This window comes from Nicotiana tabacum, chromosome 2 (genome assembly GCF_000715075.1).
Source record: "Nicotiana tabacum cultivar K326 chromosome 2, ASM71507v2, whole genome shotgun sequence".
Classification (NCBI taxonomy): Eukaryota; Viridiplantae; Streptophyta; class Magnoliopsida; order Solanales; family Solanaceae; genus Nicotiana; species Nicotiana tabacum.
This window is the reverse complement of record NC_134081.1, coordinates 127779181-127851269: the sequence shown is the minus strand read 5'-3', so window position 1 is coordinate 127851269 and position 72089 is coordinate 127779181. Positions and strand designations below refer to the sequence as shown.

Here is a 72089-nt window from a genome sequence, read left to right as displayed (position 1 = left end):
ATTAGGTCATATTTTATGATCCGGCATAATTTAAAGTGATCCGGTGACCCGGTCCCATGCAGAAGGCGTTGGCCATAGCACACGAAAATTTGTAAATTGGGCAGAATTCTTGCTTTATGGCCCCAAAACGCCAAAAATGAGGAATGGTCATGGAGAGGCGGTGACTATCATTCCTTAGGTAATTTTTGATAGTCCGACAAAATTTTAGGTGATCCGGGTCCGATGGCCCGGGCCCATGCATAAGGCGTGGGCTATAGCATACGATAATCTGGGAATATGGCGGTATTCCAGGTTTATGGCCCGAAAGTTCCAAAATACGAGGAACATTCATGGTGAGGCGGTGAATATTGTTCCTTAGGTCATTTTTTATGGTCCGAAAAAATATTAGGTGATCCGGGTCTGATGGCCCGAGCCCATGCATAAGGCGTGGGCTATAACACTCGATAATCTGGGAATAGGGCAAAATTATAGCTCTATGGCCCTAAAACATCAAAAATGAGAAACATTCATGGTGAGGCGGTGGATATTGTTATTTAGGTCGTATTTGATGGTCCAGTAAACTTTAAGGCAATCCGGGGTTTGGAGGCTCGGGCACATGCAGAAGGCGTGGGCTATAGCACACGAAAATCTTGGAATAGGGCAGAATTATAGCTCTATGGCCCTAAAACGCGAAAAACAAGGAACATTCATGGTGATGCGGTGGCTATTGTTATTTAGGTATTATTTGATGGTCCGGCAAAATTTAAGGCGATCCGGGGTCTTGAGGCCCGGCACATGCAGAAGGTGTGGGCTATAGCACCCCAAAATCTTAGAATCTGGCAAAATTTCATTTTTATGGCCCTAAAATGCCAAAATGAGGAACGGTCATTGCGAGGTGGTGACTATTGTACCTTAGTTCATTTTTCATAGTCAAATAAAATTTTAGGCAATCCTGGTCCGGTGGCCCTGGCCCATGGCAAAGGTGTGGGCTTTAGCACACGATAATTTGGGAATCGCAGGGAATTCCAATTCTATGGCCCTTAAACGCCAAAAAATGAGGAACGATCATGGCGATACAGTGACTAGTGTTCCTTAGGTTGTTTTTTATGGTCAGGAAAAGTTTTAGGCAATCCGGATTTGGTGGCCAGGGCCCATGCAGAAGGCGTGGCTTATGTATACGAAAAGCTAGGAATCTAGCGGTGTTTCAGGTTTATGGCCCGAAAGTTCCAAAATACGAGGAACAATCATGGCGAGGCGGTGAATATTGTTCCTTAGGTCATTGTTTATGGTCCGACAAAATATTTGGTGATTAGTGACGGTCGTCAGGGCCCATGCAGAAGGCGTGGGCAATAGCACATGAAAATCTGGGAATCGGGCGGAATTTCAGTTTTATTAATATGCCAAAAACGAGTGACGGTCATGGCAATGCGGTGACTATTGTTTCTAAGGTCGTTTTATTTGCTCCAGTAAAATTTTAGGCGATTCAAGTCCGGTGGCCCGGGCCCATACAGAAGGCGTGGGCTATAGCACACGAAAATCTAGGAATCAAGTTGAATTCCAGTTTTATGACCCTAAAACGCCAAAAACGAGCAACGGTCATGGCTAGGCGGTGACTATTGTTCCTTAAGTCATTTTTTATAGTTCAAAAAATTTTTACGCACTCCAAGTTTAGTGGCCCGGGCCCATACAGAAGGTGTGGGCTATAACACACGATAATTTGAGAATCGGACAGAAGTTTATCTCGATGGCCCTAAAACACCAAAAAAGGAGAAACGGTCATGGTGAAGCGGTGGTTATTGTTAATTAGGTCGTATTTTATGGTCCGACATAATTTAAAGTGATCCGGTGGCCTGGTCCCATGCAGAAGGCGTGGGCTATACCACGCAAAAATTTGGGAATTTGGCAGAGTTCCAGCTTTATGGTCCCAAAATGCCAAAAAATAAGGAATGGTCATGGCGAGGCGGTGACTATCATTCCTTAGGTCATTTTTGATAGTCCGACAAAATTTTAGGCGATCCGGGTCCGATGGACCGGGCCCATGCATAAGGCGTGAGCTATTGCACACGATAATCTTGGAATAGGGCAGAATTATAGCTCTATGGCCCTAAAACGCCAAAAACAAGGAACATTCATGGTGAGGCGGTGGCTATTGTTATTTAGGTCGTATTTGATAGTCCGGCAAAATTTAAGGCGATTCGGGGTCTGGAGGCCTCGGCACTTGTAGAAGGCGTGGGCTATAGTACACGAAAATCTTGGAATAGGGCAGAATTATAAATCTCTATGGACCTAAAACGCCACAAAACGAGGAACATTTATGGTGAGGCGGTGGCTATTACTATTTAGGTTGTATTTGATGGTCTAGCAAAATTTAAGGCGATCCGGGGTCTAGTGGCCCGGGCCCATGCAGAAGGTGTGGGCTATAGCGCCCCAAAATCTGAGAATCGGGCGAAATTCCAGTTTTATGGCCATAAAATGCCAAAATGAGGAATGTTCATTGCGATTCTTTTTTGATAGTCCGACATAATTTTTTGCGATCCGGGTCCGGTGGCCCTGGCCCATGGCGAAGGCATGGGCTTTAGCGCACGATAATATAGGAATCGGGGGGAATTCCAGTTCTATGGCCTTTAAACGCCAAAAAATGGGGAACGATCATGGAGAGACGGTGACTAGTGCTCCTTAGATTGTTTTTGATGGTCATGAAAATTTTAAGCAATCCGGGTCCGGTAGCCAGGGCCTGTGCAGAAGGCGTGGCTTATGTACACGAAAATCTTGAATCGGACGGAATTCCAGGTTTATGGCCCGAAAGTGCCAAAAAATGAGGAACAGACATGGCGAGGCGGTGATTATTGTTCCTTAGGTCATTTTTTATGGTTCGACAAAATTTTAGGCGATTAGGGATGGTCGTCAGGGTCCATGCAGGAGGCGTGGGCTATAGCACATGAAAATCTGGGAATCGGCCGGAATTCCAATTTTATGGTCTAATACGCCAAAAATGAGTAACGATCATGGCAAGACGGTGACTATTGTTACTAAGGTCATTTTATTTGCTCTAGTAAAATTTTAGGAAATCCAAGTCCGGTGGCCCGGGCCCATACAGAAGGCGTGGGCTATAGCACATGAAAATCTAGGAATCAAGCTAAATTCCAGTTTTATGACCCTAAAATGCCAAAAACGAGGAACGGTCATGGCGAAGCGGTGACTATTGTTCCTTATGTCATTTTTGATAGTCCGAAAAAATTTTAGGCAATCAAGGTTCGGTTGCTCGAGCCCATATAGAAGGCGTGGGCTATAGCACACGATAATATGGGAATTGGGTGAAATTCTATATCTATGGTCCTATAATGCCAAAAAGGAGAAATGGTCATGGTGAGATGGTGGCTATTATTAATTAGGTCGTATTTTATGGTCCGTCATAATTTAAAGTAATACGGTGGCCCGGTCCTATGCAAAAGGCGTGATAGCACGCGAAAATTTGGGAATTAGGCAAAATTCCAGCATTATAGTCTCAAAATGCCAAAAAATGAGGAACAGTCATGGTGAGGCGGTGGCTATTGTTATTTAGGTCGTATTTGATGGTCCGGCAAAATTTAAGATGATCCGCGGTCTGGTGGCCCGTGCCCATGCAAAATGCAAGGGCTATAGCACACGAACATTTGGGAATCGGGCAGAATTCTAGCTCTATAGCTCTAAAACATCAAAAAATGAGGAACAGTCATGGTGAGGTGGTGGCTATTGTTATTTAGGTCGTATTTGATGGTTCGGCAAAATTTAAGGCAATTCGGGATCTGGTGGCCCGGGTCCATGCAGAAGGTGTGGGCTATAGCACATGAAAATCTGAGAGTCGGGCGGAATTCCAGTTTTATGGCCCTAAAATTCTAAAACGAGGAATGGTCATTGCGAGGCAGTGAATATTGTACCTTAGTTCGTTTTTGATAGTCCGGAAAAATATTAGGCGATCCGAGTCCGGTGGCCCTGGCCCATGGCGAAGGCGTGGGCTTTAACACACGATAATCTGGGAATCGGGCGGAATTTCAATTCTATGGCCCTTAAACACCAAAAAATAAGGAACGATCATGGAGAGACGGTGACTAATGTTCCTTATGTTGTTTTTGATGGTCAGGCAAAATTTTAGGCAATCCGGGTCCGGTGGCCTGTGCCCATGCAGAAGGTGTGGCCTATGTACATGATAATCTGGGAATCGAGCGGAATTCTAGTTTTATGGCCCGAAAGTGCCAAAAAAGAGGAACAGTCATGGAGAGACGTGACTATTATTCCTTAGATCATTTTTAATGGTACGAAAAAAATTTAGGCGATTAGGGACGGTCGTCAGGGCCCATGCAGAAGGCGTGGGCTATAGCACACGAAAATCTGAGAATCGGGCGGAATTCCTGTTTTACGGTCTAAAACGACAAAAACGAGTGACGGTCATGGAAAGGCAGTGACTATTATTCCTAAGATCATTTTATTTGGTCCAGTAAAATTTTAATCGATCCAAGTCCGGTGAACCGGGCCCATACATAAGGTGTTGGCTATAGCACACGAAAATTTAGGAATCAAGCCGAATTCCAGTTTTATGGCCCTAAAATGCAAATAATGAGGAACGGTCATAGCGAGGCGGTGACTATTGTTCCTTATGTCATTTTTTATAGTCCGAAAATTTTTTAGGCAATCCATGTTTGGTGGCCCGGGCCCATACTGAAGGCGTGGGCTATAACACACGATAATTTGGAAATCGGACGAAAGTCTATATCTATTGCCCTAAAATGCCAAAAAAGGAGGAAAGGTCATGGTGAGGCAGTGGCAATTGTTAATTAGGTCATATTTTATGGTCCGGCATAATTTAAAGTGATCCGGTGACCCGGTCCCATTCAGAAGGCGTGGGCCATAGCACACGAAAATTTAGAAATTAGGCACAATTCTAGCTTTATGGCCCCAAAACGCCAAAAAATTAGGAATGGTCATGTCGAGGTGGTGACTATCGTTCCTTAGGTCATTTGATAGTCCGACAAAATTTTAGGTGATCCGGGTCCGATGGCCCGGACCCATGCATAAGGCGTGGGCTAGAGCACACGATAATCTGGGAATAGGGCAAAATTATAGCTCTATGGCCCTAAAATGCCAAAAACGAGGAACATTCATGGTGAGGCGGTGGCTATTGTTATTTAGGTCGTATTTGATGGTCCGGTAAAATTTAAGGCGATCCGGGGTCTGGAGGCCCGGGCACATGCAGAAGGCGTGGGCTATAGCACACGAAAATCTTGGAATAGGGCAGAATTATAGCTTTATGGCCCTAAAACGCCAAAAACGAGGAACATTCATGGTGAGGTGGTGGCTATTGTTATTTAGGTAGCATTTGATGGTCTGGCAAAATTTAAGGCGATCCGGGGTCTGGAGGCCCGGGTACATGCAGAAGGTGTGGGCTATAGCACCCCAAAATCTAAGAATCGGGCGAAATTTCAGTTTTATGGCCCTAAAATGCCAAAATGAGGAACGGTCATTGCGAGGTGGTGACTATTGTACCTTAGTTCATTTTTGATAGTCAAGTAAAATTTTAGGTGATCCTGGTCCGGTGGCCCTGGCCCATGGCAAAGGTGTGGGCTTTAGCACACGATAATCTGGGAATCGTGGGGAATTCGAGTTTTATGGCCTTTAAACGCCAAAAAATGAGGAACGATCATGGCGAGACGGTGACTAGTGTTCCTTAGGTTGTTTTTTATGGTCATGAAAAGTTTTAGGCAATCCGGGTCTGGTGGCCAGGGCCCATGCAGAAGGTGTGGCTTATGTACACGAAAATCTGGAAATCTGGCGGTATTCCAGGTTTATGGCCCGAAAGTTCCAAAATACGAGGAACAATCATGGCGAGGCGGTGAATATTGTTCCTTAGGTCATTTTTTATGGTCCGAAAAAATATTAGGTGATCCGGGTCTGATGGCCCGAGCCCATGCATAAGGCGTGGGCTGTAGCACTCGATAATCTGGGAATAGGGCAAAATTATAGCTCTATGGCCCTAAAACGTCAAAAACGAGAAACATTCATGGTGAGGTGGTGGATATTATTATTTAGGTCGTATTTGATGGTCCGGTAAAATTTAAGGCGATCCGGGGTCTGGAGGCCCGGGCACATGCAGAAGGCATGGGCTATAGCACACGAAAATCTTGGAATAGGGCTGAATTATAGCTCTATGGCCCTAAATCGCCAAAAATGAGGAATATTCATGGTGAGGCGGTGGCTATTGTTATTTAGGTAGTATTTGATGGTCCGGCAAAATTTAAGGCGATCTGGAGGCCCGGGCACATGCAGAAGGTGTAGGCTATAGCACCACAAAATTTGAGAATCGGGCGAAATTTCAGTTTTATGGCCCTAAAATGCCAAAATGAGGAACGGTCATTGCGAGGTGGTGACTATTGTACCTTAGTTCATTTTTGATAGTCAAGTAAAATTTTAGGCGATCCTGGTCCGGTGGCCCTGGCCCATGGCAAAGGTGTGGGCTTTAGCACACGATAATCTGGGAATCGTGGGGAATTCGAGTTCTATGGCCTTTAAACGCCAAAAAATGAGGAACAATCATGGCGGGACGGTGACTAGTGTTCCTTAGGTTATTTTTTATGGTCAGGAAAAGTTTTAGGCAATTCGGGTCTGGTGGCCAGGGCCCATGCAGAAGGCGTGGCTTATATACACGAAAATCTGGGAGTCTGGCGGCATTCCAGGTTTATGGCCCGAAAGTTCCAAAATACGAGGAACAATCATGGCGAGGCGGTGACTATTGTTCCTTAGGTCATTTTCTATGGTCCGACAAAATATTAGGTGATTAGAGATGATCGTCGGGGCCCATGCAGAAGGCGTGGGCTATAGCACACGAAAATCTGGGAATCGGGCGGAATTTCAGTTTTATGGTCTAATATGCCAAAAATGAGTGACGGTCATGGCAATGCGGTGACTATTGTTCCTAAGGTCGTTTTATTTGCTCCAGTAAAATTTTAGGCGATTCAAGTCCGGTGGCCCGGGCCCATACAGAAGGCGTGGGCTATAGCACACGAAAATCTAGGAATCAAGCTGAATTCCAATTTTATGACCCTAAAATGCCAAAAACGAGTAACGGTCATGGCTAGGCGGTGACTATTGTTCTTTAAGTCATTTTTTATAGTTTAAAAAATTTTTAGGCACTCCAAGTTTGGTGGCCCGGGTCCATACAGAAGGTGTGGGCTATAACACACGATAATTTGAGAATCGGGCAGAAGTTTATCTCGATGGCCCTAAAACACCAAAAAAGGAGAAACGGTCATGGTGAGGCGGTGGTTATTATTAATTAGGTCATATTTTATGGTCCGGCATAATTTAAAGTGATCCGGTTGCCTGGTCCCATGCAGAAGGCGTGAGCTATACCACGCGAAAATTTGTGAATTTGGCAGAATTCCAGCTTTATGGCCCCAAAACGCCAAAAAATGAGTAATGGTCATGGCGAGGCGGTGACTATCATTCCTTAGGTCATTTTTGATAGTCCGACATAATTTTAGGCGATCCGGGTCCGGTGGCCCTGGCCCATGGCGAAGGCGTGGGCTTTAGCACACGATAATATAGGAATCGGGGGGAATTCCAGTTCTATGGCCTTTAAATGCCAAAAAATGGGAAACGATCATGGAGAGACGGTGACTAGTGTTCTTTAGATTGTTTTTGATGGTCATGAAAATTTTATGCAATCCGGATCCGGTAGCCAGGGCCCATGCAGAAGGCGTGGCTTATGTACACGAAAATCTTGAATCGGACGGAATTCCAGGTTTATGGCCCGAAAGTGCCAAAAAACAAGGAACAGAAATGCGAGGCGGTGACTATTGTTCCTTAGGTCATTTTTTATGGTCCGAAAAAATTTTAAGCGATTATGGACGGTCGTCGGGGCCCATGTAGAAGGCGTGGGCTATAGCACATAAAAATCTGGGAATCGGGCGGAATTCCAATTTTATGGTCTAATACGCCAAAAATGAGTAACGGTCATGGCAAGGCGGTGACTATTATTCCTAAGGTCGTTTTATTTGCTCCAGTAAAATTTTAGGCAATCCAAGTCTGGTGGCTCGGGCCCATACAGAAGGCAGGGGCTATAGCACACGAAAAACTAGGAATCAAACTAAATTCCAGTTTTATGACCCTAAAACGCCAAAAATGAGGAACGGTCATGGCGAAGCGGTGACTATTATTCCTTATGTCATTTTTGATAGTCCGGAAAATTTTTAGGCAATCAAGGTTCGGTGGACCGAGCCCATATAGAAGGAGGAACGGTCATGGTGAGGCGGTGGCTATTGTTAATTAGGTCATATGTTATGGTCCAGCATAATATAAAGTGATCTGGTGGCCCGATCCCATGCAGAAAGCGTGGGATATAGCACACAAAAATTTGTAATCGGGCAGAATTCCAGCTTTATGGCCCCAAAAAGCCAAAAAACGAGGAATGGTCATGGCAAGGCAGTGACTATTGTTCCTTAGGTCATTTTTGATAATCCGGAAAAATTTTAGGCAATCCAAGTTTGGTGGCCCGTGCCCATATAGAAGGCGTGGGCTATAACACATGATAATCTGGGAATCGGTCGGAAGTCTATCTCTATGAGCGTCAACCGTTCCCTCAAGGGTCGCGATGCGATCCCCATAATTCACAATGGTCAGAAATGGTGGTAATTGCAATGTAATCCCTCGTCCGATGTCGAGCCTAGGCTCTGATACCAACTGTTACGCGGCGCCTTCCTGAAGTTCCTTGGAAGGGCGACGTAAGGCTAGGCAACCGATGTCAGTACGGTTGCTGTCCGCCAACTGAGGTCCCCTCCGTACGCTAGACTAGATTGTCAGTGCCGTACGGGAAAACCAATGTCATGAGCAATTGAAAGAGAGCAGAAAAGAGAATTGAGAATGAAAGAAAGCTTGATTGCATTGAATGAAAGCTATTACAGAAAATAAGACGGTGTCGGGGGGGGGGGGGGGAGAGACACCAGTACAGAGAATTGTTTGCTTGCTTGAAAGTTTTGATTGCTTGGTCCCCCTTAATAATGCTTAAAAAAAATAAACCAAAGTTATATGACTAGACCTATGAAAGCTGGAAAATCACACTTAAAGAAAATGCAGCAAAACTACTCTATATTTACAATGAAAAGGACTTAGTCTTCTACAAAGCAGCAACAAGTCCGTTGGCAGCAACTTTGTCTTTAGCATCAGGGTCTGCGCGCGCGGCGCTGTTGGCTTTTGCCTGTGGCTGGGCGCTGGCGATGGCTATCGGTGGGGCGACAGAGGCACATGCGCGCTTGTCACTTGGAGCTGCCGAGACCACGGGGCCGACCGTGGCGACGGGCGTTGGGAGGCTGGCCAGGACGCCACGGGGCGCGTCCAAAGGGTCATGGGGCATGGTTGGAAAGCCGCCCATGACATTCTCCCCCACCTGAGTTGGCGACGTCCTCGGTGCCTTTCTTGCAAGGTAATCATCAATCAGGCTCTTGTAGGCTTTAAGGTTTGTTCCCCTCTCCCAAGTATTCTCCTCTGCATCACATCCCTGCCATTTCACCAAGAACTCCTGGTGATCTTTTCTTGAGGCGTGAATCACTCGATCATCAAGAATAGCTTCAACACGCCTTTTCCCGATTGAATTGGGGCCTCGAATACTTGGTATTGTGAGTTGGCTTCGTGAAGGATCCTCCATATCTTCCCGAAAAGGTTTCAGGAGACTGACATGGAAAACAGGATGGATTTTCCACCAAGCTGGGGTATCCACCCGGTATGCAACTTTCCCAATGCGCCTTTCAATGGACAAGGGTCCAATATATTTTTGCAATAGGCGAGGGTCATGGACCCCTGCAAACAAGTACCGCTTTGGGATTTTGACCATCACTTTGTCTTCCACTTGGTATTCCACAAAGCGGCGATTCTGATCAGCATGCCTCTTCATCCGCTTTTGGGCTTTGACAAGATAGCTCCGCACTATCTCCAAATTTTGCTTCCATTCTTTTGAGAAGCTAGCAGCCCGAGGAGATTTTGACATGTTTGGTGCGTTCACTGTGTGTGGGAGTAGCGGTTGCTGTCTGGTAACAATTTCAAAAGCGCTTTTGTTGGTACTTGAGCTCTTTTGTGAATTGAAACACAGTTGAGCAGCATCCAGAAGCTTCACCCAATTCTTCTGCGATCCGGTCACAAAGTGCCGGAGATATTCCTCTAGCATGCCATTGAATCGCTCCGTCTGGCCATCAGATTGCGGATGAAAACTTGAGCTATGACTCAATTTTGACCCGAGGCACTTAAAGAGTTGGGTCCAAAAATTGCTAGTGAAGCGTGAGTCGCGATCACTAACAATGTCTTTAGGTAAGCCCCAATATTTGACGACATGAGAGAAGAATAGTCGAGCTGTATCTTCTGCTGATATATATTGTGGGGCTACTATAAAGGTAGCATACTTGGAAAACCGATCCACCACAACCAAGATAGTTATGAGATCTCCGACCTTGGGCAATCCGGTGATGAAGTCCAGGGAAACGCTTTCCCAAGGTCTCTTTGGTACAGCTAGTGGTTCCAAGAGCCCTGCCTGCGTCAAGCGGTCTGACTTATCTTTCTGGCATACTAGACAAGTCTTCACATACTGAGTGACGTCATCGACCATTTGAGGCCAATAATATGCACGGCGAAGTAATGCCATGGTGTGTTCCTCGCCGGGATTACCGGCCCACAAAGTATCGTGGCATTCTGCAAGAAGAGTCCGTCGCAGATCTCCTCCTTTAGGAACATAAAGTCGGTTCCCTTTCACCTTCAGGAACCCATCTTCGGTGTAGAACTGGCGAGTCTTGCCCTGTCCTACCAAATCAACCAAATACTGTGCAGCAGGATCCTTGATGAGTAGATCCTGTATCTGGTCTTTTATGGTGGTGGTTACTTCGCTTCCCTTTAGGGCGGCGAGTACACTCATCGATGCTAGATCAGCTCTCCGACTGAGTGCATCAGCAACATGATTGGTCTTTCCACTTCGGTACTCCAGGTTGAAGTGAAATTCCACTAGGAGTTCCTGCCACCTAGCCTGTCGTCCATTCAGCTTTGGCTGGGTCATGAAATGGCTAACAGCTGTATTGTCTGTCTTGACCACGAATGGGGCTCCCAGTAGATAATGCCTCCAAAGGCGTAAGCAATGAATGACAGCCAATAATTCTTTCGCATGGGCGGCATAGCGCCGCTCTGCATCCTTCAGTTTCCGGCTCTCGTACGCTATGGGATGCCCTTCTTGTAGCAATACTCCACCAAGTGCATAGTCGGAGGCATCCGTTTGCACTTCGAATGGCTTGGCCAAGTCAGGGAGGGCCAAGACTGGGCTACTAGACATAGCCATCTTCAATGCGTCGAAGGCCTCTGCCCGCTTGGGGCCCCAATCCCACGGGGTGGCCTTCTTGAGAAGTTCTGTCAGCGGCACTGCAATGAGGGAGTAACTTTTCACAAACCGCCGATAGAAGTTGCATAGGCCAAGGAACGACCTCAAGGCATGTATATCCTTAGGAGGCGGCCATTCTGTAATGGCCTGAATCTTCTGCTGGTCCATCTTGATCCTCCCTTCCTCGATGACATGTCCGAGGAAGTCAATTTGTTTCTGAGCAAAGGAGCACTTGGATAGCTTCGCATATAATTCGTGCTCCCGCAATCGGGCTAGGACCTTCCGCAAATGCTCCAGGTGTTCTTCTAGTGTCTGGCTATATACCACAATGTCATCCAAATAAACCACGACGAATTCATCAATGTATTCTCGGAAGACTTGGTTCATCAAGGTGCAAAATGTGGCTGGCGCGTTAGTCAAGCCAAAGGGCATAACCAGGAAGTCGTACGACCCATATCTTGTCACACAGGTCATCTTGTGCTCATCACCATCTGCAATCCGAACTTGCCAATAACCTGTCCTCAGGTCTATTTTAGTGAATACCGTCGCACCACCCAGTCTATCAAACAAGTCTGCCATTAGCGGAATAGGGTACTTGTTTTTCACGGTGATTTTGTTTAGAGCCCGGTAATCCACGCAGAGTCGTAAGCTACCATCATGTTTCTTTTGGAATAGCACAGGGGACCCGTATGGGGACTTGGAGGGCATAATGATCCCTGTGTCTAGCATTTCCGTCAATTGTCTCCGAAGCTCGGTGAGTTCGGGTTGTGACATTCTGTATGGCGCCCGGGCAGGTGGCTTCACACCCGACACCAACTCAATCTCATGGTCCACAGTTCGCCTAGGCGGAAGACGCTTTGGCATGTCTTGTGGCATGATGTCTTCAAATTCCAGAAGTAACTCCTTCACGGGTGCAGGAATGGGACCCGAGGAGTGTTCTATGTCTTCCATGCAGAGGGTAGCCAGGAACGTGGGTTCATGTCTTTTTACCCCCTTCTTCAACTGCAAGGCCGAGATGTTCTCGGCTGCCATCTTCATGGGAATGCACGGAATAATGCAGGGCTTGGCCCCATTTGCCCCCATCATCAGTAGCATGTCTGCATACGGTGCGGGCATGGTATTGGTCTGTCTCAGGAATTCCAACCCCACTATTAACTCAAAGTCATCTATGATCACTACGCGCAGGTTGAACTTTCCTTCATAAGGGCCAAGCTTCACTGGTACTTCTTTGGCTATTCCACCCACTGGTTGAGGTGGTGAGTTTATAGCCTTCACACGGCCTTTGCCCTTTCCTACAACTAGTCCAAGACGCTCCACCTGAGTTGAGGCTAAGTAGTTGTGGGTGGCACCCGTGTCTATCATTGCCCGAATGGGCTTGCCATTTACCTTCGTGTCAACGAACATTAGGGTCCTCTCTTGATGAGGAGGAGTCCTCAAATTCGCCTTCTTATTTCCTTTCCTGGCAATTGGACAGGGGTCCTTCTTCTTGCGGATACCGGCACTGGTTCCCGCTAAGGGCTCAGAAATGGAGCCAACAATTGCATTGAATGCACCTACTGGCTCGGTCTGGTCTGCATCATCGGCGTCGTCATCCGTCCCATCCTCAAAAGCTTGATGGGCATTCATCTGTGCATGTGGACATTCATTATTCCAATGTGGTCCGCCGCAATGACGACATCCTGAGGGGGGCTTCCTCCCCCGATCATTGTTGTTAGATGCAGCACTAGTACTGCTGGAAGAGGGAGCCTTGGATTTGGGTGCACTCCGGTCTCCTCCACTTCTGCTAGGGCCACCAGTGTTTGGTTGGCCCCCTTTGTATCCTCCTCGGACAGGCTGTTGAGGCCTATCCTTCCGGGCTTCCACTTGGTAATCCCCAAGGCACTCTGCTGCTTGGATTGCCTTAGGCAACGTGTCTACCCTTTGTCTCTGCAACTCCATCCGGGCATAAGGTTTCAACCCTTACAGGAAGGTGAAGAGTTTGTCTTTGTCCCCCATGTCACGGATGTTCAGCATGAGCGCGGAGAATTCCCGCACGTAATCTCGCACTGATTTGGTCTGGCGGAGCTCCCGCAACTTTCTCCTGGCATTGTACTCAATATTTTCGGGGAAGAACTGTAGGCGTATGGCTGCCTTCAGTTCCGCCCATGTCTCGAGGGCATCTTCACCAGCCTTGATGGCTTCGTACTTCACCCGCCACCAGAGTTTGGCATCACCCTGAAGATACATGGCAGCAGTTGCTACCTTCTTAGCTTCTTCTAGGCTTCCCACGGCATCGAAGTATTGCTCGATGTCGAAAATGAAATTTTCCACTTCTTTGGCATTCCGAGCTCTACTGTATGGCTTTGGCTCAGGAATTTTCAGCTTTTGTGCCATGGGGGCGAGGTTCACACCACCCCCAAATTGGTTTCCGCCTCCTCGAAGTAGGCCTTGTAAAGCAGCATTGACAACATTGAGCTGGCCAGTCAAGTTGTCTATGGTTTGTTGCATGGCAGTCACCCTGTCTGCCTCTTGTTCCCTGTTGGCTAAATCCTCGGCACGCTCCTGCTGGAGGACCTCAAATTTACCAGACATTTCAGCTGCCTCTGTGGCTGCTGTTTGCCGGTCTCCTTCAGAGTCGCGACTGATGTTTTCTATGTCAACTTCGGCCTGGATGAGTCTGCGGTCCAGGTCGTCCAACCTTTGCACTAGGCTGGTCTTTAGATCGGGCACCATTTCCACGATGGGCCGTAATGCGTCAACCGTTCCCTCAAGGGTCGCGATGCGATCCCCATAATTCACCATGGTCAGAAATGGTGGTAATTGCAATGTAATCCCTCGTCCGATGTCGAGCCTAGGCTCTGATACCAACTGTTACGCGGCGCCTTCCTGAAGTTCCTTGGAAGGGCGACGTAAGGCTAGGCAACCGATGTCAGTACGGTTGCTGTCCGCCAACTGAGGTCCCCTCCGTACGCTAGACTAGATTGTCAGTGCCGTACGGGAAAACCAATGTCATGAGCAATTGAAAGAGAGCAGAAAAGAGAATTGAGAATGAAAGAAAGCTTGATTGCATTGAATGAAAGCTATTACAGAAAACAAGACGGTGTCGGGGGGAGAGACACCAGTACAGAGAATTGTTTGCTTGCTTGAAAGTTTTGATTGCTTGGTCCCCCTTAATAATGCTTAAAAAAATAAACCAAAGTTACATGACTAGACCTATGAAAGCTGGAAAATCACACTTAAAGAAAATGCAGCAAAACTACTCTATATTTACAATGAAAAGGACTTAGTCTTCTACAAAGCAGCAACAAGTCCGTTGGCAGCAACTTTGTCTTTAGCATCAGGGTCTGCGCGCGCGGCGCTGTTGGCTTTTGCCTGTGGCTGGGCGCTGGCGATGGCTATCGGTGGGGAGACAGAGGCACATGCGCGCTTGTCACTTGGAGCTGCCGAGACCACGGGGCCGACCGTGGCGACGGGCGTTGGGAGGCTGGCCAGGATGCCACGGGGCGCGTCCAAGGGGTCATGGGGCATGGTTGGAAAGCCGCATGGTCGTATTTTATGGTCTGGCATAATTTAAAGTAATCCGGTGGCCCGGTCCTATGCAGAAGGCATGATACCACACGAAAATTTCGGAATTAGGCAGAATTCCAGATATATGGCCCCAAAACGCCAAAAATGAGGAACAGTCATGGTGAGGCGGTGGCTATTGTTATTTAGGTCGTATTTGATGGTCCGGCAAAATTTAAGGCGATCCGGGGTCTGGTGGCTTGGGCCCATGCAGAATGCAAGGGCTATAGCACACGAACATTTGGGAATCGGGCAGAATTCTAGCTCTATAACTCTAAAATGTCAAAAAATGAGGAACAGTCATGGTGAGGCGGTGGCTATTGTTATTTAGGTTTTATTTGATGGTCTAGCAAAATTTAAGGCGATCCAAGGTCTGGTGGCCCGGGCCCATGCAGAAGGTGTGGGCTATAGCACCCCAAAATTTGAGAATCGGGCGGAATTCCAGTTTTATGTCCCTTAAATTCCAAAACGAGGAACGGTCATTGCGAGGCAGTGAATATTGTACCTTAGTTCGTTTTTGATAGTCCGGCAAAATTTTAGGCAATCCGGGTGAGGTGGCCCTGGCCCATGGCGAAGGTGTGGGCTTTAGCACACGATAATCTGGGAATCGGACGGAATTCCAGTTCTATGGCCCTTAAACGCCAAAAAATGAGGAACGATCATGGAGAGACGGTGACTAATGTTCCTTAGGTTGTTTTTAATGGTCATGCAAAATTTAGGCGATCGGGTCCGGTTGCCCGGGCCCATGCAGAAGGCGTGGCCTATGTACCCGAAAATATAGAAATCGAGCGGAATTCTAGTTTTATGGCCCGGAAGTGCCAAAAAATGAGGAACAGTCATGGGGAGACGGTGACTATTGTTCCTTAGGTCATTTTTAATGGTCTGACAAAATTTTAGGCGATTAGGGACGGTCATCGGGGCCCATGCAGAAGGCGTGGGCTATAGCACACGAAAATCTGAAAATCGGGCGAAATTTCAGTTTTATGGTCTAAAACGACAAAAACTAGTGACGGTCATGAAAAGGCAGTGACTATTGTTCCTAAGGTCGTTTTATTTGGTCCGGTAAAATTTTAGGCGATCAAAGTCCGGTGGCGCGGGTCCATACAGAAGGTGTGAGTTATATCACACGAAAATTTAGGAATCAAGTCGAATTCCAGTTTTATGGCCCTAAAATGCAAAACACGAGGAACGGTCATAGCGAGGCGGTGACTATTGTTCCTTATGTCATTTTTTATGGTCCGGTAAATTTTTTGATGATCCGGGTCCTGTGGCTCGGGTCCATGCAGAAGTCGTGGGCTATAGCACACGAAAATCTAGGAATCACACGGAATTCTAGTTTTATGGCCCCAAAACACCAAAAATGAGGAACGGTCATGGCGAAGCGGTGACTATTGTTCCTTAGGTCATTTTTGATAGTCTAGTAAAATTTTAGGCGATCCGGGTCCAGAAGTCTAGGCCCATGCAGAAGGAGTGGGCTATAGCACACGATAATCTGGGAATCAGATGGAATTCTAGTTCTATGGCCCTAAAATGCCAAAAAATGAGGAACGATCATGGCGAGGCGGTAACTATTGTTCCTTAGGTCATTTTTTATGGTCCGAAAATTTTTTAGGCGATCAGAGTCGCTCGCCCGGCCCCATGCAAAAGGTGTGGGCTATAGCTCACGAAAATTTAGGAATGTGGCAAAATTCTAGTTTTATGACCCTAAAATGCCAAAACACGAGTAACAGTCATGGCCAGGCGGTGACTATTGTTCCTTAGATCATTTTTTATGGTTCGGCCAAATTGTAGGCAATCTGAGTCCGGTGGCTCGGGCCCATACAGAAAGCGTGGGATATAGCACATGAAAATTTGAGAATCGGGCAGAATTCCTGTTTTGTGACCCTAAAACGCCAAAAAATGAGGAACGGTCATGGCGAGGCAGTGACTAATGTTCCTTAGACCGTGTTTGATAGACCCACAATATTTTAGTAGATTCGGGGCTAATCGCCTAAATTCATGCAGATACAACAAACAACAACAACAACAAACACAGTTTGATCCCATAAATGGGGCCTGGGGAGGGTAGTGTGTACGCAGACCTTACCCCTACCTCATAGAGATAGAGAGGTTGTTTACGATAGACCCTCGGCTTAAGAAATAATAAAAATAAAGCACCAAGTAGCAAATAAAGTTAGCAACAATGTAACATAGTAATGTGTGCGAATGCCGTAATATGCGTAATAAAGAAACGTAAATAGGAAATTACAAAAATAGTCCTAGTACTATTGAATGGCCTAGGAGGAACACACTACTATCTGTCAACCTACAACCCTAATCCTAGACCTTCACACCTTCCTATCGTGGGTCATGTCCTCGGTAAGCTGAAGCGCCTAAATTCATGCAGATGACGTGGACTATTGCATACAAAAATGTGGGAATCGTCCTGAATTTCTATTTTTTAGCCATAAACGCCATAAAACGAGGAACGGGCATGGAAAAAGATGAATATTATTCATTAGGTCATTTTTATGGGCCTGTAAAATTTTAGTAGATTAAGGGGTCGGTCTCTCGAATTCATGCAGATGGCATGGACTATGCATACAAAAATCTGGGAATCGTCCTAAATTCTTGTTTTGTCGCCCTAAAATACCAAAAAACGAGGAACGTTCATGGTGAAGCAATGGCAATTGTCCATTAGGTTATTTTTTATGGGCCTACAAAATTTTAGGATATTCGCGGCCGGTTGCCCGAATTCCTACAGATGGCGTGGACTATAGCACACGAAAATCAGAAAATTATCCTAAATTTCTATTGTATTGCCCTAAAATGCCAAAACATGAGGAACAGCCATGGCGAAGCGATGACTATTGTTCATTAGATTTTTTTTAAGGACCCATAAAATTTTAGGCGATTTAGAGTCGGTCTTCTGAATTCATGCAAATGACATGGACTGTAGCACACAAAAATCTAGGAATCGTCTTGAATTCCTATTTTGTGGCCCTAATACGCCAAAAGATGAGGAATGGTCATGGCGAAGCGATGGCTATTATTTACTAGGTCATTTTTAACGGGTCCGTAACCTCTAAGAAGATTCAGGGCCGGTCACTCGAATTCATGTTGATAGTGTGGACTTTAGCACACAAAATTCTAGAAATCGTCCTAAATTCCTGTTTTATGGCTCAAAAACACCCAAAAAAGGAACGGTCATGGCGGAGCGATGACTATTGTTCATCAGATCAATTTATGGGCATGCAAAAGTTCAGGAGATTAGGGTCGGTTGACCGAATTCATGCAGATAACGTGACCGGTCGACCGAAATTTTTGGTATCGTCCAGAATTTCTTTTTTGTGACCCTAAAACACCAAAAAAGGAGGAACGGTAATGGCGAAGCTATGACTATTGCTCAGTAGGTCATTTTTTATGGGCTCGTATAATTTTAGGGGATTCGAGGCCGGTCGTCAAAATTCAAGTAGATGGCATGGAATATAGCACACAAAAATATGAAAATCATCTTGAATTCCTGTTTTATGGCCCTAATACGCCAAAAATAGAGAAACAGTTATGGCGAAACGATGACTATTGTTCATTAGGTCATTTTTATGGGCCTATAAAATTTTAGGAGATTCGGGGCCGATCGCCAGAATTCATGCAGATGGCGTGGACTATAGCACACGAAAATCTGAGAATCATCTTGAATTCTTATTTTGTGGCCCTAAAATACCAAAAAATGAGGAATGGTCATGGCGAAGCGATTATTATTGTTCATTAGGTCATTTATTATGGGCCCGCAAAATTTTAGGAGATTTGGGGGCAGCCGCCCGAATTCATGCGGATGGCGTAGACTATAGTACACCTAAATTTAGAAATCGTCTTGAATTCCTATTTTATGGCTTAATATGCCAAAAATAGAGAAATTGTAATGGTGAAGCGATAACTATTTTACATTAGATTGTTATTGATGGGCCCACAAAAATTTAGGATATTCGGGGTCGGTCGCCTAAATTCATGTAAATGGCGTGGACTCTAGCACACGAAAATCTGAGAATCGTCATGAATTCCTGTTTTATGGCCTAAAACGCAAAAAAAAGGTCATGGCGAGGCGAAGACTATTGTTACTTAGGTCATATTTTATGGGCACAAAAAAGTTTATGAGATTCGGGATCAGTCGCCCGAATTCATGCAGATGGCGTGGACTATATAGCACACGAAAATTTGAGAATCATCCTGAATTCTTGTTTTATGGCTCTAAAATACCAAATAATTGAGGAACTATCATTGAGAAGCAATGACTGTTGTTCATCAGGTCATTTTATTTTTGCCCACAAAATTTTAGGAGATTGGGGATCGGTCACCCGAATTCATGCAAATAGCGTGGACTATAGCACACGAAAATCTAGCAATCTTCCTGAATTTCTGTTTTGTGGCCCTAAAACAACAAAAAATGAGGAAGGTAATTGCGAAGCGATGACTATCGTTCATCAGGTCATTTGTTTTGAGCCCACAAAATTTTAGGAGATTGGGGATCAGTCACCCGAATTCATGCAGATAGCGTGGACTATAGCACACGAAAATCTATGATATCATCCTGAATTTCTATTTTATGGTCATAATATGCTAAAAATAGAGGAACAGACATGGAAAAGTGATGACTAATGTTCATTAGGTCATTTCTTATGGGCCCACAAAATTTTAGGAGATTCAGGACCGGTCGCCTGAATTCATGTACATGGCATGAACTATACACACAAAAATCTGGGAATCCAACTGAATTCCTATTTTTGTGGCCATAAAATGCCAATAAATAGGAACAGTCATGGCAAAATGATGACTATTGTTCATTAGGTTATTTTTTTATGGGCCCGCAAAATTTTAGGAGATTCGAGGCCTGTCGTCCGAATTTATGCAGATGGCGTAGACTATAACACACGAAAATCTGGGAATCATCCTCAATTTCTGTTTTACGGTCCTAAAATGCCAAAAAACGAGGAACTGTCATGGTGAAGTGATAATTATTTTACATTAGGTTTTTATTGATGGCCCGCAAAAATTTAGGAGATTCGGGACAGGTCTCCTGAATTCATGCAGATGGCGTGTGCTGTAGCACTCGAAAATCTGGGAATCATCCTAAATTCCTGTTTTATGGCCTAAAATGCCAAAACATAATGAGGAACGGTCATGGTAAAATGATGAATATTTTTTATGAGGCCATTTTTATGTGTTCGCAAATGTTAGGAGATTCAGGATCGGTCGCAAGAATTCATGCAGATGGTGTCGACTATAGCACACAAAAATCTAGAAATTATCTTAATTTCTGTTTTATGGCCCTAAAATGTCAAAAAATAAGGAATGGTCATGGAGAAGCAATGACTATTTTTTATTAGATCATTTTTTATGGGCCCGCAAAATTTTAGTAGATTCGGGGCTAGTCGCGGGAATCATGCAGATGGCGTGGACTATAGCACACGAAAATTTGGGAATCGTGATGATTTCCTATTTTATGGACCTAAAAAAAATTAAAAAATGAGGAACAGTCATGGCGAAAATGACTATTATTTATTAGGTCAATTTTTATGGGCCCATAAAATGTTTTGGGAGATTCGGGACCAATCACCCGAATTCATGCAGATGGCGTAGATTATAGCACACGAAAATCTGGGAATCGTCCTAAATTCCTATTTCGTGGCCATAAAATGCCAAAACATAAGTAACAGTCATGGCGAAGCAATGACTATTGTTCATTAGTTATTTTATATAGGCCCGCAAAATTTTAGGAGATTCAGGGTCGGTCGGTCGCCCGAATTCATGTACATGGCATGGACTATTGCACACGAAAATTTAGGAATACTTGTGAATTCCTATTTTATGGCCCTATAACGCCAGAAAATGAGGAATGGTTATGGCGAAGCAATGACTATTGTTCATTAGGTCGTTTTCTATGGGCCTGAGAAATTTTAGGAGATTCGGAACCAGCCGACCGAATTCATGCAAATGGTGTGGACTTATAGAACACGAACATTTGGGAATAGTCATGAGTTCCAGAAAACATGGAACGATCATGACGAAGCAATGACTATTGTTCGTTGGGTCATTTTTATGAGCCCGTAAAATTTTAGGAGATTTGAGGCCGGTCGCCCAAATTCATGAAGATGGCGTGGACTATAACACACAAAAATCTGGGAATCATTCTCAATTCCCTTTTTTGTGGCCCTAAAACTCCAAAAAACGAGGACCGTTCATCGGATAGCGATGACTATTGTTCATTATGTTATTTTTTATGGGCCCATAAAATTTTAGGAGATTCGGGGTCGGTCGCCCGAATTCCTACAGATGTAGCACACAAAAATCTGGGAACGGTCATGAATTCCTGTTTTATGGCGCTAAAACGCCAAAAAATGAGGAATGATCATGGCGAAGTGATGACTATTGTTAATTAGGTAATTTTTATGGGTCCGTAAAATTTTAAGACATTCGAAGCCAGTAGACTGAATTCATGCATATGGCCTCGACTATAAAACACGAAAATCTGGGAATCGTCGTGATATCTTTTTTTATAGCCCTAAAAAGCCAAAAAGTGAGGAACAATCATGGAAAAAGAGATGAATATTGTTCATTAGGTTATTTTTTATGGGCTCAAAAAATATTACGAGATTCGGGATCGGTCGCCCGAATTCATGCAGATGGCGTGGACTATAGCACACAAAAATTCGGGAATCGTCTTGTTCCTATTTTGTGACCCTAAAACGTCAAAGAATGAGGAAGGTTCATGGTGAAGCCATGACTATTATTCAATAGGTCATTTTTTATGGCCCACAAAATTTTGGGAGATTAAGGGCCGCCTGAATTCCTACAGATGGCGTGGATTATAGCACACGAAAATCTGAAAATCATCTTGAATTCCTGTTTTTAGTCCTAAAACGCCAAAATATGAGGAAAGTCCATGGCGAACCAATGAATAATATTTATATAGTCATTTTTTATGGTCCCGTAAAATTTTAGGAGATTCGGAGTTAATCGCTTGAATTCATGCAGATGGCGTGGACTAATGTCTATGCCATATTCATGAATTCGAGCGACGACCTCCGAATCGTGTTAGATTTTGTGGGACAATCAGAAATGGCCTAATGAATAATGGTTATTGATTCTTCATGATCGTTCCTCGTTTTTAGCGTTTTAAGGCCATAAAATAGGAACTCAAGATGATTTTTAATTTTTTGTGTGCTAATGTTGAATTCGGACGACGGGCTCCAAATTGCCTAAACTTTTGTGGGTCCATCAGAAATGATCTAATGAATAATAGACAATGCTTCGCCATGACCATTCCTCGTTTTTTGGTGTTTTAGAGCCATAAAGCACGAATTCAGGACGACTTGTATGCTAATGTCCACTCCATCTTCATGAATTCCAGCGACGAACTCCGAAACACTTAAATATTGTGGGCTCATCAGAAATGACCCAATGAACATTAGTCACTGCTTCGCCATGATTGTTCCTCATTTGTAGTGTTTTAGGGTCATAAAATAAGAATTCACGATGATTTCTAATTTTTCGTGCGCTATTGTCCATGTAATCTTCATGAATTCAGGCGACGGGCTCTGAATCGCCTAAAATTTTGTGGACTTATCATAAACGACCTAATGAGAAACAATCATCGCTTCTCTATGATCGTTTCTTATTTTTAGCGTTTTTGGGCCATAAAGAAGGAATTCACGAATATTTACAATTTTTTGTATGCTAATGTCCATGCTATTTTCATGAAATCAGGGGACGGGCTCGAAATCGCCTAACATTTTGTAGTCTCATCAAAAGCTATCTAATAAACAATAGCCATCTCTTTGCCATGAATTTTCCTTATTTTTTGGCGTTTTAGGGCCATAAAATAGGAATTCAAAACGATTTCCAATTTTTCGTGTGCTAATGTGCAAGCCATCTTCATGAATTAGGGCGATGGGTTGCAAATCTCTTAAAATTTTGTGTGCCCATCAGAAATGACCTAATAAATAATACTCATTGCTTTGCAATGACCGTTCTCATTTTTTGGTGTTTTGATACGATCCGAGATAAACAAAATAGCGGAATATAAAAATAACAATAATTAAAGCAAAACTAAAAGTAGTCTGAATAATGAAATTTAGAAGAAAATCTACAACCCTAAGTGAACGTCTCAAGCAACAATAGAAAAACTATCTGATCGCCTCCCAAGAACGACAAATTAGAACCCTAGATATAAAGAAAAGAGAAGAAGATACTCAAGAACCCAAGTCTTGAAAACATATAATCCAAAGTCGAACTCGAACCAAGAGGTTCCAAATCTCTCTCAAGAGTTTTCTTATATCAAAATATGCTGAGTTCCTAATTAAATAACTCTAGGCTTTTATAAATACTCAATGGGTAAAATAGAAAAAGATTCAAAATTAATGTCCCAAAAAAACTCGTCAGGCCAAACCATAGCCTCAATCGTAACCCCAACCGTGACGCACAGCTAAACCGTGATGAATTCTAGAAGCTTATTTTCTTCAGCTCTTCAGACCCCTCTTGAACCGTATCACACGGTTTGACTTGGGGTCTTGATTCTTCAATTCTCATGACTCCAAACATAGTATCCTTTGCATGAATCCACCAAGTGACTCTCCAAAGATCTTCTAGTCAATTGTTGAAGACTATGCAGCTCCTCAGCGTGCATCCCTCGGGAGTTCTTGGACTTGGAGAGAGTCAAAGGTCCAATAGATAATTCGGGGTCATCTTCAATATTCTCCGCTTTGAACGGGCTATCTAGGATCGTATCAATCCTTCCCTCTTGAAAAGGATTCGTCCACGAATCCGACATACCTGCACCAAAAAGAGATAAGTCAGAAACATTAAATGTCGCACTCACCTTATGGTCTATCTCCACGAGGATGCAACTTGGACTTGCATTTATCAGGAAATCGTTCCTTCCCCAAGTGAACCCAAACCCAATCACCAGGTTTGAAAATAACCTATTTTCTTCCTTTGTTATCTCTATTGGCAACCTTTTCATATGTCTTCTCCAATTGCAACCACACTTGCTCATGAACCCTCTTCAATGTTTCAGCCATATTCTTACCATCTACATTTACAACATCACTCATAGTCAAAGGAATCAAATCCAAAGGTGTTAGCATATTAAAGCCATATGCAACCTCAAAAGGAGACTTAACCGTGGAAGAGTGAACGGATCTATTATAAGCAAACTCAATCAATGGTAGGCGCTTCTCCCAAGAAGTGTACTTACCCCTAAGTGCAACTCGCAACATACTACCCAAAGTCCTATTGACTACCTCAGTCTGACCATCTGTTTAGGGATGACAAGTCGTAGAATACAATAGCTTAGTTTCCAACTTAGACCACAAAATTCTCCAAAATTGGCTAACAAACTTAGTATCCCTATCACTAACAATGGACCTAGGCACCCCATATAACCTTAAAACCTCTCTCTCAAATAATGTAGCTACGTAAGACGCATCATCTTTTTTGTGACAAGGAATATAATGTGCCATTTTAGAAAAATGGTCAACCATAACAAATATGCATTCATGTCCCTTCCTAGTCCTTGGTAAGCCTAAAACAAAATCCATAGAAATACCTAACCAAGGACCCTCGGGAACAGGCAATGGAGTATATAACCCATGTGGCTTAACCTTAGACTTAGCCTGAAGACACTCGATACATCTACCACAAATTTTACCTATATCTCTCTTCATGTGGGGCCAATAAAAATTTTCTTTTAGGCGCTGAAGTGTTTTAGAAACTCCAAAATGCCCCATCAATCCACCACTATGTGCCTCTCTAACAAACAATTCCCTCAAAGAACATCTAGGGACACATAATTTTCCATTCCTAAATAAATAACCATCATCCATAAGGAATCCATCAAACACACCCAACTTACACTCCTTGTACTTACTACTAAAATCTGGGTCACTATCATATAAATTTTTAATATGCTCGAACGCCATCAAATTAGCAGTTAACACATTGATCAAAATATATCGTCTAGAAAGTGCATCAGTAACAATATTATCTTTGACTTGCTTATAGTGGATAACACATGTAAAGGTCTCTATAAACTCTACCCACTTAGTATGTCTTCTGTTTAACTTAGACTGACTCTTTAGAAATCTAAGACTCTCATGGTCAGTCCTAATCACAAATATTTTAGGCCACAAATAATGTTATCAATTGGCTAGAGCTCTCACAAGGGCATACAACTCTTTATCAAAAGTAGAATAATTTAAGGTTGCTCCACTCACACTTTAACATGCAAAAGAAGATCATCCAAAGAATGATTGTAAATAAGTATATCATCAAAATAGACAACAACAAATTTACCTCTAAATGGCTTTAAAACATGATCCATCAAGCGCATAAATGTACTAGGTGCATTAGTTAACCCAAAAGGCATAACTAACCATTCATACAAACCATTTTTAGTTTTAAAGGCTATTTTCCATTCATTACCATGATTCATCCTAATATGATGACATACACTTCATAAATCAATTTTTGAAAATAACTTTGCACCATGCAACTCATCCAACAAATCTTCTAATCTAGGAATGGGATAGCGATACTTTACCGTAATTTTATTGATAGCTCTACAGTCAACACGCATACGCCAAGACCCATCCTTCTTTGGTACCAAATTACTGGTACAGCATAAGGACGCATGCTCTCCCTCACGAACCCCGTATTTAGCAACTCCTCTACTTGCCTTTGAAGTTCCTTAGCCTCCTCTGGGTTGCTTTTATAAGCCGGTTTATTCGAAATCTGAGATTCTGGTACAAAGTCAATCTGGTGTTCAATCCCCATAAGTGGTGGCAATCCTTCAGGTAGCTCCTCAGGAAAGACATCATTATAGTCCTGCAATAAACAGATAAAATCACTAGACAAAGAGTTAGAGAGTTCGTTAGTATTCAAATAAGCTCCTTCATGCACACATAGTAAAAGTGGTATTCCTTCACTAAGGGTCTTTTCACAATCTTTGGCTTTTACAAAAAAAGTTTCAACTCTCTTCCTTTCGCCTCTTTCCTCTCACCATCAATCAGTTTCTTTTCATTCTTCATCTTTCGACTACCCTCTAATTTTCCGCTTCCTCACTTACCTCAATCCCAACAAGTGAAATTTTACCTCTACACTCATTCTCTCTTTTTTATTCTCTCACCTTCTCCCCACCCAATTGTTTAACTCTTTTATGATCTTTATACACTTGAAGTGAAGTCAAGGGCTTCAAGAGATACTTTTTACCCTTCAGCTCAAGAGTATAGCTATTACTCCTCCCTTCATGTAGCACATTTCAATCATATTGCCATGGTCTCCTAAGTAATAGATGACAAGGCTGTATAGGTACATCATCACATAAAATTTCATCCATATACTTCCCAATTTTGAAGCAAAGAAGAACCTGCTTGTTCACTTTCAATTCCCCACTATCATTCAACCATTGAAGCTTGTAGGGACGAGGATGCTTCACGGTCCTAAGACCCGACTTCTCAACAAGAGACACACTAACCACATTAGTGCAACTTCCACTATCCACAATCATGGAACAAATTCTTCCACCAATGTTACATCTAGCATGGAATAAATTTTCCATTTGATCAGAATCACCCTCTTTCACTTGAACCCACATTAACCTCCTAACAACTAATTGTGTGTTCATGAGATATTCCTCCTCACAACTAGTAATAACATCTGCGGATCCCTCTCCATCAGATTCTTCCACACCATCATCATATTCGCATTCTTTATTCTCCTTAATCAAAATAGCTCATCGGTTAGGACATTCATAATCCATATGTCCTCTCCCCTGACATTTATGACAAATAATAGAACTCAAATTTCTGTAAGGTTTAGGTTGAGTAGAGTTCCTTCCCTCTTTAACCTCAACCTTATTTTTACTCTTTTCAGCTGATTGAGATGGCTTGACTTCAGTTTTTACCTCTTTACTCTTACTCGAAGAAGATCTCCAAGTAGTTTTATCTATGTTCCAACTAGCAGAGGACGACTTGTTTTGATCTCTAAGTATCCTCTCTACCTTAGTAGCCAAGTGCAACATCTCAACTACAAATAGACAATCTCCAGAAATTTCAATCTAATTAGCAATGTCCTTATTCAACCCCTTGAGTCTTAATGATTTCCTCGGCCTCATCTAGGTTGGCCTTCATCCTAAGCACCTCAATGGTATTGTAATACTCTTCAACACTTTTGTGGCCTTGCACCAAGCTGTGAAACTTCTTAATGATCTCTCTATGGTAATATGAAGGTACAAATCTACCCCTCATTGCTCTCTTCAAGTCTTTCTAAGTCTCAATTGGTTTGTCAACCAAACCTTATACGATCAAGCTCAGGTCTTTCAAGCCAAGCAAAGGCATATCGCTTGAATTTAGTCACCGTCATTTGAACCTTTTTCTCCTCAGAGTAGTTATGAACTCTGCAAATCCTTTCCACCTTTGCTTCCTACTCCAAGTATGCATCTACGTCAGTTGTTCCCTCAAAGGAAAGAATCTTCATCTTAATTCTACCCAAGTTTCTATCAACTCCTTCATCTCGATTGTGTTGATTCCACTGTCGCATCCCAAATCCTCTGAGATGCCTAGCTCCTCTCCTACCCACTCTCAAGCCTTGATGACCATAATCAATATATTCATCAAAATTTTCATCTTCAAATTCTTCATATGGGCCATATTGTAGAGGTACCATAACTTGTGGTGGATCCCTCCTCACATTTTGAGGTGGACCTTGATGTACTACGAGTGCTGGAGCTACTGGTAGTGTCTGATTAGCCCTCTGCATATTTTCTACCTGCAAAGTTAGATGTTTTATCTGTTGCATCATAGTTTGCAACATATCATTAGTTCCTTCAGTCTAAGCTGGTGCTTTAGTGCCACTGGTACAATCTTCAATACCATATATTCTCTTACAATTATGAATTCTCACATTTCACTCGTATATATTCTCTGCCTCACTCCTTGGAAATCCTCAAAGTTCGAGCTTAATTCACAAATCACCTATCCAAGAATGAGTTTTCTTGAAAGTAATTTAAGAGTGGAGTTTATGTAATCAAGAACGGACTTTTAAAAAGTAAGGATGGGAACCAAGAAATTTCTACGAAAATAACGAGAAAAGCACGAACGAATTGGCACGAAAGAAATAGTCAGTTTTAAATATTAAGAACGATTTAATGCGAACTAGCACTAGTTCGTTCTTAACAAGAATCCCCAATGAATCTTTCTTACCCAAAAGTAGTCTTTCCCTAACAATCAACAAGAACACTTCAACAATAATTTTTTTTGTCTGTTTTTTTTAACTCAAGAACAAATTTTTTTTTGGTTTTGTTTTTGTAAGCAACTTGACTATGGTTTAGTCGAAAATAAGAACTATACTTTTTTTTTACTACATCAGATCTTGATTTCAAGACTGGAGAACATGGGTTTATTAGAACAATACCCGAGCCTTCACTCTGATACCAACTGATACGATCCGAGATAAGAAAAATAGCGAAATATGAAAATAACAATAATTAAAGCAAAACTAATGATAAGTTTGATTAAGATAATCAAAATTAGTCTGAATAATGAAATTTAGAAGAAAATCTAGGACCCTAAGTGAACGTCTCAAGCAACAATAGAAAAACTATCTGATCGCCTCCCAAGAACAACAAATTAGAACTCTAGATATAAAGAAAAGAGAAGATGATTAACCTCAAGAACCCAAGTCTTGAAAATAGGTAATCCAAAGTCGAACTCGAACCAAGAGGTTCCAAATTTCTCTCAAGAGTTTTCTTATGTCAAAATATGCTAAGTTCCTAATGAAATAACCCTAGGCTGTTATAAATACCCAATGGGTAAAATAGAAAAAGTTTCAAAGTTAATGTCCCAAAAAAACTAGTCAGGCCAAACCGTAGCCTCAATCGTAACCCCAACCGTGACGCACAGCTGAACCGTGACGAATTCCAGAAGCTTATTTTCTTCAGCTCTTCAGGCCCCTCTTGAACCGTAGCCAACGGTTGGTGAAACCATGTCATACGGTTTGACTTAGGGTCTTGATTCTTCAATTCGCAAGACTCCAAACATAGTATCCTTTGAATGAATCCTCCAAGTGACTCTCCAAACATCTTCTAGTCAATTGTTGAAGACCATGCAGCTCCTCAACGTGCATCCCTCGGGCGTTCTTGGACTTGGAGCGAATCAAAGATTCACTAAATAATTTGGGGTCATCTTCAACATTCTCCGCTTTGCCTGGGCTATCTAGGATCGTATCACGTTTTAGGGCCATAAAATAGGAATTCACGATGATTTCCTATTTTTCGTGTGCTAATGTCCACGTCATCTTCATGAATTCGAGCGACGGGTTTCGAATCGCCTAAACTTTTCTGAGCCCATCATAAATGACCTAATAAACAATGATCGTTCCTCGTTTTTTGGTTTAGGGCCATAAAAGAGGAATTCACGACGATTTCCAATTTTTCGTGTACTAATGTCCACGCGATCTTCATGAATTCGGGCAATGGGCTCCGAATCACCTAAAATTTTGTGGGCCCATCAGAAATAACCTAATGAACAATAATCATCGATTCACCATGACTGTTCATCATTTTTTAGCATTTTAGAGCCATAAAACAGGAATTGATGACGATTTACAATTAAATGAATGCCGGCCCACGCTATCTTCATGAATTCGGGCGACGAGCTCCGAAGCCTAAAATTATTTGGGCATATTTGAAACGACCTAATAAATAATAGTCATCGCTTTGCCATTATTGTTCCTTATTTTTTCGAGTTTTAGGGCCATAAAATAAGAAGTCAGGACGATTTCTAATTTTCTGTACGCTAATGTCCACGCTATCTTCATGAATTCCAGCGACGGGCTTCGAATTGCCTAAAATTTTGTGGGCCCATCATAAACGACCTAATGAACAATTGTCATTGCTTCGCCATGACCGTTCCTTGTTTTTTGGCTTTTTAGGGACATAAAATAGGAATTCATGACGATTTCCTATTTTTCGTGTGTTAACGTCCACGCCATCTTCATGAATTCCGGCAACGGGCTCTTAATCGCCTAAAATATTTTATGGGTCCATTAGAAATGACTTAATGAACAACGGTCATTGCTTCGTCATTATCGTTTCTTATTTTTTTGCGTTTTAGGGCCATAAAATAGGAACTCACGATGATTTCTAATTTTTCGTGTGCTAATGTCCACGCCATCTTCATGAATTCGGGCGACGGGCAACGGATCACCTAAAATTGTGTGGGCTCATCCGAAATGACCTAATGAACAATAGTCATAGCATTGCCACGACCATTTCTCATTTTTGGCATTTTAGAGTCATAAAACAGGAATTCACGACGATCTATAATTTTTCGTGTGCTAATGTCCATGCTATCTTCATGAATTTGGACGACTGGCTCCAAATCGCCTAAAATTTTGTGGCCCATCCAAAATGAATAAACAATAGTCATCGTTTTTCCATGACTGTTCCTCATTTTTTGGCATTTTAGAGCCATAAACAGGAATTCAGGACGACTTTCAATTTTTCGTGTGCTAATGCCCATGCCATCTTCATGAATTTGGACGGGGCCCTGAATCGCCTAAAATTTTGTGGCCCATCAGAAACGACATAATGAACAATAGTCATTGATTCTTCATGATTGTTCCTCATTTTTTGGCGTTTTAGGGTCATAAATGAGGAAGTTATAATGATTTCTAATTTTTTGTGTGTTAACGTCCACGCCATCTTTATGAATTCGGGCGACAGACTCTGAATCGTCTAAAATTTTGTGGGCCCATCAGAAACAACCTAATGAACAATAGTTATCGCTTCGCCATGACTGTTCCTCGTTTCTTAGTGTTTTAGAGCCATAAAACAAGAATTCACAATGATTTTCAATTTTTCATGTGCTAATGTCCACGCCATCTTCATGAATTCGGGTGATGGGCTTCGAATCGCCTAAAATTTTGTGAACCCATCAGGGTAGTTACGCGTTTCTCTATATTGTTATTGTTTTTTTGCTTATTACTCGGTGAGTGTCTTGTTATAGCCTCGTCACTACCTCGTCGAGGTTAGACTCGATACTTACTGAGTACATGGGAACGATTGCACTCATACTACACTTTTGCAGTACTTGTGCAGATCCCAGATGTCGGTCCCAGCGAAATTCAGAGGTGATCTGCTCGGACACATTCCCAGGAGACTTGAGGTAGTGTTGCTTGGCATTCGCAGACCCTAGTGTCCCCTTCCTATCATGATCTACTGTTTATTGTAACATACAGTATTGTACTTTCCGGTGCAAACTTGTATTTAGTATTACTAGTGGCTCATGTACTTGTGACACCAAATTCTGAGATAGTCTTAGACAGCAATGGTGGTAGCAGGGGTGCAGAGACTTGCACTATATCAATAAAAAAAAAATGGACAGTAGCACAAAAGATCTATATACAATGTAAGATTATCAACATAAATTTGAAGTGAGAACATTGCTTACATGAGGATAATACTTTATACAAAGCTACACTATGCGCACCAAGACAATTTCTTAAGGCCCATGCCTTTTCAGTTTTGTATCTCAGATTGATGTTGTACGGGGTCTTCAAAAGGATGCTGAAGTACATGCATCAAATATTTCATCTAAATCCCTACATGTTTGAAAAACATCTCGCCCTTGATGCTTCCACCGGAGCATTCTGTCATGGAGATCATGTACGTTCAGCTGTATGTTGTTCTTTTCCAGAGTGAGTTGGAGTAGCCTTTTCACACACTTGAATAGATATCTCCCAACCTTAAGTTTCACGTCGCACACAAAATTGAGTCCACACTCCTCAGTTTCAAACATAGAAGCTGCCATACTTTCAATTACATCAGTTATGTCAAAGACAATGAGCGCTCCTGCTGTAGCCTCTTTTACCGTGTACGTCTCAACCCATGCAATTGAGTCTTTTTGCCTTTCATGGTTAGACTTCCTATTCTTCCTTCCAAGTTGTCCTCCAGTGAATTGCGCAAGAGTACCAGCTGCACTATAATGCAAAAGCAGTTCACATTCAGCATCAGTTATATGATTCAAGCATCCAAACAAGATGCCTATTGGTATCCTCCTAAATAACATGTTCTTCTGTGCGCTAACTCCTGGTGTCCGTTCTTCATCTGGAGCAAAATTTTCATTTACTTTATCTGAGTGCCCAATGTAGATGTCCTGAAATTCTTTAAGCCAGAACGCAAGTGTTTGGGAATTGGAATCCGGGATATTCACCATTTCCTTCTTAAAGGACAGGGATCTCCTGAATTCCTTTTTGTGACAAAGAGTTGTCTCATTGCCTTCATCAAAGCCAAAGTTAAGATTCCATGATTTTGAAAATTTTGACAGATAATCGACTAAATGTTCCAAGTAGGATCCACCAGCAGGGTTCAAACTCCATGCTATAAACTTTGCAGCAGTAGCAAGAAAAGGAGATTTAACGTCCTCTGAATGGTTAACGTTACCTGCTCTATATATGCATGTTGAGCAGTACTTGCCCCACAAACTCTTTTTAGAGAATAGCAAAATAGAGGCAAAAATGAACCAAGAAGGAAAGGTTATTGTTGTTGCCCTGACAGTAAGTAGCAGAAACAGTAAGCTATTAGCCATAAACTAAGCCAGTAGAAACTAATTGTATGAAATGCCACAAAACTGAAACTTACCAAATAGAACTGTGATTTACTCTGGCAATATTCACAATTTTGTTTGAAAATGTATTAACTGGCTTGTAAACTTCATGAACTAGATACTCCAACGATTCGAAGGACAAAGGTCCAGTCAAAATCTTCAAAATCTGGTTCTTGCATGGAAAGTATGCATGAGAAAATGGAAGTTTTGAACCAAGATCCATTGATATGCCCCACCACATTGGTCTGGAAACAATATCTAGCACCAGGGAGACCAGCTTAACGTGAAGCTCTAGAATAGAAGCCAAACCCCTGCAAAGTAGTAGTGAAAAAATATGAGGAACCCATAAGATCTTAGAACATGGGAATCTTTCAAATTCCTTAAGAGTTTTCAAGTAGCATATCAGTGTCATGGGAGCGGTAGGTTATCCTTTGATAGAGAAATCTATGAAGAAAATGAACAAGATAAAAAATGATAATGCAGTACAAAATATCCATGCAGGCATATCGAATAAAAATGTTTTAGAATTTATTGTAGCTATCACTACAGTAACCTTACTGTTGGTAGGAAAGAAAAAAAAACAGGTGTGGGACTTACGACAGTAGAAACCAGTTATGCAACAGGGACCTCGTTTCAGTAAACATGACAGGAGAAAGTACCAAAGATATAACAATTGAATGCCATTCTTTCCTCTGATGAAATTCCATATCTAGACAAAGGAAAGGTCTCTTAATGACCTCTTGTAGAATTTGAGATACATCGTACTTCAGAAGCATGTGATCTAGTTGCCATGAGAGCAACCTGCAGAGCAAACGAAATGATTATGGAAAAAGCGAAATCATTATATGGGTTACACCAAAATAAAAAGCAATTCATTTTCCTTCCGGACAGTCTTATTATAGGTTATTGATGAGGACTGGGTGCACATATTGACAAGATTCAAATTCATGTAGTGAACATAGTTTCTGCAACAGTGCAACGTATCATAGTAGTATATTTATCTTGAAGGACACCCAGCTCTTAAAAGTAGCATTTCCTATTTACTGAGAACAGGAAATCAACACTATCATTTCTCTGGTAACATTACACTACATTGCCTCAACGCCAAACATAGCCTTTTCTCTGCATTTTTATATATAAAAAGATATGCATGAATTACCAACTCAACCAAGGAATGTCAATCCAGGTAACAAAACAAGGACCATCAGGAGTACTGTTCTTTTTCTAACGTTTGTCCAAGCTAAATTACTCATTCTAAGCCGCATGGTTGAATTGATATGATCTCTCATGATGACTTCTTTTCTTAATAACATGGTGTTCGGTCAACTTGCGCGCACCTTGACTATTCCACCAGGTAGGTACCTGATACCTTCCACTAGCACAGGTAACACATAACTTTCCTCGCCAAGGCTTAGGCAGATGGGAGGAAACCGCTTAGTGTACTTTGTCTCCGATGATTTCTAAGAGACTTAATACAACATTGAGCAAGTTCAGTCAGAACTTCAAGAAAAATCATTGTAATTAGATGACATCAAATTCCAAAATATGCTCCAATATTAGAAATAAAAATAGGCCTACCACCCAGTAGGTTCAGAAATAGAGGTTCCAGCAATAACAAATCCATGAATGATAGAAAAGCAACTTTAACCAACCTTAGCGGTATTTTTCCACCCTCAATGTTAAACTCCTTTCGACAATGTAACTGTTTCAGCACAGCAGAGTGTCCTCCATCAATAGATCTCAGGTCAAGAACAGGAGGCAATTTCAGCGAATAGTGAACTCGTGATGCTAGTACCGCCACCCTCACAACAGCATACAAAATCATTGGAGAAAGATCTTCTGTAATCACAAAAAGCACGCAAGAACATTTCAATACCTAACTTCAACTAAAATTAGCAAAGATATCAATTGCAAATCAGATACGTAAATCCTGCAGACTCTGAGACCCATAGACAAAGTTATCAGCTTTAACATAATATAATATCACCAGATACCCAAAAAAAATGCTTAGATGAAAGTGACAATTACGTCGAAATCCTTCCAATTTATGCAAAATCTCAGCACATGATTCAATTATTCTGGTACAATCCTGAGCCGAAATCAATCCACCAACTTGCAAAACCACATCTTGAGCAGTTCTGAGAACCTTGCATTCAATTGAAGTAGATAGCACTGTAGCAATTGACTTCACCAAGTACTCAATCGTACAATCGTAGACCTACAACCAATAACAAAATTGCAAAATTATCTCAAATTACGTATTCAAATCGGAAAAAGGTTCAATTATCTACCTTTTTCTATCTGTTTTGTGAATAGATGTAACCTGGGACGATGTGAAGCACATAAGAGAAAGGGCAGTGTCCAAAACCCTAACTCCTGGAGATGTTTCGGAGAGGTTAAGCGAACGGTTGAGATTTGTGATAGTGAGGTCCAGATTCGGAGCTTCATTTCCGGTCGTCGGATTGGTGGACTGCAGTTCCGATGCTAGTGCTACGAAGAGTGACCTTATTTCTGAAGCCTTTGACATTGAGAGTGAAGAAGAGCGCCCGTGAGTTGCTTCCCGCCAATTACAACGTTTTGTTTGCAACAATACACCGGTGTCCACCTTTATAAGTAGAATGAAAATGGTATTCAATTTTTGCAAGCCTCGCAAAATTTGTAACCAATTCAATAGTATCAAGTTCTAAATGAATTTTCAGAAACTACTATTGTTTAGTGGCTATTAATTAGCTATTATTTAATTATTACGTGACTGTATTCGCTATATTCGCGCTGCTGTATTCATGAATACAGTAGTGGAATTCGCCTAAAAAATAGGAAGTCCAGCTGTGCGACTGTATTCGCGCTACTGTATGTAACGAAATTCGCCTTAAAAATAGAGGAATCCAGCTGTTTAATAACAGAAAGAGGATCAATAGTGTGTATCCTCCTAATTTAACTCAACAAAATCAATTCTACATAATTTTGTTGCTATTGCGTTATATTCCATGTATTCGCGCAACTGTATTTATAAATACAGTAAGGTAAAAAATAGGGATTACAGCTGTTTAATTATGTATTACATGTATTCACGCGAATGTATTTATAAATACATGAGGTAATACGCCTAAAAATAGTAATTTAATAACGGAAAGCGCAATATTGAATTGTATTCAATTTCACTATATTGAATTCAATTGTATTCAAACAACAAAAAATTAAGAAAATAGGGTGTATGACGTTTTATTCAATTCGACTATATACATTATATTCAATTCACACATATTCACTATTATACATTGTATTCAATTCACCGTATTCAATTCGACTATATTCAAACAATAAAAAATCACAAAACACAGTGATATTCGACTGTATTCAAAAAAATGCAGACCTTCGGAATACATAAATACATACGAAAAAATAATATATTTATACAAAAACATAATATATTTGAGTGTATTTGTACAGAACAATATATTTGTATCATTGTATGTGACTAAATAGCAAAAAAGAAAAGAAAGTTCGCCGGAGATGGCATTTTCCGGCCAAGCAAAATACTGTATATATTGTATTAAAATTGAAAATGGAGACGAACAAAAACCCGGCCCTCAAATCTTCTCCGGCGTAGCCATGGCCAGATCTGTTTGCTTAAAAGGATGAGGCAATAGTGGATGATGATGCCAACGATTCTGACTCATAGTTATGTAGAAATTGATGATTCATCGTTTCAAGAACTTCCGCCCTATTATTCATCCAATGTTCATGTTGGTGTACCCCTTGTAGATTGATTGAACCTGTAGAAGTATTTCCAGTTGCAGTAACCCTAAAGGATTCGGCCAGAGAATCACGATTAGAAGCAGCATTGAGCGGTAGTGTTGAAGAATTAGAATTAGGATCTGGATAGTAGAAACTTGATAATAGATCTCTCATTCTCTTTGCTCGACGACGATTCTGGCCAGATTTGTTCCTTTTTGCTCGAAGAGAGAGAGAGAGAGAGAGAGAGAGAGAGAGAGAGAGAGAGAGAGAGAGAGAGAGAGAGAGAGAGAGAGAGAGAGAGAGAGAGAGAGAGAGAGAAAGAACATAATTGGCGTATTTCATGCCTCAATGGTAGGTATAAATAAATACCTATTTTGCTATAAAATAGAAAAAGTAGCTCTAAGAAATAATATTTTGAAATTATTTTGGTTTATAATAAATAGGGTGTAATAGTTTACTATAGGAGGTAAACTTTTCAAGTTTCTATTCTTTTGGTTGTGTTGCGCTAAAAATAATTTTTCGAACTCTCTTAAACAGGGACAAAATATAAATAATAGCCTCAAATATACTTTTTCGTGCACTAAACAAAAAATATAGGGAGAACTTGGCTAGGCCATCCTTTGGATGGTCCATCACTAGTTTTAAACTTAGCTAAGTACACAAATATTTATTTTAGAGGAATTTTCAGAAATCACTATTGTTTAGTGGCTATTAATTTTCTATAGCTACCATATACATAATTACTTCTTATAGCTATTATTCAGTTATTACAGTAGTTTATTTGTTGTATTCGCGTTACTGTGTTCATGAATACAGCAGCAAAAATCGCCTAAAATCAGTACGCGCACGTATTCACATGTATTCGCGCCATGTATTCATGAATACAACAGCAAAAAAAGGCCTAAAATCAAGGTAGTCCAGTTGTACAAGCATATATTCGCGTTGTTGTATTCATAAATACAACAACAAAAAGGCCTAAAATCATGGCAGTTCAGCTGTATTCACATGTATTCGCGTCATATATTCACGAATACAGTAACGACAATCACTTTAAAATAGGTATATCCAGTTGTCTAATAACACAAATAATATCAATTAGCGTGATACACTCCTAATATAACTCAACAAAATCAATTCTAACATGCCTCATTATCAACCCAATTAACTAGAATAGTATTTCAGTTGTATATAACTTTTGTATTTAGTGTGTTTCAATATTTTTTTTATTATTGCATTCATTAGATTCAATGTTTGTATTTACTATATTCGCTATTTTATATACAATATATTCAAATGTATTTATATTAACGGTATTTTAGTTATTCCTAATACATATTATTACTGATGTATTCAGTATATTTCATTGGTTGTATTCACTTTATTTCTATTTGTATTCAGTGTATTTTACTGTATATCATTGTGTTTTAAAATTAAATATATTCACTGTTTATATTCTGTTCTATTTTACTATTTGTATTCAGTGTATTTCAATATTTATATCCTGTATTCAACTGTATTAAAAAAATACAGACCTTCGAAATACATAAACACATGCAAAATATATGTATTTGTATCATTGTATGTGACTAAATAGCAAAGAAGAGAAGAAAGTTCGTTGGAGATGGCGTTTTCCGGGCAAGACTCCTTGTATCGATTCACTACCTCTTCCATTACAATTTTCAACGCTTCTAATTCGATCGCTTCTTCCTCTTTTCTCTCTTACTTGCCGCGTTAAGAATCCCTCTTTCTCTTCAATCTCTCCGTCGCCCAAGGTATCTCCACTTCCTTTTTTTGATTATAGGTTTACTTTCATGTTTCTGATTTTGAGATTTTGAGGCTTTCTTTCATGATTTGTTTCTCTTTCGTGTATCTATGATTCGGCCTATTTTGCTCGAAGAGAGAGAGAGAAGAAATAGAGAGAAAAAGAAGAAAAATTCTGAGAGATAATTGTGTGTTAATTGAAAGAAAGAGAGAGGGAAAACATAAATAACGTATTTCATGCCTTATTTCATGCCTCAATGGTAGTATATACCATAAATACTTATTTTGCTATAAAATATAAAAGGTAGCTATAGAAAATAATATTTTAAAATAATTTTGATTTATAATAAATGTCACGACCTAAAATTCCACCCGTCGTGATAACGCTTATCTCAATATTAGGCAAGCCGAAAATCTCAATAACCAAAACTTCTCTTTAAGGTTGAAAATATAATATTTAAATACAATACAAACACTCCCCAAAACCTGATATCACTGAGTACATGAGCATCTAATATGAATACAAGTCTGAAAAATATAGTCTATAATAGTCTGAGACCAAATACAGTAAACAAAGAGATAGAGAAGGAGAGACAAGGTCTGCGGAACACGGCAGCTACCTCAAAATCTCCTGAAAATCAACCACTCGAAAGGATCAACACCCGCTATGTCCGGGAACACCTAGATCTGCACACGAAGTGCAGGGTGTAGTATGAGTATAACCAACTCAGCAAATAACAATAATAAATAAGGAACTGAAGATAGTAACGAGCTACACAGTTATGGTTCATTTCCAGTAATTCCAGCAAAGAATAGACATGCTATCAAATCTAGCAGTTTAATGTCAAATTAATTTTTATACAGTTCTTGTTCATGTAATCTGTATATCAACAATCTTTCAGAGATTTCACAACAAAGACAGATAGCAACAAAGTGCAACAACAAATGAAAATCAAGTACAACCTTTTAGGACAACAATCACTCACTGGGCTCCCAGCCCTCATCATTCCCTGGGCTCCCAGCCCTCATCACTCTCTCAATGGGTACCCGCGCTCACTGGGGGTGTACAGACTCCGGAGGGGCTCCTACAGCCCAAGCGCTATAATCTGCACGGACAATTCACGTGTTGCACGGACAACTCACGTGCCATAACATAAATATCTGGATCCGCACAGCCAACTCATGTGTTGCACGGCCAACTCATGTGCTATAGTATAATATAAGGATCTGCACGGCCAACTCACATGATGCACAGCCAACTCACGTGCTATAGTATAATATAAGGATTCGCACGGCCAACTCATGTGCTATAGTATAATATAAGGATCTGCACGGCCAACTCACGTGTTGCACGGACAACTCACGTGCTATAGTATCAATATCTCACAACCAGGCCCTCGGCCTCACTCTGTCATAAATCTCTCCAGTCTCTCGAGCTCTCAATAATCATGAAATCAGCCCAAACAACAATGATATGATGTATCAATAATAATAACAGAGACTGAGATAAAATGTGCAAGTAAAAACTGAGACTGAGTACATATAGCATTTAGCAGGCAATTCAACAAGTACGTGACCTCTGTGGGTCCCAACAGTACTATAACATAGCCTAAGCATGATTTCGAACATGATTTACAGTCAAATTTTATCAACACATAGAGAGCATATAGCTAACAACAAATTATTCAGCTTTACAGTTTCCCGGGACGGACCAAGTCACAATCCCCTCGGTGCACGCCCACACGCCCGTCACCTAGCATGTGCGTCACCTCCAAAATAATCACATGATACCAAAATCCGAGGTTTAATACCCTCAGGACCAGATTTAAAATTGTTACTTACTTCAAGCCATGAAATTCTTATTCTCCAATGTCCTTTCCTCGTGAATTGGTCTCCAAACGCCTCGAATCTAGTCATAAATAATTCGTTTCAGTCAATAAAATTCATTGGAACTAATTCCATAAGAAAATAATGATTTTCCATAAAAATCCAAAAATTAGCTCAAAAATCGCCTGTGGGGCCCACGTCTCGAAACTCGACAAAAGTTACAAAATCTGGAAGCTCATTCAACCACGAGTCTAACCATACCAATTTTACCAAAATCCGACCCCAACTCAACCCTCAAATCTTCAATTTAAACCAAGAGGGTTTTCAAACTTTCCCAACTCAATTCACCAATTAAATGATAAAAATAACCATGGATTCGGGTAATTTAACCAATATTGAGTTAAGAGCACTTACCCCGTTGTTTCCTCTGAAAATCACCCAAAAAGCGCCTCAATCCGAGCTCCAAATCGTCAAAAACTGAAAATGGGACGGAGTCCCATTTTCAGAACATAAACTCACTGCCCAGGCTTTTATTCTTCGCGAACGCGGTCAGTGCCTCGCGTTCGCGAAGCACAAATAACTCCCTTCCAAATTCCTCCTTCGCGAACACGACATCACCCTCGCATTCGCGAAGCACAAAATGCCTCTGCCTCAATGCCTTCTATGCGAATGCGTTCAACCCATCGCGAACGCGATGCTTCGTTCCCCCTCACTATGCGAACGCGACACCCCCTACGCGAACGCGTAGACTAATTGCCTGGGTCCTCGGCTGCTTCCTCTCTTCTTCGCGAACGCGTAACACCTCTCGCATTCGCGATGCACACCCAGTCCACCCTTCGTGAATGCGAAGAGCAAATATTGCCAGCCTCTCAGTTCCTCTTCGCGAACGCGAGGCTCCACTCGCGAATGCGATGAAGGAAACCAAATGGTGTATCAAAAAATTCCAGCAGAGTTCCAAGTCCAAAATCCAACCCGTTAACCATCTGAAACTCACCCCGAGCCTCTTGGGACCTCAACCAAATATACCATCAAGTCCTAAAATATCATACGAACTTAGTCAAACCCTCAAATCACCTAAACCAACGCTAAAATCATGAATTACACCCCAATTCAAGCCTAATGAACTTTGAAATTTCTAATTTCTACAAACGACTCTGGAACCTATCAAATCACGTCCGATTGACCTCAAATTTTGCACACAAGTCATAAATGAAATAGCATAGGTATTCCAATTTTCAGAATCAGATCCCGACCCCTATATCAAAAAGTCAACCCCCTGGTCAAACTTCTCAAAAATTACACTTTCGGCATTTCAAGCCTAATTCCTCTACGGACTTCCAAATAATATTTCGGACACGCTCCTAAGCCCAAAATCACCATACAGAGCTATTGGAATCATCAAAATTCAAATTCGAGGTCGTTTACACATAGGTCCATATCCGGTCCACTTTTCTAACTTAAATCATTTCAGTCTTAGTTCCTTCCGGATCCGAACCAACTAACCTGATAAGTAATAAATCAATTACAAGACATAAATTGAGTAGTAAATGGGGGAACGGGGTTATAATATTCAAAACGACTGGCCGGGTCGTTACATTCTCCCCCTCTTAAACAAACATTTGTCCTCGAACGGGTTTGAATAATACGTGGAGTCTCAAATAAGTGTGGATATTTGTTCCGCATATCCTGCTCAGTCTCCCAAGTAGCTTCTCCGACTGGCTGGCCTCTCCACTACACCTTCACTGATGTTATGTTCTTTGACCTCAGTTTTCGAAACTGCCGGTCTAAAATAGCCACCGGCTCCACATCATAAGTCAAATTACCGTCCAGTTGTACTGTACTGAAATCCAGAATGTGATACGAATCCCCGACATACTTTCGAAGCATGGATACATAGAACACTGGATGAACACCTGATAGACTAGGTGGCAAAAGCAAGTTCATAAGCCACCTCCCCAATTTTCTTAAGTATCTCAAAAGGCCCAATATGTCGAGGGCTCAACTTGCCCTTTTTCCCGAACCTCAACACACCCTTCATGGGTGAAATCTTGAGCAGAACCTTCTCCCCAATCATGTGAACAACATCACGAACCTTCCTGTCGGTATAACTCTTCTATCTAGACTGTGTCGTGCGAAGCCGTTCCTGAATTACTTTGACCTTCTCTAAAGTATCCTAAACCAAGTCAGTACCCAATAGTCTAACCTCACCAGGCTCAAACCAACCCACCGGAGACCGACATTATCTCCCATATAGAGCTTCATATAGAGCCATCTGAATGCTTGACTGGTAGCTATTATTATAAGCAAACTCTGCGAGTGGAAGAAATTGATCCCAAGAACCCCCAAAATCAATGACACAAGCGCGTAGCATATACTCCAATATCTAAATAGTGCGCTCGGACTGTCCGTCCGTCTGAGGGTGAAATGATGTACTCAACTGAACCTGTGTGCCCAATTCTCGCTGCAATGCCCTCCAAACCTGTGAGGTAAACTGTGTACCCCGATCTGAAATAAAGGACATCGGCACACCGTGTAGGCGAACAATCTCACGAATATAAATCCCAGCCAACCGCTCCGAAGAATAATTAGTACCGACTGGAATAAAATGTGCGAACTTGGTCAACCGATCTATTATTACCCAAACAGCATCAAACTTTCTCGAAGTCCGTAGGAGTCCAACTATGAAGTCCATGGTAATACGCTCTCACTTCCACTCCGGAATTTCAAATCTCTGTAGCAATCCGCCTGGTCTCTGGTGCTCGTACTTTACCTGTTGACAATTTAAACACCGAGATATAAACCCAACTATATCTTTCTTCATCCCCCTCCACCAATAGTGCTGTCTCAAATCCTTATACATCTTCGCGGCGCCTGGATGAATAGAGTACCGCAAACTGTGAGCTTCCTGGAGAATCAGCTCACGCAACCTATCTACATTAGGTACACATAGCCTGCCATGCATCCGTAATATACCGTCATCTCTAATAGTGACTTCCTTGGCATCACTGTGCTGAACTGTGGCCTTAAGGACAAGCAGATGTGGATCATCATACTGGCGCTCTCTGATGCGATCATATAAAGAAGACCGAGAAACCACCCAGGCCAAAACTCGATTCGGCTCAAAAACATCCAATCTAACAAACTGATTAGCCAAGGCCTGAACCTCCAAGGCTAAAGGCCTCTCTTCTACCGGTAAGTATGCTAAGCTGCCCAAACTCTCTGCCTTACGACACAAGGCATCGGCCACCACATTGGCCTTTCCGGGATGATAGAGAATGGTGATATCATAATCCTTAAGTAACTCCAACCACCTTCGCTGTCGCAAGTTAAGATCCTTTTATTTAAACAAATGTTGTAGATTCTGATGATCGGTATATACCTCACACTGGACACCGTACAAGTAATGCCGCCAAATTTTCAAGGCATGAACAATAGTTACTAATTCAAGATCGTGGATTGGATAATTCTTCTCATGTACCTTTAACTGTCTGGATGCATAGGCAATCACCCTACCGTCTTGCATAAGTACTGCGCCGAGACCAATCCGCGACATGTCACAATACATAGTATAAGACTCTGAACCTGTAGGCAACACCAATACTGGAGCTGTAGTCAAAGCTGTCTTGAGCTTCTGAAAGCTCTCTTCACATTCATCCGACCACCTGAACGGAGCACCTTTCTGGGTCAATTTAGTCATAGGCGATGCAATAGACGAGAAACCTTCCACGAAACGATAATAATAACCGGCCAAGCCAAGAAAACTCCGAATCTCAGTAACTAAGGATGGTCTGGGCCAATTCTGAACTGCCTCTATTTTTTTCGGATCTACCTTAATACCTTCAATGGACACTATATGTCCCAAGAATGCCACCAAACTAAGCCATAACTCACACTTAGAGAATTTGGCATAAAGTTTCTCCTCTCTCAGCCTCTGTAATACAATACCCCAAGTGTTGTGCATGCTCCTCCTGGCTATGTGAGTACACTAGAATATCATCAATGAATACCACGATAAATAAATCAAAATATGGCTGATATACATTATTCATCAAATGCATAAATGTTGCTGGGCATTGGTTAGCCCAAAAGACATCACAAGAAATTCATAGTGGCCATAACGAGTCCTGAATGTCGTCTTTAGAATATCCGAATTCTGAATTTTTAATTGGTGATACCCAGACCTCAAATCAATTTTGGAGAACACCCTTGCTCCCTGAAGCTGGTCAAATAAATCATCAATACGCGGCAATGGATATTTATTCTTGATTGTAACTTTGTTCAACTGCCTATAATCTATGCACATCCGCATAGTACCATCTTTCCTTTTCATAAACAGAACTGGTGCACCCCAAGGTGACACACTAGGCCTAATAAACCCCTTTTCAAGGAGTTCCTGAAGTTGCTCTTTCAATTCTTTTAATTCAGTTGGTGCCATACGATACGGAGGAATAGAAATGGGCTGAGTGCCCTCCACCAAGTCAATACCGAAATCAATATCCTTGTCGGGTGGCATACCCAGCAGGTCTATAGGAAATATATCTGGAAAGTCTTGCACGACCGGTACTGAATCAATAATAGGAGCATCTGCATCAACATCTCTCACAAAGGCCAAATATGAAAAGCATCCCTTTCCAACCATACGTTGGGCCTTCAAATAAAAAATTATCCTACTAGGAACAAGATCTAGAGAACCTCTCCATTCAACCTTTGGCAACCCCGGCATCGTCAACGTCACGATTTTTGCGTGACAGTACAGAATAGCATGACATAGAGACAACCAATCCATACCCAGGATTACATCGAAATCAACCATACCGAGTAATAAGAGATCAACTCTAGTCTCCAGTTCCCCAATAGTTACTACACACGACCGATACACACGATCCACAATAATAATATCGCCCACCGGTATAGATATACAAACAGGTGAAACTAAGGACTCACAAGCATATCCATATAATGAGCAAAATACGATGATACATATGAATAAGTGTAACCGGGGTCAAATAATATAGAAGCCTCCATGTGGCACACTGAAACAATACATGTGATCACTGCGTCTGAGGCAACAGCATCTGGCCTGGCAGGAAAAGCAAAGAATCGAGCATGCCCGCCTCCTGATCGGCCTCCCCCTCTTGGGTGACCCCTAGCTGCCTGACCCTCACCCCGAGATGGCAGGTCAAGTGGTGTAACTGCGGGTGCTAGTGCCGTCGGTCGAGAACTCTACTATGAAACCCCACTCAACAGCCTAGGACACTCTCTCTTGAAATGACCAAATTCTACGCACTCGAAACAACCTCTGACAGAACTGCTACTCCTGATAACCCGAGGGATGACCTGCAGAAGTCTGTGTGGATAAGGCATGATAAGAACTCTGCGCTGGTAGTGCACTGAATGAAGACTGGCCTGAGTGAGCACTGTAAGAACCATGGCTAGCTGATGCACCACGATGAGCTGGACGACCCGTCTGAGCGTGTCTGTAAGAACGACCCCTACCACGGTGAAATTGACCCCCAAAAGGACCACCACTGTAATCACTCGGACCACGAGGTCTCTTAGCCTCTCTCTCTCTCCACGTTCCTGGCTACGAGCCATCTCTATCTGCCAAGCAATGTCCACTACCTCATCAAAAGTAGCACCAGATACTCTCTCCCTAGTCATAAGTAACTGCAGCTGATATGTGAGGCCATCAATGAACCTTCTAATCCTCTCCATATCAGTGGGAACCAACCATACTGCGTGATGAGCCAACTCAGAAAATCTCATCTCGTACCGTGTCACGGACAGATCACCCTGGCAAGGCTGCTCAAACTATCTGCGCAGCTCTTCTCTGCGGGACTGAGGTACGAACTTCTCCAAAAAGACCACGGAGAACTGATGCCAAGTAAGGGGTGCTGCGCCAATAGGCCTACATCTCTCGTAAGTCTCCCACCATCTGAGTGCAGACCTAGAAAACTGAAAAGTAGTGAATGAGACCCCACTGGTCTCCAGAATACCCGTTGTTCGAAGCATCCGTTGACACCTATCCAGAAAATCCTGAGCATCCTCTGACTCAGTACCGCTAAATGGTAGAGGTAGAAGCCTCTCAAATCTCTCAAGTCTCCTCTGCTCATCATCTACCATAACAGGAACTACCGGGGCCTGAGCAGCTGCAACCGGCTGGGCTGGTAGTGCCCTCGGTATCTGAAGTCCCTATACTACCTGGTCTGGAGTACGGGAAACGGGGGTATGAGTACCTCCCCTAGCCTGAGAAGTGGCAGGTGCGGCCTGAGCCGAAACCACCTGAGCAAGGCCAGTGCAGGATGCCAACATCTGGGCCAAAGTCTCCTGAATGCCTGCAATCTCAATGGGCACAGCTGGTGGCTCAGCTGATCCTGTCAGCTCAACTACATATGGAATCTGCTCCTGTGCTGGAACAACTGGTGGTACTACAGGTGCTATTCCAACTGTGGTATGAGTTACACCTCGACCTCTACCTCGGCCCCGGCCTATACCACGGCCCCGGCCTCTCGCGGCCCTAACTGGTGGCACTGGTGGCTGACCGTCCGATCCGGTAGTAAGTCTCCTCACCAACTGTGAGAGAATAGAATAGCAAAAATTTAGTTTCCAGAATCAACAAATTCGCACGACAAAATACAAGAAAGGGAATGTTTCCTAAGGGTTCTGCAACCTCTCGAAGATAAGTACAGACGTCTCCGTACCAATCCGCAAGACTCTACTAAACCTGCTCATGACTCGTGAGACCTATGTAACCTAGGCTCTGATACCAACTTGTCACGACCCAAAATCTCACCTGTCGTGATGGAGCCTATCTCAAAATTAGGCAAGCCGAAAATCTCAATAACCAAAACTTCTCTTTAAGGTTGAAAATATAATATTTAAATACAATACAAACACTCCACAAAACCTGGTGTCACTGAGTACATGAGCATCTAATATGAATATAAGTCTGGAAAATATAGTTTATAATAGTCTGAGACCAAATACAGTAAACAAAGAGATAGAGAAGTAGAGACAAGGTCTGCGGAACACGGCAGCTACCTCAAAATCTCCTGAAAATCAACCACTCGAAAGGATCAACACCCGCTATGTCCGGGAACACCTGGATCTGCACACGAAGTGCAGGGTGTAGTATGAGTACAACCAACTCAGCAAGTAATAATAATAAATAAGGAACTGAAGATAGTAACAATCTACACTGTTATGGTTCATTTCCAGTAATTCCAGCAAAGAATAGACATGCTATCAAATCTAGCAGTTTAATGTCAAATCAACTTTTATACAGTTCATGTTCATGTAATCCATATATCAACAATCTTTCAGAGATTTCACAATAATGACAGATAGCAACTAAATGCAACAACAAATAAAAATCAAGTACAACCTCTTAGGACAACAATCACTCCCTGGGCTCCCAGCCCTCATCACTCCCTGGGCTCCCAGCCTTCATCACTCTCTCAATGGGTACCCGCGCTCACTGGGGGTGTACAGACTCCAGAGGGACTCCTACAGTCCAAGCGCTATAATCTGCCCGGACAACTCACGTGTTGCATGGACAACTCACGTGCCATAATATAAATATCTGGATCCGCACGGCCAACACACGTGTTGCACGGCCAACTCACGTGCTATAGTATAATATAAGGATCTGCACGGCCAACTCACGTATTGCACTACCAACTCATGTACTATAGTATAATATAAGGATCCGCACGACCTACTCATGTGCTATAGTATAATATAAGGATCTGCACGGCCAACTCACGTGCTGCACGGACAACTCACGTGCTATAGTATCAATATCTCACAATCAGGCCCTCGGCCTCACTCAGTCATAAATCTCTCCAGTCTCTCGAGCTCTCAATAATCATGAAATCAACCCAAACAACAATGATATGGTGTATCAATAATAATAACATAGATTGAGATAAAATGTGCAAGTAAAAACTGAGACTGAGTACATATAGCACTTAGCAGGAAATTCAACAAGTACGCGACCTCTGTGGGTCCCAACAGTACTATCACATAGCCTAGGCATGATTTCTAACATGATTTACAGTCAAATTTTATCAACACATAGAGAGCATATAGCTAACAACAAATTATTCAACTTTACAGTTTCCCGGGACGGACCAAGTCAAAATCCCCTCGGTGCACTCCCACACGCCCATCACCTAGCATGTGCGTCACCTCCAAAATAATCACATGATACCAAAATCCGGGGTTTAATACCCTTAAGACCAGATTTAAAGTTGTTACTTACTTCAAGCCATGAAATTCTTATTCTCCAATGTCCTTTCCTCCTGAATTGGTCTCCAAACGCCTCGAATATGGTCATCAATAATTCGTTTCAGTCAATAAAATTCATTGGAACTAATTCCATAAGAAAATAATGATTTCCCTAAAAATCCAAAAATTAGCTCAAAAATTGCATGTGGGGCCCACATCTCGGAACTAGACAAAAGTTATAAAATCTGGAAGCCCATTCAACCACGAGTCTAACCATACCAATTTTACCAAAATCCGACCCCAACTCGACCCTCAAATCTTCAATTTAAACCAAAAGGGTTTTCAAACTTTCTCAACTCAATTCACCTATTAAATGATAAAAACAACCATGGATTCGGGTAATTTAACTAATATTGAGTTAAGAACACTTATCCCATTTTTCCCTCTGAAAATCACCCAAAAATCGCCTCAATCCGATCTCCAAATCGTCAAAAACTGAAAATGGGACTTAAACTCACTTCACAGGCTTTTCTTCTTCGCGAATGCGGTCAGTGCCTCGTGTTCATGAAGCACAAATAACTCCCGTCCAAATTTCTCATTCGCGAACGCGACATCACCCTCGTGTTCGCGAAGCACAAAATGCCTCTGCCTCAATGCCTTCTACGCGAACGCGTTCAACTCATCGCGAATGCGATGCTTCGTTCCCCCTCACTACGCGAACGCGAAACCCCCTACGCGAACATGTACACCAATTGCGTGGGGTCCTCAGCTGCTTCCTCTCTTCTTCGCGAACGCGTAACTCCTCTCGTGTTTGCAATGCAAACCCAGTCCATCCTTCGCGAACGCGTTCTTCTCCTCGTGAACACGAAGAGCAAATGTTGCCAGCCTCTCAGTTCCTCTTCGCGTACGCGAGGCTCCACTCGCGAACGCGATGAAGTAAAGCACATGGTGTATCAAAAAAATTCCAGCAGAGTTCCAAGTCCAAAATCCAACCTGTTAACCATCCGAAACTCACCCGAGCCCCTCGGGACCTCAACCAAATATACCAACAAGTCCTAAAATATCATACAAACTTAGTCAAACCCTTAAATCACCTAAAACAACGCTAAAATCATGAATTACACCCCAATTCAAGCCTAATGAACTTTGAAACTTCTAATTTCTAATTTTCATAATCGGATTCTCACCCGATATCAAAAAGTCAACCCCACCGGTCAAACTTCTCAAAAATTAAACTTTCGGCATTTCAAGCCTAATTCCTCTACGGACTTCCAAATAATATTCCGGATACGCTCCTAAGCCCAAAATCACCATACAAAGCTATTGGAACCATCAAAATTCAAATCCGAGGTCGTTTACTCATAGGTTCATATCCGGTCCACTTTTCTAACTTAAATTTTCAATTATGAGACTAAGTGTCTCATTTCACTCCGAGTTCCTTCCGGACCCGAACCAACTAACCCGATAAGTCATAAATCAATTGCAAGACATAAATTGAGCAGTAAATGGGGAAACAGGGTTATAATATTCAAAACGACCGGCCGAGTCGGTACAATAAATAGGGCGTATACCTTTGCTATATGAGGTAAAATTTCCTTGTTTTTAAGACCCTATTTAAGATGTAATTGAAGTTTATAATTTTTTTTTTTACGTTTAGACGTTTTAGTATTAACTTCAAGCTTAAGAATTTAAAGTTTTGAAAGTTTCAGAAATATGAGTCTAAAATTTGGCTGGCCAAATCCTCAGCATAATTTGAAAAATTGGAATATATAAATAGCAGGGGGAAATCTGCTCACCCCCTTAACTTTTTACTTCAAACTTTTGTGCCTCTGTCTTGGTAGAAATGGCATGGGATAACCACTTTTTAACATGGTATTTAGTTTTTATCTAGTATTTTTAATGCTGAGCAAAAATAGTCATTACTCTATTAAAATTTATATGAAAAGGCATTTTTACCCTTTCTTCATGAGTGTTGTGTAAATATTAAGGATATAGTGTCCTTAACATTTACACTGCTCACATGAAGTTAAGGATGCCATGTCCTTAGCATTTATACTGCACATATGAAGTTAAGGGCATGATATCCTAAAGTTTAACAATGGAAGGTGCAAATACAAGACACTTTGTCCTTAATATTTACACAACATTCACGAAGTTAAGGACACCATGTTTTTAATATTTACACAACACTCATAAAGTTAAGGACATTGTGTCCTTAATATTTACATTGTACACATGAAGTTAAAGGACATCATATCCTTAACATTTATACTGCACATATGAAGTTAAGGACACGAGGTCCTAAAGTTTAACAACAGAAGGTGCAAATACAAGTTAAGGATACTATGTCCTTAATATTTACGCTGCACACATGAAATTAAGGACGTCATGTCCTTAACATTTACACTTCACATATGAAGTTAAGGACATGATGTCCTAAAGTTTAACAACGGAAGGTGCAAATACAGGACACTTTGTCCTTAATATTTACATAGCATTCATGAAGTTAAGGACACCATGCCCTTAATATTTACACAACACCCATGTCTAGCACAGGGGTATTTTCGTTCGGGTAAGTAAAAATTTATTAAGCACTACCTAAAGAGTATATACATTTTAAACAGTGGTTAAAGAGTAAAGACATCTCTAATTAGCGGCTAATTGCGCACTTCTCCCTCCATCTTGACGAGCCATATTGCTGGTGGGATTTTTCTTACAGAATACAAATATTTGTAAAGCTCTATAGGCAGACCGAGTTGGAAAATACAAATTATTTGAGCACTTCCCCTTTATTTATTACAATCATTAGTTTGTTACTGTAGTATCTTTTTTAAGTATTAACCCAAATAACCGCTCACCTTACCATTTAAACTAAAAATAGTCGGTAAATGTGTAACGACCCGACTGGTCGTTTTGATCTCTAGCACATCGTTCGGCGGTTTGAGGTCTTGGGTAGCTTCACTTCATGTATTATGACTTTTACGCATAGTTGGAATTGAATTTCGGGAAGTTCGGAGTTGATTCGGATGGAAAATTCTCATTTCGAAAGTTTTAAGTTGGAAGAGTTGACTAAGGTTTGAATTTTGAGTAAATTGTCTTGGAATCGGGATTTGAAGGTTCCAATAAGTTCGTATGATGATTTCGGACATGGGTGTATGTTCGGGTTGAGTATGGGGTCGCCCGGGAGCATTTCGGCGCTTAATGTGGAAAGTTGGCATTCTGAAGGTTTTGATGTTTCTTAAGTTTGAATTGAAATGGACTTTGGTGTTCTCAATGTCCGTTTGAGGTTTCGAGCCTTGGAATAGGTTCATATTGTGATTTATGACTTGTGCGTAAAGTTTGGCATCATTCTGGAATGTTTAAGTATGAATCAGATGCGTTCGTTGGAAAATTGAATGTTTGAAAGTTTAAAGAAAGGTTTCGATCGTCGATTCGTAGATTTAATGTTGTTTGGTGTGATTTGAGGCCTCGATCAGGTTAGTGTCATATTTTGGGACTTGTTGGTATGATTGAACGGGGTCCCGGGGGCCTCGGGTGTGTTTCGGGATGGTTTCGGACCAAGTTTGGATGATTTGCTGTTGCTGGTGTGTTTCGCGATCGCGAAGGTTCTCCCGCGATCGCGAAGAAGAAAATTGGAGGGGGCAGCTGATTGCCCTACGCGAACGTGAAATCGGGTCTGCGATCGCGTACGCTGGCCTGGTAGTGCTTCGCGAACGCGAAGGCGCAACCACGATCGCAATGAGGAAAATGGAAGAAACAAGAAAGGAGGCCTTTAGCCTATGCGAACGCGACATGGGAATCGCTAACATGGAAGGTCGGGCAGTGATGCATCGGGAACGCGATATCCAGGCAGCGAACGCGAAGAAGGTTTTTGGGGCAATGGCATTTTGGCCTTCGCGATCGCGAGGCGTTTTCCGCGATCGTGAAGAAGGGAGTTGCTGGGCAGACTTATTTTATTGCGGGTTTTGATTCATTTCTTCCACTTCTCACATGGTTTGAGCGATATTTAGAGCTCTTTAAAAGGGGATTCTCATCATCTATTGCAAGGTAAGTAATTCTCGCATATTGTAAGCAAATTTCATGGATTCTACGTGGATTTAAACATGAAAAGTTATGGAAATAGTGGGATTTTGGTAGAAAAACCTGAAATTATATTTTTGGATTTTGACCACAAAATTGGACATGAAATTGGAATAAATTATACATTCGAGTTCGTGGTGTTATGGGTAATGATTATCTTCAAGAATTTTCGAAATCCGAGCACGTGGGCCCGAAGGTTGACTTTGTTAACTTTTCGAGCGGAGTTGAGAATTATTACAAATTATTAAATTATACGCATTGGAGTATATTTTGATTGATTTGCATCTTGTTTGACTAGTTTCGGATCGATGGGCATTGGTTCGAGGTGTTAGAGAGGCGTTGGAGCCGGTTATGGAACTTCGGAGCGAGGTAAGTCTCTTGTCTAACCTTGTGAGGGGGAAATTACCCCATAGGTGATGTAATTATTATGTGCTACTAGTTGTCGGTGCTACGTACGCATGAGGTGACCAGAGTCCGTACGTAGCTAAAATATGTTTATGTCCGGGTAGACTTAGGACTTTATCATGTAATATTTGAATTATTTGAACTCATTCTGCTGACTTAATTAATTGAATATATATATATATATATATATATATATATATATATATATATATATAAGGTCGGCAGAATCAAGATTGAGTTGTTGGCAAGTTATTTGAGAAACGATAAAGGTTATATTCACTTTATGCTCATGTACTGTATTATAAGCACGTGTTTCGTAATTCGATAAGTTCCTTCCTTTCTTGTGGAGCGGGCCGAATGCCTCAGCAGTATAATAGATGCATTTATTGTTCGTGCCGGTCGACCCTCGGTAGTGTACACATTATTCTGGATCGGGCCGTATAACCTCGGTCTAATCGTGCGTTATATTGCTAGCAGTCCGAATATTCACGAGATTATCCTTCCACTGATGCCTGGCATTTTATATGGTACTCCTTATCCGTTTAATACTGACATTTAATACATCTCAATTGTTGAGATAGAATACGAAACTCAGAAATTCATATCTATAAAAGAAATTTTTGGAAGTATAACTTACAGTTTTACCTCATTATTGTTGTTGTGCTTCATATCTGCTTATGATTCATCATATTGCTTTATTGGACCACTAGTAAGTGTCGATGTCGACCCCTCGTCAATACTTCTCCAGGGTTTGGCTAGATACCTACTAGGTAAGCGTTGATTTACGTACTCATGTTTCACTTCTGCACTAAATGTGCAGGATCTGACATGTTCATTTGGTGGTCATCTTGGTGCGTAGGCGCAACTGCTGAGAAGACTTTATGGTGAGCTGCAATTCCAGGCTATTTATCGCAGCCCACATAGTCTTCATCGTACTATTTACTTTATCCTGTCTCATTTACATTCCAGACAGATTTGTATTATTATTGTACTCCTTAGTAAATACTCATGCACTTGTGATACCGGGTTTTGAAATATTCTAATTGATGCTTGCAGATTTGCATATTATTATCACCTTTTATTTTTATGCATTACTAATTATGTATGTACCTATGATTTTAAAGGTGTAAATTTCCTTACTTAATAAAATTTATGATTTCAAAAGTAGTAAAATGAATAATTAACGTGATAGTTCACTGTTGGCTTGCCTAACGGCGACGTTGAGCGCCATCAAGGCCTATAGTGAGTTTTTAGCCGGTGAATGTATAATATATGCATAATTTATGTATTATATGTGTATAATTGTGTATAATTTATGTATAATCTATGTATATGACTAGAAAAAGTAAGCAATTAATATGGCCGGCTATTTGTGTAAAGATCCCCACTAATATGTGGTTGCCATTTTGGGTTTCTACTCGACTGCCTTTATATGGCTATTGCAACTTTGGAGTTTAATCGGTATTAATCATGATATATATTCGTTTGTAACAGCAAAGTCACTTAACTATACCTATAACACTTAGAAGGTCACTCAATTAGATTTCTCAAACTTTGATTGCCAAATACCTATTTTATCCTCTGAATTATCAAGTTTGTCTTCTTTTATTTTTTTAATATTATAATTATTTTCTATTTTTAATTTATATTATGGACATACATATAGAATACATAAATTTTATTTATAAGTAAAAAATAAAAAAAAATATTTAAGCATATATAATGTTAGAATAATAAAATATTGAGCATAGTAAAAAAAATGAACTAGAACAATTTGATCGGAATAATAATTTTGATACTAACAACAAAAACTCAAAAATTTATTTACACAATTGAGAATGAAAGAAAATAAAAGTTTTGAAATATATATATATTCCAACACGTACTATAAAAAATAATTATTTAAAATAAAGATATTTTTATAATATACACTATATATTCTTGAAAATTATGCTTAATTATATCATTATTCCGACATTATATATGTTAGAAAAATATTTTTTATTTTTTATTTTATAAGTAAAATTTATTTTTTCTATAGTTAAGTCCATAATGTTGATTAAAAAGAGAAAATATTATAATATTAATAAAAATATATTATAATAAAGATGATAAGAGTTTATACTTTAGATGGTAAAATGGATATGTGGCAATCAAAAGTTTGAGAAATCTGGTTGAGTGGCCTTTTGAGTAGGGCTGGGCATATATTGGGTATAACCGATAGCCCGAACTGATAAAATATTATTGAGTTATCGATATCGGGTTATTGAGTAAATCTCTCGGTAATGGTTTAATATTATTTGACTATTGGTTTATCGGTTCGGGTCTCGATTTGCCCAATTTTATTAACGGTTTAACCAATAACCGAATAAGCTTTATCAAAATTATAGTTTTCCATTAAGTATATAAAGCCACCTTATGGTTGTATTCTCTCAATTCTCTCAGCAGTTACTCTTCATCTTTAGACCTTAATTCTTAGAGTAAATTTTAAACTTTTTTGAATTTCTCATATTAATTCTTCGGTTAAGATTTTTAGTTTTAAACTTTAAAGAATTAATTATTCAGATTTTTCGTTTTTCTATTTGTTTCTTTTTTTTTTGCACCGATTCTTTAGCATTTAAAAGATTAGGATTTTATTTTTTTCTAGAAATTATGCCCGCCCATAGTGAGATAGTTAGTAAGATTAAATTATTGATGTCTTATTCTTTACTCCTACTAACTTATAACTTTGAAAATTGAGATAATTCATGGGATTTTTAAATGCAAAGAAAGTTTTATTTTCTAAAGTTGAAATTTAATCCTTTCTTAAAAACAAAAATTTAGTTCCTTTCTCAAAACAGTATGATCACTATTTCTATAATAAAAACATAAAAATTTTGGGCGTTTTGATTCTTATCGGATAAACCAATAAGGATTGATAACCGACTAACCGATACCAGATAATCGATATCTTATCGGTTTAGCATATTTATAAACCGATAACTGATATGCCGAACCGATAACATTCACAACCGAACCGAACCGACCGATGCCCATCCCTACTTCTGAGTGCTATAAGCATAGTTAAGTGACTTTTCTGTTACAAATGAAAGAAAGATGACTTTATCAGATAATTTCAGATAGTTGAGTGATCATTTAAGTAATGAACTCTGTAATGAGACTATACCCCCCATTTATGATATCGAGCTTCAGAAGTAAATATCACGGTAAGTATAAATATATAGTAATCGAAGTCCATGCGTAAAGCATGAAACATTTCTATATATATAAGTTGTGTCTTCAATTATTGTGATTGAGAAATGAAAGTAAGAAAAACATAGGCTATTGAATTAGTTGTGGAAGGTAGAACATGAAACAATGAGTCAATGGAATGTGACAAATTCAACGACATCCGAACTTTCTTACCATACATATGGCAAGCCCTTCATTCATAGGTTTTTATGCACTACAAACAGTCTGGCATAGTTGTATCTTTCTTGTCCTCCTCCTCCTCCGGCCAGGGCCAGAGTCACAGTATTATATACATGATCGGATAAACCCAGTAACTTCTACATAAACTCTGTATTTGTATTAAAAATTTATTAAATATATATATAAATATTTAATTATAGAATCTAGTGATCATGAGCTATGAATTTGATGACATGTAACTTCAGAATTCATAAACTCAAATCTTGGCTCTGCTTCTTGCCTAAATTTCACCTCCAGTTGATCAAGTGAGTGAAGATAATTATGGAGTTTAAGTTCTATACATTATCGGTATAAAAAACCTTTAGCTATCGCCTATCAGAATAAAATAGAGTTACAACAATAAGAAAATAGAGTAATAACCACTTTTCTTTTTTCTAGCTCTCGCTTCTCTCTACTTTCTCTCTCTAGAGAACGATAGTGAATTTACCGTGCTCAGCCATCGAAAATGGCCAGAGGAAGGCCGACGAAGAAGTAAAATAACAAGACGGCAGTGTCCATTGAGGCTATAGCCAAAAGGATTGGTGTAACGGATGCATGCAAGGAGGGCGAAGGAAACGAAGAGGAATCAGACTGGCCAACCTTGCCAATCGGAGGAGTGGACCTAATACACCACTCTCCGGTGCAATTATCACTGGAATTATGCAAACGAGCAGTATTCAGAACAAAAGAACTCCTCAATCAGTGGTTTCAGCACGTGCATGTGGTGAACTTCCACAGAAGGACCATAAGGCACAAGGAAATGATAAGGTGACGGAAATACAGAAGGTACCGGAGGAACCACAGGCGAAGGGACCTGAGAATAAGACATGGGAAAATCTAGTGGGTAATAACCGTTTCGGATTGAGAGGCATGAATCTCAGCTTTGTTGCTCCAATAATGCAAAATGGGGAAACTATAGTGGAATTATTGAAAAATGAAGTGGAGAAGGAAACAGAGAAATGGAGGAATGCTATAATACTATATGTAGTAGGAACCACACCTACGATCGGAGCTATGGAAAGGTTTATTGCTAGCCAATGAAATTTTGTGTCAAAATCTATAATATTCTACCATAATGAAGGATATTTTATAATAAAATTCACTAATATGGATGATAGTGATGCGATTCTGTATTCTGGACCTCATACTATTGGCAATAAACCTATAATCACAAAAGGCTGGACACCTGACTTTAATTTCAAGGATGAAATTCTGAAAACTATTCCACTGTGGGTCACTTTACCAAATCTCCCATTGAATTGCTGGAGTGCTGATTCTCTGAGTAGGATTGGGAGTGGGCTAGGGGTACCTTTGTACACAGATGAGTCTACATCTAAAATGGAAAGGATATCATATGCTCGAATACTTGTAGAAATGGATGTAACAGTGTCACTTCCTGTAGCTGTCAAGGTGCAGGACCCAAATGGAAGGAAATTTAGTCAAAGGGTGGATTATATGTGGAAACCAGAATACTGTGAAACATGTTTTATGATTGGCCATTGCTGTAAAGTGACAAGGCAACAAGAAAATTCAAAAACTGTGAGGATCAATGTGCAGAAGAAAGTGTGAAAAGTCAAAGGGGCAATAGGTCAAATGCAGGGAAAAGAGAAAGATATAGAGAAAGCAAACACTAAAGAGGGAAAGCAAGCAGAAACAGATAGCAATGAAGGATGGCCGGAAGTTAAAGGAAAATCAGCAGCAAAAATAACACATGTAATTGATGATGGAAGGATGATCATAACAAATGGCTTTACTGTCCTCAACAAGCAGAATGAGCACCAACAACAATCAGATCAAGTAAGACCAGTTGAGAGAGGTCAATGTAGCAGGAATGGGAACACTGGGTAGTGCAAACTCTATTTACTCAGATATGAAAATAGTAGCTTGGAATATTAGATGCCTCAATAAGAGTTTCAAGCAAAAGGAGTTAAGGAGATTTATTATTACAAATAAAATAAGCCTAATGGCTATAGTAGAGCATAGAGTTACTGAAGTAAAAGAAAAGCAGATAATGAAGAAGATTGTAGCAGGTTGGAGTTGGGCTACCAACTATGATGGAAATGGAAAAGGAAGGATATGGGTAATATGGGATCCTAACATCATTCAATTTAGTGAAATGTGGAAGAGCAATCAACTGATACATGAAAATGTGACTATTGGTGCAGGCAGTATACAGTTCTACTTTACAACAGTATATGGCTTACATACTATTGAAGATAGGAAAATCTTATGGCATGAACTAGAAGGGATTCATAATGGAACTGATGGGGCATGGACTGCAATGGGAGACTATAATGCAATATTGGGAGTTGAAGACAGGAAAAGTGACAACCCAGTGCAAAAAGTGAAAATAAGGGACTTTAGGGATTTCATGTTGAACAATAACATTAATGAACTAAAATATATAGGGAGAAAATACACATGGACAAACATCCATGTGTGGAGAAAAATAGATAGAGCCATAGTCAATACAGCATGGATGACTACAATGAAACAAATGGAAGTGATAGTGATGGATCCTTTCATATCTGATCACACGCCTCTGAGTATTCATTTTGATGAAACAGGGCAAGGGGTCCAAAGCCATACATATTCTATAATTATATAGCTGAAAATCCAGAGTTCTTAAAAGTGGTGGAGAAGGCATAGAGTACATCTAATAAGTGGCAAGGAATGGAGAAAGTGTGGCAGAAACTTATACTGGTAAAGCATGAATTGAAGAAGTTGCATACTAAAGAGTTCAAAAGGGTCAGAGAGAAAGTCCAAACAATTAGAAGGCAACTACAAGAGACACAAGAGAAAATGCAGGATCCAGATCACCAAACATCTCTGTTTGATACTGAGAAGGAGCTGAGAGGTAAATTAGAAAAATGGGGAGTGATAGAGGAAAGTATTATGAGGCAAAAATCAAGAACACAATGGTTAAAGCTTGGGGATTCAAACAGTGCATACTTCTATGCATGTCTGAAGAATAGAACTACTATGAATAGTATCAAATCTCTTGTGAATCAATATGGCAAGCTGCTGCAAAATGAACAAGAGGTGAAGGAGGAAGTAGTGAGATTCTATAAAGAATTACTGGGGAATGCTACTGAACAAATGCCTATAATTAATCCAGAAATAATGAGAAATGGTCCAATGCTGATAAGAGAACAACAATTGAAGCTAATAGAGCCAATCACCACAGAGGAGATTTGCATTGCAATGAAGAACATAGACGACAACAAAGCCCCAAGATGTGATGGTTTCAATGCTTTTTTCTTTAAGAAAGCATGGTCGATTATAGGGGAATATGTGATTAATGCAACAAAATATTTCTTTGCCACTGAGGAGATATATAAGCCAATCAACTGCATTGTTGTGACTTTGATCCCAAAGGTTAAAAGTCCAAGTTCAATTAAAGAGTACATACCAATCTCTTGTTGTACTAATATCAAAGGTGCTCACTACAAGGATGCAAATGGTTATGGATAGCCTTATTGATGTAAGTCAGGCTGCTTTTGTGCCAGGAAGGATTATCTCTGATAACATTATACTAAGCCATGAATTAGTGAAGGGATATGGGAGGAAGGGGATAATTTCAAGATGTATGATTAAACTAAACATGCAAAAAGCTTATGATTCATTGGAATGGTATTTTCTGAAGCAGATTCTGATGACAATGAATTTTCCTACCAGATTTGTGTAATGGATTATGAAATATCTTACTACTGTGTCTTATTCCATCTAGATAAATGGCAGGCCTACAAGTCCTTTCCCAGCAAGAAAAGGGCTAAGACAGGGGGATCCACTGTCTCCATTATTGTTTGTCTTAGCCATGGATTACCTAAGCAGGTTGCTAAGAACACTAAAGAACCAACCATATTTCAATTACCATTCAAGATGTGAGAAATTACAAATTATCTAGTTGGGATATGCTGATGATCTATTATTTTTCTGTATAGGAGATGAAGTATCTATCCAAATGCTCTATAACTGTTTCATGGAGTTCTCTAGGGTGTCAAGTTTGAAAGCAAATAAGAGCAAGAGCTCTATATATTTTGGTGGTGTAAGCTTAGCAGTGCAGCAGATTGTTATGGATAAACTTGGTTTCTCAAAAGGAGAACTGCCTATAAGATATCTGAGAGTCCCACTAAGCACAAAAAGGATGTCAATCATATAATTCCAACCATTGTTAGATAGGATAATTGGTAGAATAACATCATGGACTGCAAAATTTCTTTCATATGCTGGTCGACTTCAATTGATCAAGAGTGTCTTGTTATCAATCCAAATTTATTAGTCCTAAATATTTATCTTCCCAAAGAAGGTGATCCATCTCATAGAATCGATATGCAAAAAGTTCATATGGTCTGGGGGTGTTGATATGTCAAAAAGAGCTTTAGTTACATGGGGCAAATTGTGTCAACCAAAAGCTACTGGGCGGATGGAACTTGCTAGACATAGCATTGTGGAACAAGGCTGTCATATGTAAACTGTTATGGAATTTAGCTCAAAAAAAGGACAAGTTATGGGTACAATGGATTCATATTTACTATGAAAAAGGCAGGGATATAAGACATATTGAGCCCAAGCAAGCTTCATGGCTGGTGAAAAAGATATTGAAGGCAAAGCAATACATGCTAGATGCTGGTGTTAACATGACAGAGATATTTGAGAAGGAGTATATAACCAACAATAGCATATACAAGCAGTTAAGAAGTGAACAACAGAAGATGCCTTGAAGGAAACTGGTATGCAATAATGGTGGAATGCCAAAATGAACTTTTATTCTATATTTGGCTATCCTGGGCAAGCTGAATACAAGAGACAAGCTAGCAAGATGGGGGGTGACTAATGAGCTATTGTGTCCTCTGTGCAATATAGAAGAGGAAAGCATTGAGCACCTATTTTTCAAATGCACTTTTGCAGCATCAATATGGAGGAAACTACTGCAATGGATGGGTATTAATAGGCAAGCTATGAAGTGGTGTCAAGAAGTAGAATGGGCATACAGCAATGCAAAAGGCAGATCAGCAAATGTTGAGATATACAGAATGACTCTAGCGGGTTGTGTCTACTATGTGTGGCAGGAGAGAAACTACAGGATTTTCAGAGCTCAGCAAAGGCAAGCAGGGATAATGATAAAGCAAATTATACAAATGATATGGAAGGGGCTATATGATGCCAAGACTAAGAAGAAGGCTTGAAGAGTTAAACTTCTATCCATGAGCGAAAGATGAAGTACTGACAGCACATACAATTGATACAAAATGGACTGATAGTCAGTAGGTAGTATAGGGAGAAAAAAAAATAAAGTAATAACCTCCAGATAATTAATTGCTGTGATACTGTAAAATTAAAGTTTTTTTTTTGTAGTGCGTGTCAATATCATAATATACAGAACCTATTAACCCCTCCTTTTCTTCTCTCCTCGATTCCTCCTATTCCTGGCCTCACGTCCTTCTCGAAAATCTCTTTTTTTGAAAAAATAGTTAGTGTATATATTACTTCAATTCAAAATCACCATCAAAGAGAAAATTAAGGGGGGACGGTTAGTGGCTCGAGAGTCTTAATCCCTTCCCTAGCCTAGAAAATTAGAAGTCCATCACAATTAATGGGTTGCTGATGTATATGATGCTTTGTTTGTTTGTTATAAAACTGTTTGGATTTTCTTCTCAAGGAAAAAAATAAAATAAAGTACGGAAAGACAATAGTAGATCAATTATTAATTTCTCATACATCAAACCAAAATTAATTTACATAAGCTTTAATTTCTTTTTTCCTGACTAAACCTTTTTGTTTATATATGTACATATGTAGTTCGTGTAGTGAGATTGATAGCCCCACCATCACTTCTTTAAGATATCTATAACTTGATAAAATGAAACTAAGCATCATTAGATGGACCATTAGATAAAGTTGTACCATTATTACAAATAATAATAAAGGGTCAGTTATTTCGATCACAACGAATTCACCTTTGGTATTTTATTTTAGAAAAATGGATCTCTCAAGTAGCTTTATATTATGGTGGCTTATTATATCTTATATATTATGGATCAGAATATCTTATGTTCTTAAAGATCAACGTGAAAATAAAAAGTTTTGAAATTGTTCTTTTTAGGACGTTATAGCATTTTTTATTGATTGGTTTATCTTACATGTCTTGTATGCGGATGTTTATGGTTCCTGCAACAATAAATTTTTAATAGTAACTAGGTTCACATTCAAGTATTTATAGATATTTAGTAAATTTTTCGAATACATTTACACTGTTTTGGACAAAATCTACTTATGAGTTCACGTGAACCCGTAGGTCAGGAGATAGATCCGCCCGTGCCAGTATGTTTATGAAATGCAAGTAAACTAGACCTTTCATGAGCAATAGCCTTCAATATTGGAGAAAACAAAATTGAATATGGTCCCAACCTAAATCAACGTATTGATAAATTGAAACTTACGGGTAAAACTCGTAATCTGAACAATCCACATCAGTCTCCTTCAGTTAATTTTCTCTAAATCTTTTTTAGAGTTTAATTTGAACTCGCAAGTAACCTTCTATTGTGTGATTATCTTCCTGTATTTTCCTCTTTTACTTATGGGAAAAGGATCCAAATTTGCTCTTAATTATTTGATTTTACCTAATTATACCACCCGTTAGACTTAAGAAAATCCCTGTTGGTATCGATTCGTATCATATTTGCTCTTCCTTGCTTACATAGTTCTAACTGGCTAATTTATCCATGCTAGAGAGCTGTTTAAATATAATTTAACTTGTTATAATATGTTATTACGATATATTTTTATATTAGCATATAAGTTTGATACGAAAAATTACATGTATTTATAGGTCAATTTTACCTTATATGTAATTTTGTTTTTACAAAATCGATGTGCACAATATAAACTCAAGTTAAACATGTTACTCGGAGATATTTGGGGGGGGAGGAGGGGGGGGGGTGTAGAGTTTAGTGGTTTGCTACTCGAGGGAAACTTAGGCTACGAGAGACGATGTGGAGTTACATTTGGAACTCAAGAATTAGTTTGACTTAATTCTCCATTAAGCATTGATAATGATGCATCACCTCACTCTAGGGCTACTTATCGGGTGGATTGAGCGGTTATTTACTCTTAACGGTTTGGCTTATCGGTTATCGGCTTTTAAATGTATTAATCCGCTAGCCACCTGATAAGATATCGGGCGGATTGGTATCGGTTTAGCTCTTATCGGACGGGTTATCGGATTGCTTGCTGACCGTTGTGACTCAAAATAAAATTCCTATGCTCGGCAGACTACATTCCAGTCTATAGAATATGGCACCTAAGAAGAGAGCTAAATAGAAGAAATAGAGAGCTACATTCCAGCGTATTTCCCAGTAGAATCATCTCTGGGGATGAACCTATTAACAACTTATAACTTTCAGAAGAAATAGAATAGAACACTGGGTATAACACATGACATCAAAATTATCTAATAGTAACTAACTCGAATAGTAAATTATAACTAAATGTCTAATAGTAAACTAGTAATAGATAGAGTACTGGAAGTGGAAGAAGAGTTTTTGATTATTTAATATATATTTGATTATTTAAAAATAAATTATATTATATATATATATATATATATATATATATATATATATATATATATTCTTCCGATATATATAAATATATTCTTCTTATATATATATATTCTTAACGGGTTAACGAATTATCCAATAAGAAAATTGAATAATCCGCCCCCAAACCGATAAGCCGTTAATAAAAAAATTTCAATCCGTTCCCCATCCGTTAAACTGATATCAATAAGCCATTAAGCTTCGGTTTCGGTTCGGTTTTGAACACCCCTACCTCACTCCCATAAAATTAACTGGACCAAATGATACTTTATTGGATTTAATTAAACGACTATCATGCTCTCCTTATAGCGCCATTTTATAGCTTGTTTCGCCAAGCTTCTCCAGGGTCAAAAGTACTTTTTTTTTAAATTATCTTTTTTTGATAGTTGAAATATTTGGACAAGCTTTTAGAAGAATAAAGAAAAATATTTTTGAGTAGAAGTAGAAGCAGTTTTAGAGAGGCAGAAAAAAATAGTTTCTCCCTAAAATCACTTTTTATAAGCTTGGTCAAACACTAATTGATGCTTAAAAATACTTTTCAAATTAATTAGTGAAACACAAACTATTTCTCATCAAAATCAAAAACACTTTTAAGCAAAAAACACTTCTCAAAATAAAAGCTAATTTTAGAAGCTTGACCAAACAAGCTAAGTTATTAGTATAGTCATCACTTAAAGGCTTCACTAATGAAAAAGGTTATAAAAACTAACATATACATTAATTAGGAAAAGTTAATTACTGCTACAGCTAGAAAGGTAAAATTGACCAACTTTTAAGTAAAGAGATGAATAGCAATATAATCAGGGTTGCGGAGAAAATACTAAAACCCGACCAAAAAGATAAATAACCATATTTAATCTTTTTAGAGTCACCTTTAAAACATCTAATACTTGTAGAATATATCTAGCTTTTTATAACTTTTATACCATATCATTTTAGAATCAAGACACTGTGCTTACATATCTGCACGGCCTTTAATGAAGATTTAGATAAAGATTAAAGCTTCGGGTATCGTAAACTACCCAATAAACAATAACCAGAAAAAAACAATTTGGAAAGATAAAGATTAGATAAACTATAACCAGAATAAAACAATTAGGAAAGATAAAGATTAGATGGAGAATACATGTACTATAATTCATTTCAATAAAGACTAACTGTAGCTACAACAAGATGATGGGATACCTATCACGTGGTGCAACATATACTATTTTGGTGAAACTTTTAAAGCGAAAATACCCGATAACCTAATTATGGTTGCTTCATGCACGTTAATTACAGAGGCGAAACCAGAATTTCAAACTTTATGGATTTTAAATTTTTAGTACGATGACTTCAAGTACTTATAGCTGGATTCTAAATTTAATATTTGTATATATTTAATGAATTTCTTAACACGAATATAATAATTAACCAAAAGTTATTGGGTTCGGACGAACACATTGTCGGACTTCTAGCTCCGCCCCAGTTAACCCTATTCTTAAAATCAATTTTTCCCTCAAATATTTTGAGCTGCAAATGATTATTCAATTATAATAATTTTTAGAAAGACGCGTGAAATTTAGAGAAAAATCATTACATTAATTGTATCTATGCATTTTTTCTTTGCTTCCCTTGCTCCAGAAAGATCAACTTTATTTGCATTTACACCATAAGATTCGAACCTCCAATTTAGTAAGAGGCCGATCCAAGATTTAATGCTTATGGATTTCTACAATGATTTCGAGTAAATTTTCAATAATAACTGGGTACACATTAAAATATTTCGAACACATTTACATTATTTGAATAAAATTTACTGAATTCACGTGAACTCGTTGGTTGAGATGGGGATCCGCCCTAATCTAGTGAATAGTTATGATATAGACGTGTTTTATCAGTATAGCAAGCCTCGTTCATCTTATCTATACTAGTTTAATTTATTTACTTCAATATTTATATCTATAGCTGGTAATTGTTTCTTGAAAACGATTGTGGATTCAAAGCAAGAATTAATACTTGTTATTTGCGTCCAAAATGCGCCTTACAGCGCCAAAAGAACAGATGGGACATCCAAACATTAGAGATTAATGTCCGGTCGCTAATACAAAATCTCGAATCCTAACAGTTCGTAAAATTAAGCTTTTTCACTTGCAAAACAGCGCAGGTTATCTACTTGACAAGAAGAAAGAAATAACGCTATAAACTTTACACATATAATGCTGGAAAGAAAATTATTCTTGCTTTTCATATGACGTTGGCCATTGTGTCTTCATTCCATGATAGACCTTGAAAAAGGAAAAAACAAGACCATTGATATTTGATAGACCAAAACATCCAAATTAAAACAGTGTCCTACATGTCGAGATGTCTTGTATTTTAACTTTAACGACACAATAATATATATACTACTACTGCACTGACTAACTTCGTTTTCCTTATAAATTAAACGTACGTTTCGCTATATATATATATATATAGTGTAAGATTAAGCGTAACATCTTATCGTGTAAGATTACTCGAAGAGCTTCTCCTTCTTATTTGATTCAACTAATTAATTCTTGCCTTTTTTGTCATAGTTTATACATAAACTACATTGCAGAAACAACTTATCTACCTTCGCAAAGTATCTTCCTCATGCCTCACTTGTAGGATTACACTGAATTTTTTAATTTATTTTATTTTTGTTGTTGTTGTTGTAATACATAAACCACATAATTCAATCAGTTGTACTTGGAAGGTATATTCCATTTCCATATCGTTTGACATTGAAACTGAGATCAAGGGAGTCAAAATCCTTATTATTATTGAATGCCTTCAAGAAAATAATCATGCTAAACACTATGTCTTCAAATATGTAAGGTCAATGGGGTTCTGAATTGTGAGTTGTGATTACATTGTTGAAATAATTCATGGCTTTCATTGACTAATCAGCACTATTCAAAGGTGTTTACAGTACTATGTGGGCCTTTTTTTTTTATCTGATTCACATGTGAGGTTGGTGAGAGGAATCATCAACCTATTATTAGTCTTGACATCAATATGTATACAAAGCTAAAACAAGTTTTAATGTTCTTTTTTAGTAACAAGCCTAGTTATGAATATTCCCACACGTGTTATGAAGAGGGCTTGAACAGGAAGGAGCGTATCCAGTAGTATAGTTAAAGCTTCATTTGAAACCATAACGTATAGTCTAAACCTGTATTTATTTATGTAAAACTGTTAAAAATAGTATTAAATTATGAATTCATAACTCCGACAAAGTGATGACTTCAATAGTAATTAAAAAGGTAGTACTAACCATAAACTTAAAATTTTGAATTCACCGCTCATTTACGCATTGTGAATATTTTATATTATGCTGCATGCTTAGCATGTGGCAGTAGGGTAGAGAAAAGCTAATAAAGGTGGGGTTAAGTTAAAGGATTGAATACAGCAACACTAATGGCCAAGAAAAGTAGATCTATGTCTTTATTAGATCGAATAAACTATGCAAAAAAAAGGGGGGGGGGGGGAAGGGGAATGCGAGTGCCCTTATGTGAAAGATGAGATAGCTAATACACTCCTTATATATTTGATTCTTGTTCAGTAGTAATATTTCATACAAAATTCTCACTCTCTTTTCTCCCTAGCTTATATTCTAGATATCATTTCCTTTTTTTTGGGTATAAGAGATTCAGCATATATAATTAATGGGGAGCAAGAAGCCAAAAGTAGTGATAATTGGGGCAGGAATGGCTGGCCTTACAGCAGCTAATAAGCTCTATAAAACAGCAGGATGCAAGGAATTATTAGAGGTGTGTGTAGTAGAGGGTGGTAATAGGATTGGTGGAAGAATTAAGACATCAGAATTCTGTGGTGTCAGGATTGAAATGGGTGCTACTTGGATTCATGGAATTGTAGGCAGTCCTGTTTATAAGATTGCTCAACAAATTAACTCACTGCAATCTCAGCAACCTTGGGAGTGTATGGATGGAGATACTGAACCATTGACCATTGCTGAAGGTGGACATGAACTCAATTCTTCCCTTGTTGAGTCCATCTCCGACCTTTTCAACAAACTCATGGATTTTGCTCAAGGGAAATTAGTCACTGAAGATGGTGTGTCCAATGAAATTGCTAAATCCAACAATGGATTAAGTCTTGGTTCTTTCCTCAGGAAAGGACTTGATGCTTATTGGGAATCAGTGAACGGCGAACGCGAGGATATTGAGGTACAAGGGATAGATAAATGGAGCAAAAGATCACTTGAAGAAGGGATTTTTGCAATGTTTGAGAATATTCAAAGGACTTATACATCAGCTGGTGATTTGCAAATGCTTGATTTCAGTGCAGAAAAAGAGTATCGAATGTTCCCTGGAGAAGAAATAACCATTGCCAAAGGGTACATGTCAGTGATTGAATATTTGGCATCTGTTCTGCCACCTGGTTTGATCCAATTAGGCCGAAAAGTCGCAAAGATGGAGTGGCAGGCTGATGGTTCATTACAATTTGAAAATGGTAGTAATAATAAGGCAGTGAAGTTACATTTTGTGGATGGATCAATTATGTATGCTGATCATGTCATAGTCACAGTTTCACTTGGAGTTCTAAAACAAGGGATTGATCAAGATTCCGGTATGTTTAATCCTCCACTTCCTCATTTCAAGACTCAAGCAATCTCAAGGCTTGGTTTTGGTGTTGTCAACAAGCTATTCTTGAAACTAAATCCAACCCATGATCAAGAATTTCCTTATCTGCAGATGGTTTTCCATCAATCAGAACCAAACCCAAAAATCCCTATGTGGATGAAGAGGACAGCTAATTTATCTCCAATCCATAGCAAGTCAAGTGTTTTATTATCATGGTTTGCAGGTAAAGAAGCTCTTGAGTTGGAATCTCTTGATAATGAGGAGATTATTGATGGTTTTTCAAAAACTATCTCTAGCTTTCTTTTAAACTCAAAACATTTCAAGAAATCAAATGACTTGTGCTGCAATGGGCATGCAGAAAGTAACTTTAAAGTGGAAAAGGTGTTAAAGAGCCAATGGGGAAGTGATCCATTATTCTTGGGTTCCTATAGTTATGTAGCAGTTGGATCAAGTGGAGATGATTTGGATATTATGGCTGAGCCCTTGCCAAAAAGGACTAGCATTCATTCAAATGGTTGCTATACTCCTCCACTTCAAATTCTTTTTGCAGGGGAAGCAACACATAGAACTCACTATTCAACAACTCATGGTGCTTACTTTAGTGGCCTAAGAGAAGCCAATAGGCTTCTTAATCACTATCATTTTATTGATATATGATATGATAAAAATGTTTGTTTTTCAATAGAGCCTAGCCAGGTTTCTTCTTGCTTTCTTTATTTTTATATTTTTCTCCTGTGACCATTACTATTGATTTTTCTCTGTGTTTGTGATGAATTCCTTTTTCCTTTCCTCTCCTATAATTTAGCAATTCTTGCTCTATTAAAGCAAACTAGCTGACCATGCTTGGGTGCTTATAAATTATTATTTGAAAGATAAAGGTAAAGAAAAAAGAGCTAGCTTTGGATCTCATCAAATTTGGTCCATCTTTGTAGAGTCTCCTTTAGTATGGTTTAGTTGACAGGATCCGATAAAGCCGGCCATATCCTGCTAGGACATTGTATCTCTTGTAAAAAGTATTCATATATTTTCCTTTAAAAAAAATTTAACAACATAGGATTGTTGAACTCGAAACTTGTCTCAGGCCAATTCTACATTGGAATGGAATAAAAAAGTTAGAGGCCATTAAAAGGGTGTTCAAGATTCAAGCGTCTTTTGGACTAAAACTTAAGGTACAAAGATTGATATTGACAATTGAGTTTGGCCGTGACAATTCCTTTTAAGACCATGAGCTTGATGAGTTTATGATATCTTTTAGATGAAATTTTGAATGCAGAAACACATTTCAAGAACCTTTTAATCTGTACCGTATACCCCTGCAAAAATTAAATTGGAAACCCAAGTGGGAGTATAGTAGTACGTATCAGATTTCTTTTTCAGTTTTGATGTTAAAAAAATCTGATGGATGTCCTTAACAAAGAGACAGTAAGTAGGGATTCTGATGGTTGGTGGAGAAGGGTCTCGATTTCTTAGGTTCAGACCCACCCCAGAATGACAGGTACCATTCCATGCATATGAAGACATATAAGTTGTTCAGACTTTTCAAAAATCATACGAAAAGTCCGAGAAACATAAATCCATCAATCCCAATTCATTTTTGGTGCATTGCCAATTTGAAACTACAGACCAATCAATAAAAGCAACAAATTATTATTTAATCAATCTTGTGGTTATGTTGTGTTTACCATTTTACAAAATCATCCACAACAGTTTTTGATGTCATTTCCCACATCAAACAGCCAAACACATAAATCTTTCAAGAGTTAATTGTATGCTATCAAAATCTGAAGAGATTTTTACAGTTCTTTTGAGATGGACTAGTGTAGTAGCCCGTATCTCCAAGCTTCTTTTGAGGTAAAAGCGTTTTCTTTTATCAAAAGTATTTTTTTTTTTTAAAATTAAGGTGTTTGGCTAAACTTTTGAAAGAAAAAAAAATGCTTCTAAGCAGAAGCAGAAAAAATTAGTTTCTCTACAAAAGTAATTTTTTGAAAAGTACTTTTGAGAAAAATACACTTAGAAACAGTTTTTTAAAGCTTGACCGAACACACTGTTTCACCAAAAATACTTTTGAGAAAAAATAGTTCTCAAAATAAGCTGATTTTTGCGTCAAACGGAGGTAATTTTGTTGGAGTCCAGGACCCATTTGTGGTTCTTTTGGACAAGTGTGACGGAAATGTATGTTTAAAAAAAAGAGTGACCTTTCTATATATAGCACTCTTTTAAAGAGCGCTATAATTTAACGGAGTTTTGGCCGTTAAAGTATAGCGCTCTTTAAAAGAGCGCTATATATATATATATAACGCCACTGTAAACCGCGCTATACAGGGCTGATAAGACAGTTATGCATAGCGCAGTATATAATCGCGCTATACCCGTTTTGTGGGCGCACAAATAAGTCTCCTGCGTTTAACTGACATAACAATAATTCAAATGGGTATAGCACTCTTTAAAAGAGCGCTATACCTAAAAACATTCAGCCCCCCGAGCTAGGCATTGCCTTATTTAAAGGCATTAGGATTTTACAAAAATCCATTCAAAAATATTCCTAACTCTCGTTCAAATTTTTCTTCTTGTTAAACTCTCAAGCATTTTTTCATAATGTCTGAAGAGCGAAAAGTAAGAGTTTCATTATATTGGGGGAGGGGGGGGAGGGGTGAGGTTGTGGTGGCGAATAAATCTGTGAGTTATAGTTTATCTCCATAGTGTCATGTTAAGTTGCCACTTACAATGGAGTACGATAGATTGTTATCGTTGTTATGTAATAAAATGAGTGTGAGGAAACATTCGGTGAACCTTAAAGTAACCGGAAGATATCCGTATTCCGTCACTCCGCAAGGGGTTGCTTGTTACGCTGAGTTTAACATCGACGATGATGAAACTTTGAGGGATTTTTTGAGGACTCCGGATGAATACCGGGAATTTCTTGTGATAAAAATATTGGAAATGTACGTTAAGGTCGAAGACGTTCGCAATAATGAGGTTGCGCATAGTAGGGATAACCCTCAGTCATCGGGTGGTTATTCTGGAGCAGTTTTTGCCAGACAGGTTCCGGATGAAAGAGTTTGCCCTGATTTAAACTTATCACCACGGGCGAATGAGGAGCGAGGAAATAATTTCTCTCATGCTTTACATAATCCACAAGACGAGTGGTAAACTTTAATTTTTCTTAGTGTTACAATGTATATTTTTGTTGTATTGAATTTGTATTAACACTCATATATTCCATAGGGGGTACCAGCCAGATATGACTTTTACAAGTTATGAACCCACGCCCGATTGGAATATGCGTAGTTCTGGTATGTTGGATCATGGTGGTCCATCCGGGAGTCATCACCAACAGGATAATGTCCATCAAGGAATGTCAACACGTTACGACTTGTAAGTGAAGTGATACAGTTATATGGAAAGTATTTATTAATTTCAGTAGCTTATTCTTTTGTTGTTTGTGCAGTGAAAACGAGCAAATTGAACCACCTGTCCTCACTCAATTGCCTGAAGACGACATAATAAATCGGGATCTGGCAGATGCACAGAGTGAGGAAGAGAATAGTGATTATGACAACAATGCCGATGATTCCGGAGACGACACACCCTTCCCTCGTGAGGATGGTGATGAGGAGGAAGAGAATGAAGGACCTCATTTGACAAGGGAGTATGCTCCACCCCCCGTTAGACCAAGAGTGTACGAGTCCCAAGTGTCGTTTCATTCAAGGAAGTTTCCCTACCTTGATAACTTGCCAAGTATGCCAGATGTGGATGCTCTCACAAGGGATTTTGATGAAATTCGGACAGCAATGTGGGATAATTCTAGACCAACGGTGCTGGCAAAGGGTATGCTTTTCCTGATAAA

General features: G+C 39.8%; 4 protein-coding genes across 5 annotated transcripts; 3 read left to right on the top strand and 1 right to left on the bottom strand.

Annotated features, from left to right (window-relative positions):
* Nucleotides 1-31270: 31270 nt before the first annotated feature.
* LOC107826183 (uncharacterized) lies at nt 31271-35146 on the bottom strand. Of its 2 annotated transcripts, none has more exons than XM_016653138.2 (6): nt 34865-35146; nt 34570-34759; nt 34194-34380; nt 33139-33342; nt 32577-32852; nt 31271-32485 (listed from the first exon to the last, which is right to left on the bottom strand). In XM_016653138.2, exons 1-6 carry the CDS (start codon nt 35066-35068, stop codon nt 31492-31494), a joined length of 2055 nt encoding a protein of 684 aa, XP_016508624.2. In that variant the 5' UTR covers nt 35069-35146; the 3' UTR covers nt 31271-31491. The 2 variants fall into 2 exon arrangements, with proteins under 2 accessions (XP_016508624.2, XP_075095486.1); XM_075239385.1 differs by having other exon boundaries at nt 34833-35124.
* A 21992-nt stretch (nt 35147-57138) lies between these two features.
* Nucleotides 57139-57600, top strand: LOC142168005 (uncharacterized). The gene has a single exon (XM_075228654.1). The coding sequence runs from the start codon at nt 57139-57141 to the stop codon at nt 57598-57600; it is 462 nt and encodes a 153-aa protein (XP_075084755.1).
* A 1104-nt stretch (nt 57601-58704) lies between these two features.
* On the top strand, nt 58705-59505 carry LOC142168002 (uncharacterized). The gene has a single exon (XM_075228649.1). It carries the CDS (start codon nt 58705-58707, stop codon nt 59503-59505), a length of 801 nt encoding a protein of 266 aa, XP_075084750.1.
* A 7577-nt stretch (nt 59506-67082) lies between these two features.
* On the top strand, nt 67083-69037 carry LOC107765565 (putative polyamine oxidase 5). The gene has a single exon (XM_016584233.2). It carries the CDS (start codon nt 67304-67306, stop codon nt 68897-68899), a length of 1596 nt encoding a protein of 531 aa, XP_016439719.1. The 5' UTR covers nt 67083-67303; the 3' UTR covers nt 68900-69037.
* The last annotated feature ends 3052 nt before the right edge of the window (nt 69038-72089 follow it).

What these genes read in the sequence shown, in the direction of transcription:
- LOC107826183 (XM_016653138.2), bottom strand. Translation starts at nt 35,068, where the DNA reads ATGTCAAAGGCTTCAGAAATAAGGTCACTCTTCGTAGCACTAGCATCG. An exon ending in TGTGCTTCACATCGTCCCAG is followed by an intron (nt 34,760 to 34,864) that starts GTTACATCTATT and finishes TATTGGTTGTAG; the next exon opens with GTCTACGATTGTACGATTGA. An exon ending in GTAAATCACAGTTCTATTTG is followed by an intron (nt 32,486 to 32,576) that starts GTAAGTTTCAGT and finishes ACTTACTGTCAG; the next exon opens with GGCAACAACAATAACCTTTC.
- LOC142168002 (XM_075228649.1), top strand. Translation starts at nt 58,705, where the DNA reads ATGGAGAAAGTGTGGCAGAAACTTATACTGGTAAAGCATGAATTGAAG.
- LOC142168005 (XM_075228654.1), top strand. Translation starts at nt 57,139, where the DNA reads ATGGATGATAGTGATGCGATTCTGTATTCTGGACCTCATACTATTGGC.
- LOC107765565 (XM_016584233.2), top strand. Translation starts at nt 67,304, where the DNA reads ATGGGGAGCAAGAAGCCAAAAGTAGTGATAATTGGGGCAGGAATGGCT.